The sequence below is a fragment of the Monodon monoceros genome, unplaced genomic scaffold, assembly GCF_005190385.1.
Source record: "Monodon monoceros isolate NGI ecotype Baffin Bay Population unplaced genomic scaffold, NGI_Narwhal_1 Super_Scaffold_2, whole genome shotgun sequence".
Lineage (NCBI taxonomy): Eukaryota > Metazoa > Chordata > Mammalia > Artiodactyla > Monodontidae > Monodon > Monodon monoceros.
In genome coordinates, this window is record NW_021703776.1 from 193719 (window position 1) to 263785 (window position 70067).

The 70067-nt window shown below is 48.1% G+C and overlaps 3 protein-coding genes across 4 annotated transcripts in view; 2 read left to right on the forward strand and 1 right to left on the reverse strand.

The window, feature by feature from the left end:
- SUN3 (Sad1 and UNC84 domain containing 3) overlaps window positions 1–2747 on the reverse strand; it is a 40228-nt gene extending 37481 nt beyond the window's left edge. Inside the window, exon 1 of the mRNA XM_029234383.1 lies at window positions 2479–2747. Within this exon, the coding sequence (XP_029090216.1) occupies window positions 2479–2600 (122 nt within the window). The 5' untranslated portion in view covers window positions 2601–2747. The remainder of the gene's footprint in view (window positions 1–2478) is intronic.
- A 6181-nt stretch (window positions 2748–8928) lies between these two features.
- Window positions 8929–24766, forward strand: CUNH7orf57 (chromosome unknown C7orf57 homolog). Of its 2 annotated transcripts, none has more exons than XM_029232910.1 (9): window positions 8929–9041; window positions 9284–9452; window positions 16553–16738; window positions 18497–18605; window positions 19142–19298; window positions 20339–20436; window positions 21873–22078; window positions 22962–22976; window positions 24659–24766. In XM_029232910.1, exons 2-9 carry the CDS (start codon window positions 9398–9400, stop codon window positions 24745–24747), a joined length of 915 nt encoding a protein of 304 aa, XP_029088743.1. In that variant the 5' UTR covers window positions 8929–9041; window positions 9284–9397; the 3' UTR covers window positions 24748–24766. The 2 variants fall into 2 exon arrangements, with proteins under 2 accessions (XP_029088743.1, XP_029088744.1); XM_029232911.1 differs by having other exon boundaries at window positions 21921–22078.
- Window positions 24767–27566: 2800 nt separating this feature from the next.
- UPP1 (uridine phosphorylase 1) lies at window positions 27567–52634 on the forward strand. Its single transcript, XM_029234507.1, has 8 exons — window positions 27567–27632; window positions 36094–36157; window positions 45385–45499; window positions 47116–47274; window positions 48296–48410; window positions 51010–51219; window positions 51458–51604; window positions 52435–52634. Exons 2-8 carry the CDS (start codon window positions 36114–36116, stop codon window positions 52572–52574), a joined length of 930 nt encoding a protein of 309 aa, XP_029090340.1. The 5' UTR covers window positions 27567–27632; window positions 36094–36113; the 3' UTR covers window positions 52575–52634.
- Window positions 52635–70067: the final 17433 nt, after the last annotated feature.

Consider the following 70067-nt stretch of genomic DNA (forward strand, 5'->3'; position numbering starts at 1 on the left):
AACCTCCATCAAAACAAATGTTATCCTCTGTCCTGCAAGTTTTTATCTAAAGGTGTAATGCTCTTAAAGGTCGTAGACAATAAAGAGAAAGACAGGCATTAAATTCCTTCTCCATGCGTCCTTGCGGCATCATCACCCCACATCTTACTTGTTCAGGTCCCACGTCTTGACTTTCGCCCTCCGAGGTCCAGGCCATGGCTGAGGGGACGGGGTTCCCTGTGCGGGCCGGTCACCCTGCCAGGGGGCGCTCATCCAGCACACAGTCTGGGTCTTCCTGCCAGTGCCCAGGCCCCGCTGAGGAATCTCAGCTGGCTGTGCCCTCAGGGCCAGGTTCCCAGACCTGCCCAGCCATCATCACTGAGGGAGCCAGGTGCCCAGGACCCAGCCGGCCCTCAGCCTCCTCAGGCCACGCAAATGGGGACCAGGTCCCTCGGACCCTTGGAGACGGACGTGTGCCCACAGTCTGGCGACAACGGCCTGCTGCCCGCCCCGCCCCTATGGCACTGCTGGGCCTGAGTTTCAGCAAGTCCCTTGAGCAGTTTGAGTTTGGGGTTTTGACCTGTTATGAGCTAGTTTCCATCAACAGAAAGGCAGAATTCCCTGCTCCAGGCGAATGAAGAATGGCTGAGCAAGGGACCTCAAGTCTGGAAGCTGCTTCATTCATAGTGCTGCACCCTGCTCACGAGAGAGACTGGGCAAGAGGCCACTGACAAATGAATGACTCGAGAGGCTGCAGTTTACAGTCATAATTTCACACTGCTGCCGAAGTGCATTTTTTAAAAAAGAATGTCTTTCTCTTTCATAACCCTTGTCCCCCACTTGCTGTAATTAACCTAAAACCCCAGGCCACAGAAAGTAACATTGCTGTTTAACATTATGCGAACCAGACAGGAAACAGATTTCCTGAATTCGTTTGAGCTAGTTGACCAAATGGACAGATTTACTCCCTCAGGGATCTGCTCCTGAGCTGTACTGTCCATTGGGCTTGTAACCTGACAGCTCCTGAAGCAGCTCAAACCCCGCGGGGAGTATAGACTCAGGACTGTCAGAGAGGAAAACATTTTCCTCTCCCCTCCTAGATTCCTCTGGCTGGTCTAAGAATTAAATGGACCTGAGACAGATTAAGCAAACACAAGTTTTATAACAGGTTCGTGTGAGGGAGGCCAGGAAAACGGAGTCGCTCGCCCAGATGGCTGAGACCCTCACCTCAAATACCATCTTCAGCTAAAGGCAGAAGAGGAGGTCAGGGTTGGGACTTCAGAGGGGAGGGAGGCAGTTCACATGGGGATGGAATAGCAAGTGTCTGGTACATAAAAGCGGAGACAGTGGGACACAGAGTGGACTCTGATGTCTGGGCCCTGCCGGTCCCCACCCCTTGCCCCAATTCTTTGCAGACATCCCTCCCTGCTGATAGCTCTGTTCCAGGGACGGTCCCTTTATCTCAGTTCTTTACACAGCTAAGGGGAAGGTAAAAAGAACCTCCTGAGTCTTCTGTTTCTTCAAAATAATCGGCCTAAATTAACCCTCATGCCAAAGGGACATATTTTATGGGGGGGGGCAAATTTTGTTCCTCTACAGAATGAGCCACCTAATTTCCCCCATATAGAATCTTTAAGTGGCTTATCCATCTACAAAAAGCAATCATGTCTATTGTTCATCCAGGGTGGTGAGAATGTGCTAAAAGCAACAGAGAGGAAGGTCTTCCCAGCCCTCTTCTCTGAACGTGCATTCTTAAAACCACCATACCCCTTGAAATCTCACTGGTCACCTGGGGGATCCACTGTCTAAAGAGAGTTACTCAGGTCATGGACCCCTCCCGAGGGACTGGCTTAATGAAAATTACCACATACCTCAGTAACCAAAGGTTAACTAAGCTTTTTGATTAAACCTTAGCTGTTACCATGGGGACGGTTACTTCATTACTCTTTGTTTTGTTTTCCCAGCAGGCAGCTCCAAGGGGGCAGGTGAAGGGTCTTGGGTCTTTGGGCCACCCAAGTGGCCGGGGCCTTCCTGCTGTCTCCTCACGTGCTCTAACTAGAGGAGACAGTTATTAGCTCAAAATGTGTACCCACTAACAGCCTGTGTAGTCAATTCTCACCCAAGGACGTAACAAATGCCCTCTGTGTCCAGAGTCGTAAAGCTCAGCACTGGACCCTGCACACGACAGAGACCGGGCAAGAGGCCACTGACGAATGACCGGAGATGCTGCAGGTTACAATCACATAATTTCACACTGCTGCCAAAGTGACATTAAAAAAGAATGTCTTCTCTTTTATAACCCTTGTCCCCCACTTGCTGTAATTAACCTAAAAACCCTGCCATAGAAAGAAGACAGCAGTCCACAGAAAGTACTGGGATTCAGAGAAACATCAGAGGCTTTCTCTATAAAGGAGGGTTATTTTCCAGGTGAACAGAGCACATAGGACACATGACACGTATACCACCAGATCTTACGGAATCCCCCCTGCAGGTACGTACCCGCTGGCGTCAGGGTTTTCCTGCTCGGAGAGCACAGTGCTCCTGCCCGGGCCGCTGCTGGCCTCCTCAGAAGGAGCCCTGAAGAGCCAGGCGCTCCACCTCGACCTGGGTCTTCCACTCATTTTCCCCACGAGGAACAAATTGCTGGTAGATGGAATACCGTCCGCTGTCTCTTTGCTACTTGATGGAAAACATGATGCGATCCATAATGTGCTTTGTGTTGGTTTGGGTTTTGTCTTCTTACTTCTCAGGTGGTTGTCCTTCGAGGAGGAAACCAAGTGAACAAACCTTGAGATGCCTCGGGCTCTTCTGTTGCATCACCTTCTGTGACACATCACAATGGCCCAGCCCCACACAGCAGGTGCACGCGGCCCCCTCCACCAGCCAGCACACATCCTGAGTGTACATCACAGTGCTTTACGGCAGCAGCTCCCAAACATACCAGGAAATGCCAGGGTACCCGTACCCACTGTTCTCAATTTGTTTTTATTAATTTTTTTTTCTTTTGGCCATGCCTCACGGCATGTAGGATCTTCATTCCCCAACCGAGGATCGAACCCGTGCCCCCTGCAGTGGAAATGCAGAGTCTTAACCACTGGACTGTCAGGGAAGTCGCCGTATCCACTATCCTGCTACAACAAATCAATGTTTCACTGTGTTTGCTTCAGTACTTTTTAAAATTTATTTTTGCTGCGTTGGGTCTTCGTTGCTTCTTGAGGGCTTTCTCTAGTTGTGTCGAGCGGGGATTACTCTTCGTTGTGGTGCGCAGTCTTCTCATTACGGTGGCCTCTTTTGTTGCTGAGCATGGGCTCTAGGCGCTTGGGCTTCAGTAGTTGTGGCATGCGGGCTCAGTAGTTGTGGCTCGCGGGCTCTAGGCACACGGGCTCAGTAGTTGTGGTGCACGGGCTTAGTTGCTCCGCGGCATGTGGGATCTTCCCGGACCAGGGCATGAACCCGTGTCCCCTGCATTGGCAGGCGGACTCTCAACCACTGAGCCACCAGGGAAGCCCTATTCCGCCATCTTGAAGCTCCTCCTCTGTGGCTCTTTTCTTATGATGGCCCACCTGCTGACATTTGTGACTTCCTATTGTTTTATTCTCCATAGCGCTCGACTGTCCCTTTGTATTTGTTTTTGATTTTTTTCTCTTTTTTGGTTTTTCTGTCTTTGCTATGCTGATTTCAGGGTAAATTTGTAAGTGCTAGTATATAATTCACTGATTTTCTTTTTTTTGGTTAATTTTTTTGATGTGGACTGTTTTTAGTCTTTATTGAATTTGCTACAATATTGCTACTTTTTAAAATGTGTTTTGGTTTTTTGGCCATGAGGCACGTGGAATCTTAACTCCTGGACCAGGGATCGAACCTACACCCTCCGCCTTGGAAGGCAAAGTCTTTACCACTGGACCACCAGGGAAGTCCCACTAATTTTCTTTTTAACTCTGTGAAGTATAGACCTATCCCAAGAAATCCCAAGATTCCTGATTTTTTACCTAATGGTCCCAAATTCAAAAGATACAAAATGATACATAGCAAAGTGTTGCCTTATTTAACCCACTTCTGCCTTGTAGTTATCAGTTCTCCAACCTCCTTGCATCCATGGGACCATTTTCTTTTATTTTCTTTCAAAGATATGATATGCATGTACAAATACATATGTAAAATACATATACTTATGTACAAATATATGTGTGTATATATGTGTGTATCTATCTCTCTCCATCTATCTGTCTATTCATCTCTTCACTTTGTTGAAAGTAAATGGTAGCTTGCTAGGAACCATGCTCTGCATCTTGCTTTTTTCACGTAAAGATATATCTTTGTGACCATGATAATGGTGGTGGTGATGAAAAAAGAAGAAACGTAAATAATAGCTTTGATTTTAGGGTAGTAACTTTTCTCTCTCAGTAAATGGTTTATGAAAGTTCCAAAGAGTCTTTAATCTTTTAAAAATGTATTCTGAAATCTGCCAAGTATAATAAATTAATTCATACTAGGAAAAAATATATCTTGGAAGTTTTTCTGACTCACTTTGAGATGATCTTCCTCATTCTTTCATGTCTGCCTAGGAATTCATTGTACGAATGTGCACTGAACAGTTTACCCTGATGACCATCTTTATGCTGAAAACAGTGTTCAATAAATAAGCACATGCTGAAGTTATTCTGAGTGCATGAGTACATCTGCAAGAATGCACAGCCAGAGGAAGAACTGCTAGGTCAAAGTCTCTGTGTGTTTGTAATTTTGTTAAATGTTGCCTTTGTCCTCTGCGGAGACTCTACCAGTTAAGTTTCCACTAGGAATTTATGAGATTTGCTCCTGTTCGCCAGCATGGTGTTTTATCAACCTTTTTATCTTTGCCAGTTGAATAGCTTTTAAAAAACTGTACCTCAGGATAGTTCCCTTTTGCATTCTGACGAGTGAGTTTGAGCTTTCTTTTTCCCACATGATTAAGACCCAAATTCTCCTGGGTTCTGCTTTTTTTTGTCTTGTTGACCTGTCTTTTCTTTGTTTCTTTTGCTTGGAAATTTATTTTTAAAATCATTATCATTCTTTCATTTGTGTCTTTAAGTGTATACTTATTTCTTTAAGTGTGTACTCATTTTAAAACCCTTTTCAAACAACTGGATTAAAAATAAAATCTGTCTGGAGATCATTCATTTCCTGATTAGTCATCACCTTTCCATGGCCTGTTTCCTCAGTGACTTAGAGTTTGGGATGGCAGACTTATTTTGAGTGGGGAGTTTCCTAGTTTCACCCTCATCTCTGATCTTCCGCGTTTATTGGCACCCCATGACTTCCAGACTTGTTAAATTTTTTCTATTTGTATTTTGTCTATTGTTGTTATAAATTTGGAATAAGGAGGTACTTGAGACCACAACCCCAAATCTGATATTTTTCAGAAGACCCCAACATATATATATATATATATATATATATATATATATTTTTTTTTTTTTTTTTTTTGCGGTATGCGGGCCTCTCACTGTTGCGGGCTCTCCCGTTGCGGAGCACAGGCTCCGGACGCGCAGGCTCAGCGGCCATGGCTCATGGGCCCAGCCGCTCTGTGGCATGTGGGATCCTCCCGGACCGGGGCACGAACCCGTGTCCCATGCATTGGCAGGCGGACTCACAACCACTGCGCCGCCGGGGAAGCCCCCCAACATATTTTTAAAAGCAGTATTGTGACACAGACCTTTCAGCCTCCTACCTGCAACTGGGTTTCCTTTCTTCTATGAAAACAAGTCAGAAAAACCTCATTTTAAATGGAATCAGAAAACTCCTGAAGGGGGAGCTCTCATGAAGGTGCCGGGAGGAAAGAGGGAGGTAAGAATTGCTGTAACAAGGTCTGTTAGTGTAGAATTGTCTTGGTCTCAACTTCTTATCCATGATAATAAGAATGTTACTTTTCTTCTGGCACAAGGAGGGCATTCTTCAACATGGGAATTTCTTCTCCTGATTTTAAGGGAAGGAAGATCCCTCCCCACCCCAGTAACAATGCAGTAACCACAACTTGCAGCCAACAAGAAACTGCCACAACCTGGAACTCTTGTTCTTTTCTAATGAACTTTTATTCAAAACAACCCTCCCCAATTTCCGCCCAAAACCTAATAAAAACTGACCTTCCCTTTGTCTCTTGGGACTTGCCTATGGTTCACCACAGTGTGGACAAAGAATGTCTCCTGCCATGTCAGTAAACAGGACACGTGGCCCTCAAAAGCCATCAGCCACTGCAGTCTCATGCACTGTGCACCCTGAGGGGATCCAGAATGGAGAAAATCTGGACACTGGCCCTAGACAGCTGAGGTGCACATCAAAGGAATGATTTCAGGGAGCCCAGACTCTTGTATCCTCTGATACATACAAAAGCGCTAAATTCATTAACCTGAGATATCTGGTTTTCTTTAATTAACGGTAATCTTTCGATGTTCTGACTACCTGGTCTTTGTTGCAAAAACCCCTACATATTCTGGCTCCCCCCTTACCTTTTTTGGAGCAGTCCCTCAGAGCGATCTGAGAGGCTGTCTTCTCTGCTTAAGTCCTCAGCAAGTCCACTGAATAAAACACAAATTTCGACTTTTAGGTTGTGCTTTTTTTTTTTTTCCAGTCGACAATAGCTTGTTTGTCCCAGATTGCAATTCCTCTGCTATTCCCAAATAAACTCAACCTGCTTTTATAATTTGTCAATTATTTTATTTAAGATTACAGTTTCTTTGGTTCAGAAGGAATTCTGATTGGCCATAATCGATATTAACATTTCTCTTCCTCAGCCCTGCTTGGCTGTGCCCTCTGAGACCCTTTCTTTTCAGGACCTTCCCAGCCCAGTTATTAGCTGTTCCCAGCTGAGCCAGGAGCAAGAGAAATATGCCATCCCTGCTAAAAGTTGGGGAGTGTTGAGGCTGGAAGTAAAAATTTGGGAGTCATCTCATATGGGGGTGCGGAGCTGGAGGAGACTGAATAACCAGTGAGTATGGATAGCACACAGAGATAGATGTCCAAAGACTGAGGTCTATGGCACTCCAAAATATAGATGCCAGGAAGAGATGTAGGATCCAGCGATGAAGACTAGCTTGCAGAATTAGCTTGCGAGTTATAGTGAAAACAGCAGAGTCCCAGGTCTTGGAAGGCAAGTAAAGAAGGTGTGCGGGACCACTTATCCAAGCAGTTGTAACTGTTAGTCTCCAGGTGCAACAGTTTCAAAGCTGTGAAAGCTATGGGAACTTCTGGTTCAGATGAATGATCCAAACATAGTTCTAAAAGCCAGTTCCTCCTGAAATCCTAAACATGATGCAAAGCCTTTGTCTTAGGCCATGATGAAGGCCACAGACTGGGTGATATATAAACAGCAGGAATGCACTTCTCCCAGTTCTGGAGGCTGCAGCAGGTCTGGTGAGAACCTACTCCTGGTTCCCAGACGCCATCCTCTCACTAACCCTAATCCCTGGGCAAACAATGCTGTGACTTATACAAAAGGAAGCCCTGTTATTCTTAGTGACAGTCTACGTGCCTCTACCTGCAGTGGAGCAAACATTTGACATTGAAAAACAAAGTCTTGATTACTTCCAAGACTGGGCCAGCTGAGGATCCTGAAAATATTACATGAGAGCTGGATAAACCTCAGTTAGGGTTAATTCCCATCACAAGAGTTATCCTCTCGTTACCCAATTCGTACATCACCTGTCTTCTGCTAGATTTCTAGGGCTTTACGTGTGTAGCAGAAGCAGCACCTCGTTTAATTCAAGTTGCCAAATGACCACCTTTAAAGACATTTTGATTTTTCTTTTTACTGCTAAAGAAAACCTTAGCTCCAAACAACTGCCCGGGTGGTGGGAACCACAGGGTCTCCAGCGGCTAGTCCTCTCCATCATTCTGTCCGATGACCACATCGTGGTCCCTGCTGTGGCCTCTGGGCTCACGGAGCAGAGTGGGGAGCACGACTCACAACAGAGACCGAATCCAGGTGGGACAAAAGTTCGCACTGAAGTCAAGCGTTGGGACTTTGAACACTGTTCCGAGGAAACACCGCCAAAGCCTTTTTTTTAAAGGATCTCTCAATTTCCAAACCAGAAATACTGAAAAAATAAAGTGTGTGGAAGACGTTTACATGGTAATTTTACTACTGATACACAGTTGGCAGAAATGGCTGTGTGCTGAGTTTTCCCAGGTACTTATTTGTCCTTTTTAAAAAATAATTAGTTAATATTTATTTTTGGCTGCGTTGGGTTTTCGTTGCTGCGCATGGGCTTTCTCTAGTTGCAGCGTGGGCTTTCTCTAGTTGCAGAGAGCAGGGCTACTCTTCGTTGGGGTGCACGGGCTTCTCATTGCAGTGGCTTCTCTTGTTGTGGACCAGGGGCCCTAGGCATGCGGTCGTCAGTAGTTGTGGCTCGCGGGCTCTAGCGCGCAGGCTCAGTAGTTGTGACGCATGTGCTTAGTTGCTCCGCGGCATGTGGGATCTTCCCGGACTGGGGCTCGAACCCGTGTCCCCTGCATTGGCAGATGGCTTCTTAACCACTGCGCCACCAGGGAAGCCCTGTCCTCTTTTTTTTTAAATGCATTAAATGAATGGGAGATTGACAAGAAAATCTCTGTCGAATTTCTTGGACGGCAGGGAGGGGAGGGCGCACCAGAACTCTGAGGCCGGCCTCGCCCCCAGCACGCCCCATGCCTCGCCCCGCCAGCAGCGCGGCCTCGCCCAGGCCAGCACCGAGGCAACGCCTCTGTCAGCAGCGCAGTCACGTCCCCGCCACGCCCTGAGGCCTCAACAGGCCAGCAGCGCGGCCACGCCCAGGCCAGCACCGAGGCGACGCACTGGCGCCGGGCAGTTGGTAGTAGGAGCCCGAGTTCTGCCCCTGGAGCTGACTGGCCGGCTGCCGCCCCTCACACTGCCCCGATTGGCTGCCGCTGCTCCCGCTGTGACCGCCGGTTGGCCCAGGCCGTTGCCCCGGCGACGCGGGTTGCTGTGGTTCCGCGCTGCGCTGGGGGTTTGGGGTTGGTCCCAGCCGCCCGCTGGAACAGAGTGGCCTCGGACGCTGCAGGTGGCAATCACCCAGACCCTAGGCCGGCAGGTGAGCGGGGTCAGACGGCCAGTGGGGTCGGGGCAGGGAGGGGGCCACCCGTTACCCGGGCCGGGGGCGGGGTACCTCGGGACCTGCTGTCCCCTGCTGTCTACTCGGCGTGTGTGTGCCCCTGCTGTATACCCTGCCTGGACGTGTCCCTGCTGTATACCCGTGTGGATGTGCCCCTGATGTATACCCTGCCTGGACTTGACCGCATGTCCCGAATAGTGAGACGCCTGCATACCTGTCAGGTGGAGGAGGACAGATAGAGCAGGAACGGGGACCCGGCCTCTGCAGCTCAACCCCCGCGTCGGTTCCTGGTTCACCCGAGAACAGGGAACAGCCGGTCCAGCGTGTCTCCCGGCATGAGGAACACGAGCAAGGAGCTGCACGGCGCCACGAGCCGCTATGCTCCCTGCGGTGAGTGACCCGAGGAGAGGAAACCCGCGTTTGCTCTGTGGCTGGACTGGCTCGGCTGGACTGGCTCACACCAGCGGGGGCTGCCGGGAGGGGACAGGACAACAAGGGGTACCCTCAGAGAAAGCTGCGCACTGCCCCTATGCCCCAGTGTGGAAGCAAGGCTTAAAGGGTAGCATGGGGGGGAAACTAGGTTTGTTAGTTTGCTTGTTTTTTCCCTATGTTCAACAAAAGAAAGCCAGGCTACCCACTGCTGTTGGAGCTCCTCAGTTTTTGGAGCGATAGCGTCTCTGAAAATTTCTCTGTAACAGCAACCCTGTGTAAGTCTCACAGGGGTCTCCCTGTATGTTGGCTTGGGCACTTTCATTTTCAGCTGCATCCCCATGTACTTCATTGATCACCTATCTCTTGCTCCTAATTTAGACCCCAACCAGGGTAACTATGTCTCCTGCTTTAAGCAGTGGGACACAGGAAACAAGCCTCTGGTGGAGGCTCCCACGGCACTGGGCTTCTCGCTGTGAAACTGGCAGAAGGGAAGGAGGAACACCTGGGTGCTGGAGTCTGATTTTGCCTTGATTTTTACGCTGCCCCATCTCGAGAAGGGCTGGAGAAGGAGGGAGGAGAAGAGAGCCCCAGAGCTCTGCTGGGAAAGGCAGGGTGAGGGCTGGCAGGGGGTGCTGCGGGCAGTGGGACCAAGCGTGGTCTTCTTCACAGTCTCAACGTGCTTCTTGCCTGGAGCTCTGCTGTGGCCACTATGGGTGGGTCCGTGGCTGTGCTGGGAATGGGGCAGGGGACAGGAGGCCTGGGTGTCCGTCTCTACGGTGGGCTCTCAGCCTGGGTCTGACGTCTCAGTGCCTTAGTGTGTGGCCTCCCCGTGTGAGCAGCGCAGAAGACGGCGACACTTGCCAGGTGCTCTGCTAAACACTGTCACACTAACACTGAACTTCAGAACAACCTGCCGAGGGGCCCTTAGCCCTGATTTATAGGTGAGGAAGCCGAGGCTCAGAGTTTCAGGAGGCTGCCCTGTTCTCCAAGGCCGCGGCGGCCCAAAGGCAGGGCTCCAGAGCCCCGTGGGATGTGCCCTCAGACACCAGAGAGCTGTGGGGCTGAGTCACTTTGCGGTCTCTCTGAGCCTGGCTCCTTATGGATGAAGCAAGCACGCGAGGGGGCAAGGGAGCTCGTAAAGAAATCTACATGGTAGTTAAGTGATCTGGTGCCATACAAGTACTGATAATGTTTGAGGACAAGACAGTTCTCGTTCCTTTAACCCTGTGTGTGTGTGTGTGTGTGTGTGTGTGTGTGTGTGTGTGTGTGTGTTGACAGTTGGTTCACAGTGACTCGTGTGCTGGCTCTCTGAGCAGGGCACGCAGTGATAAACAGCCAGCTAGGTTAGAGCTCAGTGCCCGCCCAAAACTTCCAGTAATGAGAAGTAGAAGCTACTCTGTTCTCTGTGGATTAATTAGTAATCAAAACACAGAGAGGAAAAATAAAGCTGGAACCGAATGCCTTCCCTCTAAAGGAAAATATTTGAGCTGAATACAATCAGATAAGATGGTCCTACCCATCCTCCTAGCTCTTAAATTTCTTCTTTGTGAGCTTGGGCACACTTCTTTAAAGCTTTCCCAGGGGGTGGTTTCTCATTTTCAAAACTACAGTGTTTCCACTATACTGTTCATTTAATTACTGTTCTTTAGATATATAAAAGATTTCCCATGAACATTCATTGTTATGCAATGAAGTAGCTTTAGTTCCAAGTACAGACTGGGTGGCTAACTTTTAGCTTCAGAGGACGGTGACTTCTTGTTCCTGGGATCCATGTGTGCTTGTGTAAAGGGATCTATTCAGCACCGCTTTCCTGTGCTCCTACCGTACCAGTCAGGGTTCTCCGTAGCCCAACGATGTGTGTGTGTGTGTGTGTGTGTGTGTGTGTGTGTGTGTGTGTGTGGAGAGAGAGAGAGAGAGAGAGAGAGAGAGGGAGGGAGATTGACTGGGAGATTCATTTATTTTAAGGAATTGGCTCACACAGTTGTGTAGCAGGCAGGTCCAAAATCTGCAGGCCGGAGACCCAGGGAAGGGCTGATGCTGCAGTCCTGAGTCCAAAGGCTGTCTGGGGGCCGAATTCCTTCCTCCTCAGGAGACCTCAGTCTTTTCTCCTAAATCCTTGCACTGATGGCATCAGGCCCACCGACGTTAGGGAGACTTACCTGCTTTAGCCAGAGTCTATTGATTTGACTGTTAATCTCCTCTAAAACGCACCTTCACAGTAACGTGCCAGACTAAACATCTGGGAACTGTGGCCTAGCTAAGGCGACACATAAAATTACCCATCACACCTGCCAGGAGCCAGTCCTATGTTAGACCCTGAATGCCATGCTTTTTTTTTTTTTTTTTGGCCACGACCCACAGCTTGTGGGATTTTAGTTCCCCGACCAGGGATTGAACCTGGGCCCTCGTCAATGAGAGTTCAGAGTCCTAACCACTGGACTGCCAGGGAATTCCCTGAACGCCATGCAGTTTTGACAGCTGGTTCCAGTAAGCTCGTAAATGCAAGAGTTACTTGTGCTATGATAGTGGCATCTTTCTTATTTCACACTCCTGGATTTTGTGTCCAAAGTTTTCAATCAGCTGTGATATTTGTTCTTATATTTGGACATGCGGTTAATCAGTCTCTGACACAAAGAGTCACCAGAACACCAAGAGCCCGAGTGTCCCAGGGTCTTCTCTCTGTGGAGCCACAAGTGGGCCTGATCACGACAGGTCCCTGGGCTTCTGCCCACACCTCTCGCTCCTGGCAGGGACCCTCACAGGTGGTCACAAGGCAGCCTGCAGGGCTGTGACTTGGGTGCCCACTGAGGGGGCCTCAGGGCTCTGACAAGGCCAGTTCAGCTCATACACACACCGCCCCCCCACCCCCGTGGCCATTCTGGGTGGGGCGGGGGATTCAGATCGATGGGGACGGAGGGCAGGGAGCAAGCTTGCCTTCATTCACCACCCCCGTTTGTCCTCCCACCCTCCTCTTCACGGGACCCTCTCCCCTAGAAATCCCACACCTTTATCTACACTCACCGCGCTTCACCCTTGTGGGACCAGACTTGATGTTTCCATGGAAGCCACACGCAGCCCACCCCTGCCAATCTGCGGCCCCAGACGCTTCCCACAGCATGAGGATGCCCGGGACAAAGCCCCGCCCCTCCTGCCCCGCCCCGTTCAGCCACCCTCCTGAGTGCTGCTCTCCCTTCCTGTCTGACGACTCCGGATGTCCCGCTTTGGCCTCAAGCAAAAGGAAAGCGGTGGGGTTCAGATAACATTGTTTGCCAGTGAAGCCTCCCTGATGGCGGCACGGAGTCCTGCATCTTTCTGCTCCTGTCAAATTAGCAAACCTGTTCAGTTAGGCTCTTACTTCTGGTTCAGTGTTTGTTTGTTTGTTTTTCCAATTGGAGTATAGTTGATCCACAATATTGTGTTAGTTTCTGGTGTACAGCAAAGTGATTCACTTATACATATATATCTATTCTTTTTCATATTCTTTTCCATTATAGGTAGATATTTAGTAGAGTTCCCTGGGCTATACAGTAGGTCATTATAGATTATCTATCTTATATATAGTAATGTATATATGTGAATCTCAACCGCCTAATTTATCCCTCCCACCCACCTTTCCTTTTTGGTAACCATAAGTTTGTTTTCTATGTTTGTGAGTCTATTTCTGTTTTGTAAATAAGCTAATTTGTATCTTTTTTTTAGATTCCACATATAAATGATATATGTGGTGTTTGTCTTTCTCTGTCTGACTCTGACTTACTTCACTCAGTATGACAATCTCTAGGTCCATCCGTGTTGCTGCAGATGGCACTATTTCATTCTTTTTCATGGCTGAGTAATATTCCATTGTATAGATGTGCCACATCTTCTTTATTCATTCATCTGCTGATGGACATTTAGGTTGCTTCCATGTCCTGGCTATTGTAAATAGTGCTGCTTATGAACATAGGGGTGCCTGTATCTTTTTGAATTAGAGTTTTCATCTTTTCCGGATACATGCCCAAGAGTGGGATTGCAGGATCATATGGTAGCTCTATTTTAATTCTTTTAAGGAAACTCCATAGTGTTCTCCATAATGGCTACACCAATATACATTCCCACCAACAGTGTAGATGGGTTCCCTTTTCTCCACACCCTCTCCAGCATTTATTATTTTTTAAAATAATTAATTAATAAATTTTTGGCTGCGTTGGGTCTTTGTTGCTGTGCATGGGCTTTCTCTAGTTGCGTTGAGCAGAGGCTACTCTTTGTTGTGGTGTGCGGGCTTCTCATTGCAGTGGCTTCTCTTTTTGCAGAGCGCGGCTTCAGTAGTTGTGGCACGAGGGCTCAGTAGTTGTGGCTTGCGGGCTCTAGAACACAGGCTCAATAGTTGTGGCACATTGGCTTAGTTGTGGGATCTTCCTGGACCAGGGCTTGAACCCGTGTCCCCTGCACTGACAGGTGGATTCTTAACCACTGCACCACGAGGGCAGTCCCCAGCATTTATTATTTGTAGACTTTTTGATGATGGCTATTCTGACTGTTGTGAGGTGATAACTCATTGTAGTTTTGATTTGCATTTCTCTAATAATTAGTGATGTTGAGCATCTTTTCATTTGCCTATTGGCCACCTGTGTGTCTTCTAAATGTTTATTTAGGTTTTCTGCCCATGTTCTGATTGGATTGTTTAGATTTTTGTTATTGAGTTGTATGAGCTGTTTGTATATTTTGGACATTAAGCCCTTGTCCATCACATAGTTTGCAAATATTTTCTCCCAGTCCATAGGTTGTCTTTTCGTTTTGCTTAGATTTCCTTTTCTATTCAAAAGCTTGTAAGTTTGATTAGGTCCCGCTTGTTTATTTTTGCTTTTATTTCTATTGCCTTGGGAGACTGACCTAAGAAAATGTTGCTACGATTTATGTCAGAGAAAGTTTTGCCTATGTTCTCTTCTAGGAGTTTTATGGCATCATGTCTTATATTTAAGTCTTTAAGCCATTTTGAGTTTATTTTTGTGTGTGAGAGAGGAAGTGTTCTAACTTCATTGATTTACATGTGGCTGTCCAACTTTCCCAACACCACTTGCTAAAGAGACTGTCTTTTCCTCATTGTTTATTCTTGCCTCCTTTGTCACAGATTAATTGACCCTAGGTGTGTGGGTTTATTTCTGGGCTCTTTATTCTGTTCCACTGATCTGTAGGTCTGTTTTTGTGCCAATACCACACTGTTTTGATTACTGTAGCTTTGTAGTTTTGTCTGAAGTCTGGAACAGTTATGTCTCCAGCTTTTTCTTTTTCCTCAGGATTGCTTTGGCAATTCTGGGTCTTTTGTGGTCCTATATAAATTTTAGGATTATTTGTCCTAGTTCTGTGAAAAATGTCATGGGTAATTTGATAGGCATCATGTTAAAGCTGTAGATTGCTTTGGGTAGTATGGCCATTTTAACAATACAGTAAGTCCCCTACATACAAACAAGTTCCGTTCTGAGAGTCCAATTTGTTCATAAGTCCAACAAAGTTTGCCTACGTACCCAAATTACACAATCGGCTATATAGTACTGTATTGTAATAGGTTTATAATACTTTTAACACAAATAATACATAAAAAACAAACAAAAAGTAAAGAAAATATTTTTAATCATACAGTACAGTACCTTGAAAAGTACAGTACAACAGCTGGCATCCAGGGGCTGGCATCCAGTTAACAGGCAAGAAGAATTACTGACTGGAGGATGGAGAGGAGGTGGGAGATGGTAGAGCTGAAGGATCATGAGCAATAGGAGTTGGAGGGCAAGCTGCAATTTCACTCATGCCTGATGTTGATGGCACAGGTTCTGGTTCCTTGCTGGAACCAGATGCATGTTCACATCTTTGAAAGTGTGTAACTTAAAGGTTTGTATGTAGGGAACTTACTGTATTAATTTTTCCAACCCAAGAGCATGGGATATCTTTCCATTTCTCTGAATCATCTTCAGTTTTCTTTATCAATGTTTTATAGTTCTCAGCATATAAGTCTTTTGCCTCCTTGGTCAGGTTTATTCCTAAGTATTTTTTTTTTTTTGTCTTTTTGATGTGATTTTAGAAGGGATTTTTTTTTTTTTTTTTTTTACTTTCCCTTTCTGATATTTCATTGTTACTGTAAAGAAATGCAACAGATTTCTGTAATCTTGTATCCTGCTACCTGGTTGAATTCATATATCAGTTCTAGTAGTTTTTGTGTGGAGTCTTTAGGGTTTTCTACATATAGTATCATTTCATCTGCATATAATGACAATTTTTCCTCTTCCCTACCAATTTGAAAACTTTTAATTTCTTTTTCTTGTCTGATTGCTGTGGCTAGGACTTCTAATACTATGTTGAATAGAAGTGGTGAGAGTGGGCATCCTTGTCTTTTTCCAGAGTTTAGTGGGAAGGCTTTCAGCTTTTTACCATTGAGTATCATGCTGGCTGTGGGTTTGTCATAAATAGCTTTTATTATGTTGAGATATGGTCCCTCTGTGCCCACTTTGGTAAGAGTTTTTATCAAGATATCTCAGTGTTTTTAAAGTTCTAAGTTGATCAAATCTTGGGTAACATTTGGTCACATAGTCCAGAGGCTTGCCCACGTTTTAAGTGCTTTGGGATCTTTCAGGAATGTGTACTCCCGGAAATGCAGTCTAGTCCCAATTCATGGAGGATTGAAGGAGAAGAGAGAGAGAGCTGCACATGTAGGGGATTTGGATACCTCACTGGGAGGCTAAAAACCCCAGGGAAGGGCTCTGCTCTCACTGCTTTGGGACAGAGGGGCAGCCAGCAGCAGAGGGGCCAGCAGGCCTTCTAGAAGGTGCTCGTCATCTGCTGGGCGCCGTGGCTGCTGCTCGTGGCCTTTAGGGACTGTTAACTACACGACTGGCAGGGTTATGCCTCGGGTGACAGGCGTTTACAAGAGGGCAGTTTCACCTGTGCTGGTGCCCCGTGTTGATGTCCTCTTCTGGTGTCCTGGGAGGGTGTGACGCCCTCCCTGGTGTAGTTATCTTCTGAGCAGTGGACCAAACCAGCCTGGATTCCGTAAGTAATGACCTGACCCTTGGCCTCCTCTTCCCTAGATTGGTATTACCACCTTCCTGTGAAGCGGTCTGAGAAAGCCGTGGCTGCCCCGCCAACGTCCCAGATCCCAGGCCTCAGTGACCTGAGGGCAGCCCCCAGTGGGCAAATGCTCGGGGCACGAAGGTACTGGGTGAAGGAAACGGACTCAGAGTACGTGAAGCTGGCGAAGCAAGGTGGCCAGCCCGGTGAGCACCGCAGCCTTGTGCTTTGTGGCGGGAGGGACACGGTCGTCTGATCATTGTGTCTTCCCTGTAAAAATATGTGAAGTGTATGAGCTTTGCCCAAGGCCGTAGGATGTCCAGGTCAATGGACACAGTTCAGGGTGCAGACTCTTCAGGGGCGTGCTGCCGTTTATGGGAAAGACCCACTAGGCTGTGAGTTCACCGAACTGGGATTTTCCTTCTGAGTGACACCCCTGTGGTGACTCCCGTGCCTACCTCCCTGTCTAACTGCAGTCTCTGTCTCTGCACTGCAGTCGCCCAGCTCAGGGCCACCCCTTCCCCAGTCGCCTGTGAAGCATCTTTGCTCCTGTTGCTCTGTCTCATCATCCCTCATCCTGTGTATTAATATCTTCTTGGTAATGGAGGCCAGGGATGAGTGTCCATGGTGATGTTTATGAACACCACACTTTTATCCATGATGTAACCGAGAAAGCCCTGTTCAGCTGTGCTAATTAAAGTTGCTGGTCAAGTTAGGAGTCACATCTATCTAGCACACCTTCTGGCTGGCCTTTGTGGTGAACGAGCCTGAGAAACGCTGACCTTTCTCTCTCTCTTTCTGACCCCTGTTCCTGCTGTGGAGATTGTCACGGGGAGAGTGGGCAACATGGCAGAGGGCAGCACCTTTCTTTAATGGTCAAAAGCCCGGAACAGACCATGTGATTCACTGCGTGTAAAGCACAGAAGGTCCACCACCTCCCCACTCCCCAGCCACCAGTTAGGACATTAGTGGGACTGCTGGCAGAATCTGAACAAGATCTGTAAACTGGATAAAAGGATTGCATCACACTAATTTCCTGATTTTGATCACTACACTGTGATTATGTCATAACTGTCTCTGGAAGCCTCCCAAACGGTCCCCCAAACAGCAATGACAGTGACAATACTAATGGGTGGGGGGGAGAGAGAGAGAAAGAGCAATAAAGCAAATGGGAAACGAAACGCAGCATTTGAGGAATCTGGGTGAAGGGTTTAGGGGAATTCATACCATTTTTTGGATCTTTTGTCTAAGTCTGAAATATTTAAAAATGGAAAGTTCAAAAAAGAAAAAAGTTAAACATGTCTTTCTAATAGTAAGAACAGTCGAACAGTCGATGCTGGCCGTCGCGTCCGCTTAGCAGGCAAGACCAGTCGCTCCCGCTTCCCCGCCTGACTGACCCCTGCCTGGGAAAAGCCCTCAAGCCGGGGGAGGGGAACGAAGACCTGGCAGCAAGTCGGGGGGTCGGCGGGAGCTAGAGCCTGAGCGCGTCTCTGACCCTCTCAGCCTGGCTCCAAGCGGGGCACCGGTTAACACTCCCCCTGCCCCCAGGATTTAGAGGGGCCGGTGCCCCGCTTCCCACCGGAAACCTGGAGGGGGCGGCTCACCCCAGAACTGCCGCGTGGGGGGTGGAGAACAGACTGTCCTGGCCAGAGAGAGGAGCCAGGGCGCAGCCCCCCGGGGGGCCCGAGGAGTTCTGTCCCCGCAGATACCGCCCTGGGGCAAGGACCCCTCCCCCTCCCCCCCAGAGACAGGGAGGAGGTGGCCTGCGGCGGGGCAGGGGTACAGGAGGGATGTCCTCTGGGCACCAGGCAGCACGAGCACTGGCGGGTGAGGACACCGCGGACACCCCGGCGTGCTGTCCCCCGGCCCAGTGGAGTCCAGTAGGAGAGCCGGTCCCCTCGTCGCTGCGACCTGCCCGCTGGTAATGCGCAGGCCGCTCACAGCCGTGTCTTTTTGGCCTCGAGACCTTTTGAAGCACTTTGCCCCCGGGACCAGTAAGGGCTCCCCCGTGGCCTACTCCTTGCCAGACTGGTACGTCCACCACAGCCAGCCGCCGACGGCCGACCGGAGGCAGTGAGTATCCAGACCCCCGCGTTGCGGCCCCGCCCAGGCCTGCGTCCCCAGCCTCTGACCTCCGCGCTCGGCCTCTCCGCCCGCCGCCTCCGCTGCAGCCCATTGTCTCCGGGAGGCTGGGCGCCCTCTTCCGTCCCGTCCTTGCTGGGGGTCGGCTGGTTGCCCAGCTTCTCCCCGCCGCTGCATCCCGGAGGGCCCCTCCCTCTCCCCTCCCCTCCCTCTCCCCTCCCCTCCCTCTCCCCTCCCGCTCCCCTCCCCTCCTATTCCTCTCCCCTCCCCTCCCCTTCCTCTCCCCTCCCCTCCCCTTCCTCTCCGCTCCCCTCCCCTCCCTCTCCCCCTCCCCCTCTGCTAAGGGCCTGCACTTTATCCTAGCAGAACCAGGAGCCCAGAAAGTGAGGGGGGTGTGGGTGGGCGGGGACTGGAGAAGGTCAGAGCTAGGTGCTGGGGCGGGGGGAGGGGGAAGGGGGGAGGCAGGGAGGGGAGGTCAGGAGGTGGCCCTAAGCCGCGGGCCGGGGCCCTTCCGTCCGTTTCTGCAGGGTCCCCGCTGTGTCCATACCGGATTACATGGTTTATGAAGAGTCTAACCCCGATCACGCCAGTGGCAACTACGAGTCCAGAAGGGGGCCCTTCGACTTTGACATGAAGACGGTTTGGCAAAGAGAGGCAGAGGAACTGGTAAAGGAGAAAAGAAAGGTGACTGGAGCCCCACTAGATGGCATGGCTTTGCTTGCCGCCCGGAGCACGTCCCGCGATGTGCTTGTCGGCAGGGTGTGTCTCGTGGCCCCGGGATCTGCATCTTAAGTTCGATCTGCTGAAAGGCCAGAGGCCACGGGAAATTAGCTTTCTTCTTCTCCTTATGAATGCGACCCTTGAGGGAAGATTGCCTTTTACTGAGTGTGTTTTAACCAGCTGACACTCATCTCTGGGAAAGTTGGCCGTCACTTCTCATCTGCCCAGATAGAAAGGACATTATCCAGTTTCTGAACAAGCCCGTTCTGTTTAAGGGTTTAAGTTAAAATTCCCCGGAATACTCTGTACGGACAAGAAGGGAAGAGGAGACGCTGCTTTTCTTCTGTGCAAACCCTGGGTATTTGTATTTGACCTTGAAGGAGCACCGACTGCAGGGCACACTTTCAAGGCATTTCTGTTTCAAAGGCACCCTGTGAAGGCCATCTCGGGTCAGTGGCTTCCTGGTGGCTGTGTCTCGGTTCACGGGGCTGGCGTGGCTCCTGGGACGTGGGGATCTGTGGGTGAACTGGTGACGTTCATGTTAAAACCGGCAGTGGGTCCTGACGATGAGCAAGGTTGGCCGCCCTCCCCCCGCACGACAGGGGAGCGGCCTCGCTGGCTGGCAGGTTCCTCGCCTGACCCCAGCCCGCTTCGCAGTGTCTGCTTGGAAGAGAAACCCTGGAAGTTTATTCCGGGGCTCGCAGAGTTGAGCACTGTGCAGTGTCAGCTGCGTGCAGCAGGCCGGCTGTCTGTCCTCAAGACACCCTGTCGCAGCCCTGAGCCTGGCTCTGGGGGGTTGGCATGTTCAGTGAACGGGCTGCTCCTGGCGACACTTCCCAGCAATAAACAGAGGCTTCGGATGCTAACCAGGGTCACGGTGTCCATGCCCTATAAAAGGCTGGACGCTGTACTGCCGCCAAACCATTGACAGAGCCATGCAGGGGCTGAGAAAGTGCAGTGAGCAAACCCTTCTAAGTCAGGGTTTCGTGTGTCTCTCTGTACAGGTGAGGCTACCAGCCATCAAGTCCAAGTATCCTAGCAAAGCCGGGACCCCGCTTGGCCTCAAAGACCCTGCAGGAAGCAAACTGTCCTTTCCCCCCATGTAAGTGCACAGGCTGCGCCAGCGTGGTCTGGATTCGGTTTGGGTTTGGCCTTTGGTCCAAGTGACAACAGTGACAACCATGGCTCCAATACACGATGCTGATGCCGGCCTAACAGTATTCGCTTCCCAGCAGCAGGTTGTGGTGATGTGACTTCAATGGCACAACTTCCCATGGCCTGGCCCTGTCGACTGGCCTGCTCTTCCATTTTCCCTTCCCTCTGGGTGCCCCCCGGGCCCCTGTGGACCCCATCCTCCCCCGCCCTGAGCGCTGAGCTGAGCTCTCTCCTCTGTCAGCCTGTGTCACCCAAGCTCACCCCATAAACTTGGGGCCGCATGTGTGTGCTACTCAGCCCTGACATTCTCTGTCCCCAAGGCCTGGGCCCTGGTGTCCGCGCCTAGTGAGTCCTTGGCTCTGCATTCAGCTGGAATGTCTGACACTTCATTACTCGCCCAGCTGGAGCGGGGGTCCCCGAGGCCTTCTGCTTCTCTTCCCTTCCCCAGAATCTCACTGTAGTGCTAGAATTAATGCCGTTAATTGTCTGACTACTTCTTACAATTGCTTCTCCTCTAGTGAGGCTGGGGGAGGAGCAATCAATCAGTTACATTGTGTGACAAACGCCATGAAAGCACCACACTCAGACTGGGAGGGCAAAAAAATTATATCTATCTATCATCCATCATCTATCTATCTATCTATCTATATCTGTATACCTCTATGTCTTTCTATCTATATCCACCTATATTTCTATATCTACCTATCTATCTATATCTATCTATATCTATATCTATCTATCTATCTATCTATCTATATATATATATAGAGAGAGAGAGAGAGAGAGAGCCCGCCAGAGCCATTAGGAAGACTCCTGACAACAGAGTGATTTACAAGTAAGAAACCCAAGGGTCGGAGGGCACAGGTGATATGTGTCACCTGTTTTACATCCGATCTCCCCGCCCCTCCTAATGGAGGTTATGATAACGTCTGCAAAGATGTAAATGACAGAGAGAAGACAGAAGTGTGTAAAGAAGCAGCAGATAATCTTTAACATGAACAGGGAAGAACTAATTAAGAAAGTCACAATTTGTTTGAAAGTGGTAGAGTCTGAGTCACTCATCCCTCCCCAGGGAAGGGGCAGTTCTTTCAGAAGGCATCCCTGGGAAATGCTGGAATTCTTCTTCTCATTGGCTGTTCTGAAGAAAGGTTTTGGAAACTGAACTAAGTATGCGCTCACTGTGTGTACAAGGATGCTTGGAGGTTACTTCCTTATGCTTAAAAGTGGAGAGAGATTGAGAAAGAGAGGGAGAGAGGGAGAAGCATCTCTGTTGTGTCTTCAGGGACAGTAACGCATCTAATTTACCATCAGTATGTTCGCTGAGAACGCTTCTGGATTACCCTTCACCTTTGTACTTAAGTACTTAATTTTTCTCTTTTTGAGGCCTGGTCAAAAAACCAGTTCACCCACAAACTTTTCCAAACTTATTAGCAATGGATGTAACGCTGAGCGGTTACAGCAGCAAGCAGACCCAGACAAGAGGACCCCGCAGACATCCAGGGCCTCTGCTTTGTCTCTGTCCCAGTCTCCGTGGGACGCCGAGCCGCCCCCAGACCCGGAGGCTCCGGAAGGCGCCAAGGAAGGCCCAGGTGAAGTGCACGGCCCCTGAGACCCCTTGTCTCATTACCTATATCATAATGAGTGATCTAAAAACCGCATAAAAAACCTACAGAGTTATTGAGGTTACAGTTACACATGAGGATAATATATATTGTGCTTCTTTCCTCTTTATTCAGATGAATAGCAAAAGTCATTATTTCTGTGGCTTTGCATTTTCTTTTAGTTGTCAAAAATTCTGATGCTTTATGTGTTGTACCACACACATGATATCAGTTTTAGTCTCCTGGGTCCAAAAGATTCTGATCCCTGCAATGCTTGGTCCTCTCTGAGGCAGCTTCAGATAAAGCCCCAGTTCTTGAAAATAACTCACAGTTCAAGCTTGAATTTGTTCCATTATCAGCATTTCTTAAACTTTGTCATTAAACTTTGAATAGCTTAGACATTTCCCTGAAATTAGCTGTTCAAAAAAGTTTATTAGTTTGATTTTCAACAATCACTGTCACAGGGACAATTAGTCTCATTTTGGGCCATGTCCATCCTAAGGTCTATCGAGTGTGATATTTAGTTTCTGTAGCTCTAGAACTTATTGACCATTTGCCTTTAGGAAACTTATTTTCACTCCGAGGCTTCATTTCTCTGATTAAGGAGGAAGGAGCTGTGTTGTGTCTCTTCAAGCATCTCAAGTGTTTTATGTGATGTTTTGTAAACATGAGCTCTGCCCGTCTTCCAGGCCAGTGGGCACCACACTGGCCTGGCCAGTGTCGTAATGATACCCTCTCTCCATTGTCATCATGATGCCATTTTAAGTCATACAAACTTTTACTGATTTTTAAGGAATTATTGAGAGTAATTCTTTTAAAATTAGCCTCTTTTATTAAATTGAACAACTAATGCACTTGTCCTTTATTACAGAGTCTTCTCCTCCAAGTGAGTATTTATGGAGAAACTGACCTGCAACCAAGTATAAAAAGTGTCTCAGACACAAAAACAATTGATGGACATAGTTCTTCAATCTGACGACGATGCATCTCAGAAGCCTGTGAGGTCCCTCTCCAAACCACCCATGTTCTAACTACAAAAGCTGGTGACATCTATGTCTTTAAAAAGTCAGAGTTCTAGGACTTCCCTGGTGGTCCAGTGGTTAAGACTCCGCGCTTCCATTGCAGGGGGCACGAGTTCCATCCCTGGTCAGGGAACTAAGATCGGCATGCTGCGCAGAGGGGCCAAAAAAAAAAAAAGAAAAAAAAAGTCAGACTTCTAGAAACACAGTTTGGGGACAGCAAAAGAAGGACCACTTACATTATTACAACAGAATTATTCTTTTATGCATATCACACAAGATAAAGCATATTTCAGTTTACTTCAGAGGCATACATTTTATTAGACACTACGTGAGAAATGTGGGTTTAAATAATGGTAAAGAAGTGAAAGGCCAGGAGAGGCCTCTAATTTAAATACAGGTGCCCCTATATACACTACCAAATGTAAAATAGATAGCTAGCGGGAAGCAGCCGCATAGCACAGGGAGATCAGCTTGGTGCTTTGTGACCACCTAGAGGGGTGGGATAGGGAGGGTGGGAGGGAGGGAGACGCAAGAGGGAGGGGATATGGGGATATATGTATATGTATAGCTGATTCACTTTGTTATAAAGCAGAAACTAACACAACATTGTAAAGCAATTATACTCCAATAAAGATGTTAAAAAAATATAAATACATAAATAAATACAGATGCCCCAGGCACAGAGACCCACCTGCACAGGGTCTCTGAGGGTTTTTAGTATTGTTTTTCTGCATGGTCTTAAGTAGATAGAATTTACCTCACCGCCACCAAAATATCTGATCTGGTCAAGGAACTGTCGTTGGACATTAAGGTGATACACTTTCTACTGGGAAATAAATCACTGCAGTGCTATATAATCCACGTGTTTAAATTAGCAGCAAGACCCTCTTAATCTCAGAGGAAATTTTTAACAGTTCAAAATTAGTGGAAGACCAAGTAGGCTTGGTAAAGCCCCTGTAACCTGGAAGAATCACCGTTTGGCTGAGCAGACCTGCCTCTGCGCATGTTCTGGGTCGCCGAGGTGTCACTGCCCGGGTGCCGCCCCGCCCTCCCCAGAACTTCAGATCCGGCCGCGGCGCGCTGGGGCTGACCTCGGCCACTCGCTGCCCTCTGTCTCCCGTTCCTCCTCCTCTGTCCATCCTGGATTTTAACGTGATGAACAGCAATCGCCCACCGGAGCTTGCCTTTTCCGACCCGAGCCGGCCGCTGCAAGTGTCCGGACCTCATCAAGGCTTCTTTAGTGTGTTTTCCCTCCACCTGTCGCAGGATTGTCATTTTTCACTGCAATTTTTGCAGCCGCTCGAGGTGTTTCTGACACGCCAGATAGCTAGCTGGCCTTTTAGATGAGTGGCACCGTTAACGCGGGTGCGCAGGGTGCGGTGTCGGGGTGCACGGTGGGGGCCAGGCAGCATCCCCTGGGGCCGCGGAGCATCCCCTGGGGCCGCAACAGCCCGGTGGAGCTGAGCCGCCCCCCTGCCCAGGCCGCGCCCCACTGCGCGTTCAGCTCCGCCCTCCTGTGTCAGCAGAACCTTCCCGGCACTTGCAGGCTTGACTCAGCGATCACCAGCCGCCTGCAAGTTGGAGGCTGATGTTTCCGACGTGCGATTTGTGGCTGCGGGTAGGACCGTGCACTAGACTTTTGTGTAGACTTCAGTAACAATCCCTATAAATAGGTACAGAGGTACATGTTTTCTTTTAGTTAAAATTAATAGGTTCAATTTTTTAATTTATAAAATGCGCCATCTTTTGTCTCTTTGCCCTTAAAGTCTTATCTTTATTTTGCACTGCAGGTCCAGTAGCACCTCCATCTGCCTCAGCGCCCGCGGAGCGCAGATAAACCCCGCTGTGATGTGCAGCTAGGACCTATGTAACAGCTATAGTTATAAGGCTCCTGTTACAGTTTGTTAACATAGATTCTCACGAAATGATCCATCTTAGAACAGATTTGACGTCGCTGCTGCGTAGATGGTGCCAGTGTTGGGTTTTGTTTCTTGCATCCCTCTGGGACGCCAGGCGCATGGGCTTTGCGCCGCTGCGCCTCGCTGGCCTGGGAAGTCCCAGGGTCTCGGAACAGGCCACTTCCTTCCCACCCTCGGCCGACGTCACCACCCGCGTGTGAGCCTCTACTGGCACTACTTCTGTTGAAATCTACGGTTTAGACTCTTAACTGGAAATAACTCACCCAAAAGCTTTTTCATTATTTGGTCCTGTAATCTTTGTAGGAATAATTTTTCTGTTACAAAAAGTATTTAATTCCAGAATATTGTGCAATAGTTTATATTAAGAAACAGATTAATTTATTATGCCTTGAAATGTTAAACATTTAGTATGAAAACACTGTAGCATTTGCTAGTTTTAAATGTTTGAAAATATTTTTGGCATAAACTGAAATCCATAATAGTGAACATTTATTATTTTGTATTAAGTAGAAATATGTTTAATTTAAATATTTAATTTAGTAGTCTTAACAAAAATGTTTTACTACTCAGACAATTCTCTCAGTTTATAAATTTCATTGCTATTTATATGTAATTAGCATATAAATGTAGTTTTATATTTTGTACATTTAATTCACTCATAAAATAATATTCTGCTGGAAGATTTTCAGAGAGCCAAGTAAGTTCAGAGATGTTTTAGCTTCTTTCCCAGTATAAACTTATCATGCATTTGCTCACGTAAAATCTAAACGTTTTCAATTAATTCTTTAAACGATATACTGAACTGAACGCATGGATGAGTGTGGTTGGGTAACTACACAGCTCAGAGGACGTGAGTGGCGCGTGCGGTGAAGGGAAAGAGTCTGCTCTAGAGGAAGGTGCCGACTGTCCCTGGTTTCTCCCCTCCCCCTTCCTTTCTCTACTTCAATCCCTACCTCATTCTCAACCCACCCCCGCCCCCCCCCCCAAGAAAAAACCATCAGGAACAGGTATCAGTAGCTTAAGACCCTTCGATCCATTTTGAGGATATTAGAGTAGCAGAAACCTGTGGTTTTAGGGAGAGGACAGAGTTTGGGGCAGGGACCTGTGACCAGATCTCGGCTCCATGCAGGGCACCTGGGGTCTGTTATTGAAAAAGCCAGTCGTGCAGTTAACTTTCTGCTTGGTAATAGAAAACAAACGTTATGAAAACAGAAGATTTGCACATTCCATCTAATTGTTCTGATGTAAAGCACTTTTGCCGAAAGATCAAAAATATGGCTAGATCATACTAAATATAAATTGTCAGTTAAAACCAGCAAAAAAAAGTGTTTAATGAAATAGTACTTTCACACGTATGTGCATGCATGCACACTCACACACACCCTTCCAGTGTCGTGATGTTTTTCTGACAGGCATCTGGCAACCTCAGCTCAACACAGCCCAGCTCACAGAGCTTAGCTCTGAGCCTTGGTTTCCTCCTTTATCAAAATGAGATACTTCTGGGACTTCCCTGGTGGTCCAGTGGTTAAGACTGCGCTTCCAATGCAGGGGGCACGGATTCCAGCCCCAACGGGCCATCCCACAAGCCATGTAGTGCGGCCACTAAATACATACACAAATACATAAATAAAAAGGAGATACTTCCTATCCAAGGGCTGTCATGATGATTAATCAAAATAAGTTTCAACAAGGTTCCTGACACAATATCTGACACTGTACTCAATCATTCTCTCAGCTTTCATAAATCTAATACTCAATTTGGTGGTCGACTTGCCCATGAAGGGAGCCCCAGATACACATAGGAAAGCCAGCATCCCTGGAGAAAGCTGGGATTCTAACCTCTGTTAACTGATTTAGTACAGAACCTGAGATCTGCCTGAAATGGGCCCAGAGGTCACGCTCTATGAAAAGCAAAGTAGAAGTTAGTGTAAGAGAGGAAAGACAGAGAATAGCTTCAAGGAGGAGAATGCAGAGCAGTGCAATAACAAGTAAGGCACCATGGAAAGAAAGTGGAAATAAATGTCAGGAATTAGAGCAGATATGATGACGGAAGAGAATGAGGTACTTCGCACCCTACAAAGGGCTTAACTCGAGCCCAGGAAACATCTTCAAACCAGCGCACCGCGCCTGGCCTGCCCGGCCCCACTCCTACCCCGGGGCCCAGGGCTCCCCATCTTCATCCTCTCTGCCACTTTCCCCCGGCCCCCCGGCTCGCGCTCGGGGTGGGCCCCGCGGACACCCGGGCTCTGGCATGAGCGGTGACCTCGGGTAGTCACCTCTGTCCCCCACGTCTCTGCTGTCAGGCGGGGAGGAAGCCGCAGGAAGCCGTGGGCGGGGCAACTGGTTTCAAGAGTAACCTGCTGGTCATCCGCCGCCGCCCGCTGCGGAACAAGAAACCAGGCGGGGGTGGGGCGGGGGCGCCGGGAGGGGAGGGGCCCCGGGAGAGGAGGAGGGGCTGGCGGGCGGGCGGGGACCCCCGGGCGGCCCTACTCCACTCGCTCGCCGGTAGCTCTCGGCAGGCGTCGGGCGCAACCCGTGGCGGTCCCTGCAAGGGAAGTGTCTGCGGCCAGCGTCCTGTTTTCAGGAATCATCGACCTGCCGGTGAGGCGACTCGGGCTCGCGGACGCGGGGCCATCTGCGGGGAGGCTGTGCGTGGAGGGGGCGCGGGCAGAATGTTCAGGGAAGGCGCGCGGGGAGGATGTGCGTGGAGTGCGCGCGGGGAGGATGTGTGGGGAGGGTGTGCCGGGAGGGCGGGTGGGGAGGATTGCGCGGAGGGCGCCGTCCGGATGCTGGTCCACCTGGCGGAGGCGATTCGCGCGTGGAGGAGCTGGGCAGGTCTTCCTCAGTCCAAATTGAGCGGGAAGGGAATCGGGAGCATTTGGAACGTCCCCTTCTTGTCGGGGGAGAGGGGAAATTACGTTTTGGAGAATGAGTGTTACCGTACTTGCAGAGTTCAAATGGACTCAGGTGTGCGCCTTGAGCCAACAGACAACAGAGTGTCACAGCGTAAAATACTGGCGTCGAGGTGTCCGGCAGGTCAAAAGAGAAACTTAAGTCACAGAGTATCTGACACAAATCCGATTTGCAGCGGGGAGCGGGTCCATCTGCAGCTCTTATACGCAGCAGGCTGTTCTTAAGACTGGCACCTGGGGCAGTCTCGCCGGCTCCGGGGTCGGGGCTTGACCCGGGGACTCAAGGTCACCGGCCCGAAGTCTCCCTGCCCCCACCGCCCTCCCTCCAGGACTGGCGGTCTTTGGCCCTCCCCGCCAGAGGTCAGCCCTGCCCTGGGCGGCTCCCCGCCCATGGTGAATTGCAGAGAAACCCCGTCTGAAATCCAGGTTAGAACAAGGCCATTTCCTGGAAGGCCTTCGAGGCCGGCTCCAGGCGTGGCGACCCTGCGCTCTGCACTCCCCTCGGCTGTTTTCCGTCCTTCTGTCTGCCTCTCCGCCACCTTGCCCTGACTAGCCTGGCCTCACTTTGGCCCATCTTTCCCCACTTATTCTGTTTTCCGGGTCAAAGAGACCTTCGGTTCTATTCGTTGGCTGTGACCTTGGCTTTTAAAAGACTTGCGATTTCCCTGGATAGAAAGATTGTCTCCATCTGGGTTTCCCACCCTGCCAACCCCTCCCATCCTGTCTGCTTTCACTCTGCCAGGCTCTCAGCACTGGGCTCCACTCTCCCACTTCTCAGCCAGTCTTCCATGACTTTTTTCCCTTTTCAGAGGCCAAACTGACCTTCCAGTTATCTCTCTACTAGACTCCTTAATTCAGCCAGGTTTATCGGGCATGTATTATAGTCTTTTCTAGGACTTTCAGCCCTGGTGGGCACTGAAGTAACACTTTAGTTGAAACAGACAAAGTAGTTTTTCTTTACATTGGCTTTTGTCCAAGTGGACTTTTTCGTTAATCAAAAAATTAATACAAACTCATTGTTAAAAAAAAAAAAGAACCAAAACTAACATATAACAGAAAGTGAAACTTCTAGCTTTTCCCACTTCTTAAAGGTAAACCCTGAACATTTCTTTCACTTCCTCCCATATACACACACACATTCGCTTTTGAAATACGTTCATTTAAAAAAAAATGTTATGGGTTTCCCTGGTGGCACAGTGGTTGGGAGTCCGCCTGCCGATGCAGGGGACACGTGTTCGTGCCCTGGTCCGGGAGGATCCCACATGCCACGGAGTGGCTGGGCCCGTGAGCTGTGGCCGCTGAGCCTGCGCGTCCGGAGCCTGTGTTCCGCGGCGGGAGGGGCCCCAACGGTGAGAAGCCCGCGTACAGCAAAAAAAAAAAAAAAAAAAAGTTATAAACGTTTACACACTTAGCTATATGCCAAAGTAACCCACCTGTCTGAATTTGGTTTAGTGGGTTGAAACTAAAATAAAACAGAACAAAAACAAAACAAGAAAACCAAAACCAACTGGAGGGTGTTTTGATTTTGCAAAGTTAGTGTTGCTGAGACAGTCTTAAGTAAGGAAGGGGTGGGGTCAAACCAGATAATGTCGTATCTCATGGAAGTAGAACAGGCAACAGAGAAATTGTAACGTGCGCCGACAGGCCCACATTAAGAGCTAGAGTGCGAATTTCGGTTCGCACTGTGTTCCCTTCACTGGTGGTTGGGAGGAAGGTGAGCGATGGCCTCCTGTGCCTCAGGTGGAAACAAAGAGTAGTTCTCAGTAATTAATGATTTAAAAAGGAACAAATAGTTCAGGAACAACCAACTGTTCTCAGGCAAGAGAAGCCACCATAGCAAAGACAAGAAATCAGTCATAAAGACTCCCAGTTCTGTTTCTTAAGATCGGCCTGAAGCACATTCTTGAGCTGTTTTGCAGGATCCAAACCCCTTTAAGCGCCCAACCACCAGATTACCTGGTGCCTAAGGGATGGTGATGCTGACCTTTGGGACCCACAATCAGGTGCCTGGATTTTGTCAATCTAGAGTGACCTTTACCTCTTTTTGATGCTAAAATATCTGCCCCAAGGGTGGGATTGCCGCCATGTTTGCACATGCACTGTGTGTTGGGGCATGTTGTCCGCTGGGCAAGGGCGTCCAGAACTCCCGTCTACACGGAAGGTCACGTGTGCCCTTTCATGAGTACGCATGTGCCCTTGGCTTAAAGCATCCCCATCCTGCTGCTGGCGAGACGGTGCTTGGACGGCTAGCTCCCTGTCTCCTTACTGTTACCAGCAGTAAAGGCTCCTGCTTTAATCAGAAGTACCTGGTGTGTTTATTGGCTCAGCGCCCCAGGCAGTGGGCCCATCGGGTCCCCTAGCAGTCGAGGAGCCTGAGACCCCAGAGCCAGGATCAGAGTTCTCTGGGAGGTGGCACCTCCCGGCCGGAATCTAGTGAAACCCTCCTGTTTAGAGAACATGGGGTCCTGGAAAGTGAGAGGAGACACCTTTAGGACACCCGCGGCCCTTGGGACAGTGTTTGTTAGAAGGAATGCTTTCTGAGACAGGCTCCAGGTCGGGGGGTCTCACGCCACTGGTCGGCCGGGCTGTGGGAAAGCTGTCAGCTCTCCTGGAAGCCCTGTCTCTGGACCAGGGCTCACCTGGGACCCTGCTGCTCCCTGAAAGACAGAGTGGAAAGTCCATGCTTCTCTAGTACTGGACTCGGCCCCAGGCGCCTAGTTCCTACCGGCGGCCCTGTATCCCCCAGCATTTCTGCCTTGGGTGATGGCTGCAGGCACCTTGTGCAGGAACCCAGTGCCTCTGACGAAACGTCCAACCTCACCCCTTGCTTGGGACATCACACTGTGGCCTTCTTTCCCTGTCCTCCCACTCGACACAGGCATCCCTGGCAGCCTCACCCTGATACCACCTTCCAGCCCTTTGGATTCGCCTCCTGGATGTGGAAGGTGCCACACTTTCCTGTTCTGATTGCATCTCTGCTCACGCTGTGTGCCCTTCAAATCCAACTGCAGGGAGGAAAAGCTTCTATCCTCTTAGATTCATTTCTTGGGGGACTGCAGGTTAAAAAGACAAAAGACAGATTAGCAAGAGAAAAGACAGATTTTTATTTACATGTGTATGGGAGAGTTCAGAAAAAAATGTGATTTCAGGAGGTAGTTGGAATTTGGGGCTGATCTTAAAAGGGGGGTGGGGAGGGCTTCCCTGGTGGCGCAGTGGTTGAGAGTCCGCCTGCCAATGCAGGGGATGCGGGTTCGTGCCCCGGTCCGGGAAGATCCCACATGCCGCGGAGCGGCTGGTCCCGGGAGCCATGGCCGCTGAGCCTGCGCGTCCAGAGCCTGTGCTCCGCAACGGGAGAGGCCACAGCAGTGAGAGGCCCGCGTACCGCAAAACAACAACAACAAAAAAAAGGGGGTGGGGAGAGGCAGAGAGGCACTTCTGGGAGAGAAAATGACAGAAGGGGGTGGGGCCAAAAGGGCACTTAGGGAAACACAGAGGACTTCTGAGAGACAAATGATCCCTTAGAAAAAGAGATGAGATATAAGATAGGACAATATCTATTTGGGTTTTTTCAGAGAAAAGAGTTTTTTTCCTAGGAGGGGTGGCGACATGTTTGGAAGTCTCTAGGTTCAGGCAGGTGCGGGCTTTCGGGAACTCAAAGTCTTCAGCTCAGAATAGTTGTTATGTGACAGTGGCTTATTCTGGAGCCCTTTGTGTGGATCCAATATACAAACCTCTGACTGTCATTCCCTGCTTCCAGGTTTTCCGAGTCCCCCGGTCACCCCCAGGACGGTGTCACGTTGTCGGTGGTGACACGTGGCTGTCTGGGCACCTGGCCCCTAACCAGCGCCCGAATCCCATCTCCCCATGCTGAGCTGGCTGAGCTGTCTCTTCTGCACCCTCCACATATCTCATGGGGTTTCACGTCTCCTTGTTGTAAATACCGTTAGTCCTGTCCTCTCTCTGCCACATCTTTTCCTGGCTATTCCTAGTCAGGGACCACTAAGAAACAACCCATTCCTCACGCTGAACTAGATAGACCTCCGGGCGCTGTTTGCACCTTTCCCTGGCTCTCCGTCAGCCGACCTGCATTGGAGCTCATGGTCACTCATGTTTGCGGCAGTGGACTCCAGCTTCTCAGAGCCCTGGGTCTTTCTCATCTCCCTTCAGATCACACACACCACAGCGGGTGCGGGTTCTAACCTAAATAGGTACACCTTGAGGAGCCAGGACAGCTACCTGTTGGGGATTTTACACATTGGATGACTAATGTGTGCAATGCTTAGCACTTTCTGCTCTCTTACAGATAATACTTAATTAGAAAGGCATTAAGTTACTAAAAAGGTGAACTAAAAGTACCAGGCAAGTGCCCGAATCCCCCCTGATGTTGCAGTTCCATCCACAGCCACAGGGGCTGAGGCGGGGCAGACAGACCAACCACCTTGAGTCTTTCCTGGTTGGACAGCGCTGCGACGCTAATTCAATGATGGGGTTTGGGAAGCTGGATTTTCTCGGCCACAGAGGAAACGAAGTGTATGCTCCACAGGTTTCGTCCTGGGATGATGTCCAGGCTGGAAGTCCGCTGTATGATGTCAAGCGTGTGTCCTTAGGAAATGCACATACATATTATCTGTTGGAGGAAACAGGTCCAGGTGCATGATAACATTAATTCAGTAAAACAATTGAAAAAGCGGTTGTCAGAAACATTCCCTAAATTCTCTGAATGAGCTCACCTATGAATGGCCTCTCCTAGGTACACTGCACAAGGGCAGTGCTGGACAGTGCCCGCCCTGGGCCTCTGCGTGCAGAGCAGACAGTGGGGCATCCCCCCACGAGTGTTTGTCTAGGCCTTAAGTTGTGACCCAGAGTTGAACAGACTGCAGTGGACCCTGGGGGACTCCCCCTCTCCGTGTTAAACCCCAGTGGACCAAACTTTGGCCTCGTTGGTAAAGGGACTGCAGCATCCCCTGGGCCTGTTTCCTGATTCCTTTGACGGTTGGAAAAAATAATGCAGCTTGCTGACTGAAAAAAAAAAAAAAAAAAAGCACAACCTAACATTTGGGAAGTATGTTTTATGCGGTGGCCTCACTGAGGACTAGCCCAGCACACAGCCTCTCAGAGAGCTCTGAGGGACTGCTCCGAAGAGGTAAGGGGGGAGCCAGGATATAGAGGGAGTTTTGCTGAAAAACAAACAAACATGTAATTAAAAGATTACTGCTAATCAGAAAAGCAGGCATCTCAATGATTTCAGTGCTATTCTGTGTATGGGAAGATGCAAGAGTCGGGGCTCATGGAAATCATTCCTTTGATGTGCATCTTCACTACCTAGGGCCAGTGTCCTTCTTTTCTCCATCCTGAGTCCCCTCGGGGTGCACCATGGGGGCTGCTGCAGTGGCTGATGGAGGTAACATTCCCCGTTTACAGGAATGACTGGTGCCATTCGTTTGCCTACAAGTTTATGCACTTCTTTTTTTAACTTGAAAATTTCTTCTGAGATTCCACCATCGCCCTGTGCCCCTGCGTGGTTATCACTCCCTTCTTAATCATCACCAGGGTCTCCTTTCACAGCAGTGGGGCCCGCTCCCCTCGCTAGTGGCCTCTGGAGTAAGGGGGAGTCTGGGTGAGCAACCAGCCTGCCAGTGAGAGTAGAGTGGCTCTTGGGCTCCCCCTCCTGCTCTAACTGGTCTCAGGGGAAGTAAATTGAGAGGTTCACCTCCTCCCCACCTTTGACCTTTTTCAGTGGGCGGGGTGGGGGGTGGGGTGGGGCGGTGGTGGCCATATCATTGATCCTCCACACCCAGGTCCTTCCGAGAGTGGAATGTGGCTCTGGTGACTATACCGGGACTCCCAGGCCAACCTGCCTGTGTGCTCGCTCCACCTATAAGTGTCTTAAGACATTTAGTGGGGAAATTTCCAATTAGAACATTGCAAAAGTCTGCGATTTTCTCTGCACAGAGTTGGTTCAGTAAAGCCTTGCTGTCCCCAGGATGAGGCTCAGGCCCAAGGAGGAGTTACTTTGGGGGTGGGGGTTGGGCGGGGTCGCAGCCTGGAGGGGAACAATCACCTGGCACTGAGAGTACAAGGGGAAGCAGACCCCGAGCAGACTCGGGAAGGAGCCCAGGTCTGGGGCAGCAGAGGGCAAGGCCGAGGCAGGGAAAACGGTTCTCTGGTTCAGGGGCAGGAGAAGCCACCCGGCCTAGAGAGCAACACTTTCTCTGCAAGGCCAGACAGGATGTCTTCTCTGTGGCTGAGCTTCCTTTCCTGGAAAATAGGGGCTGGGGACCTTCTGGGGTGCACTGTGCAACTCTGATTCAGCCTCTGCCCCGTGGGAAGGTGCCTCTAACTCTTCTTCTTTCTGAGCTCCCCACCCCCTACCCACAGAGGAAGAGCCAGCAGCCAGGAGGGGATGGATTGCAGGAGGAGGTGACCCCAAGCCCTACTTCATCTCTCAGTGGACAAGGGAGAGCCGATAATGAGGGCTGTGGGCTGGCTTCGCCGGAAGGCACGTCTGCACTTACTGCAGATGGTGAGGTGGATCCCAGAGGGATAGCAGCTGCTGGCTGCAGGGCGGAGGTGCCGAGGGCTGCATTTCCTGGAAGCCAGACTTCTTCAGAAGCTGGGCTGTCTGCATCAGTCTGTCTGACGGATGCTGTAAAGGCAAATTATGACCTGAGATTCTGATCACCAAGTACAATTCTACTTTGTTTTCCCCACACCGTCAAGCAATTCTCCACACCAGCTCCTACACCAGCGGGTCCTACGATCCAACTCAATTCTGACACTGTCTACCTGGGGACAGTGTCAGACCCCAAAGGCTAAGGGCTCAGTCCCATAGGACTGCCCGCCTTCCCCCGCAACCGCCCCCCATCACAAGTCCAGGTTATCACCTGTGCTTCTGACCCACTGGCTATAGAGAGGAGGTTCCCATAACCCCCCTCCTTGGGTTCAATCAATTTGCAGTTGACTCACAGGCTGACATTTCCTCAGAAGTGTCCTGTAAATGCTAAGGGAGCATGAAGGCTAGGTGAAGAGAGACAAGGCAGCACTGCAGGAAAATCTGTGCTCCAGACCCAACTATGACAATATGCTTTGGTTTTCAGAATTTGCCAAAAATGGTCAGTATCTAAGTGTAACAGTGGCCGTCAACCCTTTTTTCCAAAAAGAGGGCTTTGGGTTTTAGCTTTGTGAGGCTGGTTTTCTGGTAAGCGGCTGGTGAGGTAGCAGGTTGAGAACCTGACCTGGGGATGGGGGAGGTAGCTCCACCGTAGACCACTCACCGAGTTCACCCAGCAGGTGCTCGGGCTCAGCTCTGCAGGCACTGGTGTCGGGTCAGTGCTCTGGTGGCTGAGCCCCAGTAAGAACTGCGGTTGTGTCTCATGGTTTTCCCTTCCTCTGGTTCTGGAGTGGGACCAGGGCAGGGATTGATCCCTACCTGCCCCAGGTCTTTCCCTTCCCTTCATGGCAGGCCCTCAAGAGCTGGTGCCTTTGCCGGGCCCCTCTCTGCCCCCTGAGCTGTCCTTGAGGCCTGCTGGAGGAGAGTTAAAATTCTAGAAGTGTGAGGCACCCAGGTGTGGTCTGTTGGGTCAAGGCGGTCTTGTCTGAGGGACCAGGAAGTGAAGAAGGGTTTTCTACCAGAGTAGGAGATGCCAACCCAGGCTCGCTTTGGGCACATTTCCGCCAGCTCCTCTCTGAAATTAGCAACCCTCCAGGTCTTATATATGTACGTGTATGTGATGTAAATTTGTCGAGTTCCTCTTGATGGCACTGACCTTCCACAGGTTAGTGTGGCCTTGCTGACGGTCCAAGTGACCTTGGTTCCTACTGGGGGGACCCACTAGTGTTCAACTAATTAAACGAGGAGCCCATTGGACTGAGGTGTCTCTAATGCCGAGGCAGCCTGTGTCAGCATACTGAAATCTAAGCTGTAAATGCCTCCAGGCTACAAAATCAAAATGCTATGAACAACCAATCACACAGGCCCCCTGGGCCTCATGCAGCAGCCATCAGTCGCGTCCTTGCTTTGCTTCCGCCTTCTCTCTGTCTGCCGCTCCCCTGCTCCCTTGTCAACCACTGATTCCAGTCGAAGTGCACTCAAATAAGCTCATAAAATGTTGACTATTACTTCTAACAGACTCTGTGCTGTTTTCTCCTAGGGTCCTGCCTCAGCTGAGGGATGGCCTCGCCAGGGGCTGAAACAAAGAAACCTGGAAATCACAAGTAAGGCTCTGACCTGCATGCTGCTGGGCTCGGGCTCGCTGTGATGACTTTGAGCCACACAGTGTTCTAAGAGCTGACACACGTGGACACCTTGGTTCTCATGTCAGAGCCTGAAGCCTGGAGGACTGACCACTCAGTGGGCATACAGCTGAGCTGGCTGAAGACCCCTGGCACCTGGTGCCAGGGCCGCTGCTCGTAGCCTTGGGATGTTTGTTTCCCAAGGACGTCTGGGCACTTGCTTGGGGTGCCCAGACCTGTGTCCAGTGGGGTTTCTTTACATCTGGACACTCTTCTGAGTCACAGTCCCTGCTTCTTTCCCAGCTGTCTCTTGGTTCTGACCTTTCAATACTTTCCTTATTACTTTGCAGTTTTTCATTATTCCACTATGTGATTCACATGGCCACTCTTTTATGTATATTTGTGCATTGCTGGTGTTGATGAAAAAAAATTACTCAGTAGTTGATCTAAGAAAGAAATGGAAAATTTTATTTGAGCCAATCTGAGGATTATAACCCAGGAGACAGTTTTTCAGAAAGCTCTGAGCATTGCTTCACCCATAAGAGGTCAAAGCACGGTTATATAAGTTTTTGAGACAAAGGGTAATAATACCAAATGATGTGTTACTGACAGTTTACACAATCCAGATCTACATGTACAGAGTAGTGGGCATGGGTCATCATGGCCCCTCACAAGATTAAGAAGGAAGGTTATCTCTTAAGGAGTTGTGACCCTTGATGAGATTAAAAAGGAATGCTGTCTCCTACGGAGGTCTGGCTAGTACAGATGCACAACCCACACTAAAGGGAAGGGAGGAGATCCAAATGGACAAAGGAAATGTTATGTTTAAATTTTTCTCATTTTAAATTTTAAAATACGAACTTTTTTATCAATTTCCCCATTCTGATCATTAATCTTTTGATAGAAAGCCTTAGGTGATCAAATATTTGTTCCTTTGATGCCAGGGTGGTTGCTTACCTGCCCTGGGTTCATCGTGTCCCTTGATGTCCAGACCTAATAGCCTGCTCCTTTCTTTCCTTTTAAGGGGTTATATTAGTAAGATGTCTGGCAAGGACTGTCAGTTCCAAGTTGTCCAGTAGAAGTTATGCCAATTTAACCTTGCATGTACCTTGTGCTTGTTCATTAATTTATAGTGAGCAATAGATGTGATCAAAATTGACAGTAAAATTAACGTCATTAGTAAGGGTTTAAGCGAAGATCCTCCTAAACCAAAGCATTTTCCTAGTATTTTTACTAAATTTGGAAGATGATCATTCAGAACAGAAATTTGATCCTTCATATGTCATAAGACGAGTTAACAAATATCTCGGCCAAATGGTCATACCACTGGAAAACTGATAGAAACCCAGAGTCCTCATATTAAAGGCAGATTGGCAGGGGTTGTTTTCAAGGATACCTGCAGGTGAACTTAAGCCCAAGGGAAAGCAACTATGCATCTTCCTAACCAACCCAGGGAAAGCCAAGGCCATAAACTTTTCTGTAGGTCTACTGAGTCCTGTTAAGAGCTACCCAATATTTAACATCTAGTGAAAAGGAGTATTTATGGCCAAGTTCAGAACAGGTGTCATTAAATTGGCCAGGTAGGATGGTGTCACTTAGTGATAATGTTAGCTTGAATGGTGTTGATATAGTGTTGGTCTTAGTGGAAGTCTAAGAAGGCCTGATATGGTCCCTTCCAAGGTAGCTGTAAAGAGTCCTTTATCTGATATCTTTTCCCGTATGCATAATCCCCTGGTTGCAGGTCATGGCACATGTGATCTTCATCTGAAGATAGATGACTGAGATAAGTTTCAGAAACAAACTCTACAGTAATGTAACATAGCAACAAGGAATCATCTGAGAAGTGAGTCTGAGGCAGTAAATACAGACCTCAGTTAACAATTATCAGGTAATTAATTTTATTACCTGATAAAGCTACTGGGAACCCAGGAGTTCCCAATTTCTGGAGAGATCAGGTAGAAAGAAAAGATAAATGTCTCAATTCCACTTACAAGGGAGTAATTTATCCAAATTGCTGTAAGTCATAATTAGCTTGAGGGGAAGAGTTTCCTTATATCTGGAAAACAGATTCAAAAACCACCAACCAGGGAATTAATTCCCTGGTGGTCCAGTGGTTAGGACTCTGTGCTTTCACTGCAGGGGGCACGGGTTCAGTCCCTGATTGGGGAACTAAGATCCTACAAGCTGCACAGCGTGGCAAAAAAAGACAACAAAACAAAACCCGGAAAACAAAACCACCAACCAGGGATTGAACCCAGATCCCCACAGTGAAAGCACCTAGTCCTAACCACTGGACCACCAGGGAATTCCCAAAAAGTCCTTTCTATGAATCTTTTTGAAGATGAAGCAGTCTATAAATGACATAAGACTTAAAAAAGCAAGGTTAAAGATCTGATTACAATGCAATTGTCAAAGAAACTTGGTTATTGCTTTGTCATACAACATTTTAAGACAAGAACTAGAATTATGACTATAAACATTTACCAGGACATACCAGATTCTTAGGAGCTCCATATAATTTCTAGAATATGTATATTAATAATATTTACCCATACAATATAACCTAAGAAGGTTTATCACCACTCATTTGACAATGCTTCCCATGTAATTTAACATACCAAATAAGCCTAATTAGTTTAATATTCCTCTCTCTGAGATGCTTCAGGGGTCCTCTCTGAAGAACCCCAAAGTTAGCTAGAGGTCAAAAGAACTTCAGGGAGAATTTGATATTTGGGAGTTTGTCAAAATATCAAAAAAGGTTTAAAACACTTGGTCAAATAGGATATAGGTCACTGAGGAGCAATACTTAATTCACTTAACCAAAGTGACAATAAAATATTTCACAAGCAAACACAGCTCACTCAAAAGGCTCACTTAAAAGGCAAAGAGGGCTTCCCTGGTGGCGCAGTGGTTGAGAGTCCACCTGCCGATGCTGGGGACGTGGGTACGTGCCCCGGTCCGGGAAGATCCCACATGCTGCAGAGCGGCTGGGCCCGTGAGCCATGGCCGCTGAGCCTGTGCATCCGGAGCCAGTGCTCCGCAACTGGAGAGACCACAACAGTGAGAGGCCCATGTACCGCAAAAAAAAAAAAAAAAAAAAAGGCAAAGAAACTTACATAATCCATTACCAAAAGCAACTCAATGTTCCAAGAAAACTTTATTCTCTTAACAGAGAAAACCAAACTCCAGTCTTGCATCAGCTACTCTTAATAACAAATGTATTTAATTCAATTCAATGCAATCCTAGCCTCACCACACACAGAACTCTTTTCTCAGTGTTCCCTTTTCCACACACCTTCCATAATGTTCTGTCTTTTGTCCCTTATTGATTATGCAGAAAAAAACAGCTCTAGGACAGAATTAATTTCTTTCCCTTGAACAAAATGATTTCCATTCCTCATACCTTCTTTGGCTGAAAACATGTCTCCTACTTTCCTTGCATACTGAAATGTTTCCCTTATTTTAGTGGCTTTAGTTACATATATATTATAATTCTTAACCTTAAAACCTAGTATCCAGCAGAAACTAACAAATAGGTAATTATGAACTGTCTTTTACATTAGCATCCCAAACATTAGCATCCCACACATTAGCAAACGTATACATACTATTTACCATTTCTAGAAAACACTTGGTTTTTTTTTCTAACAGAAAATGTCTTAGTGTGGCACCAAATATATTTTTATTAATAGTCCTAAATATCTTTAGTTTCTCTGTAAAAGGAAGCTTATGTTCAGTAATTAATGTTTCAGTATCTTATTTGGAAATAAATTCTGGATAGTCATTGAATTCCCATCATTTAACTTAATCTAACAAAACTCTAAAGTTTCAAGTTATCTAAATCCGGAGAGACTATTTTTAAGCAGACATTCCTAAAACATAATTATTCCTTTAGAGTTTACACCAAAACTCTCACCATTTCCGTTTAATTCACTTAAAAGTTTAGCATACCAAGTCATTTTTCTTGCTGACAAATTTTGTAACAGGAATAATAAGATCTTATGTGATTTCTAGTGAACCTGGGTACAGTAAGAGTATTATACTTAACGTTGGTGACTGTAAAGACATGTCTGTATTAATTAAACCATTTGCTTTCATTAAAATTAATTTCAATGAAATTAAAATTAATCCTAGCTCACACGATTCTGAAATTCATTCGAGATAGTTTCTTTTGTATTTCTAGGTATGTATATAAGTAGCAGCTAACTTCCTTTAAGCCAATTAAATAGAGCTCTTATACAAATTAATTTTGGCAATACTACACATCGACAATACAGTTAGACACATACAGACACACAGACAGAGACCCCATGGTTCCCAAAGTTCCGCAATTTCAGCCCTGAGTCAGGAACAATAATGGAAATCCCTTCAGTTACAAAAGAAGTTGGATTCAGATTGGGTTTCTGGCAGATGCAACAGGGTTGCCTGTCTAGAGGGCCAAACCCTTTTTACTAATATTTATGAAGAAGACACTTAGGATTTGCCTGTCCTTGACAAGTCAAGTTCCAAATTACCTATCCCCCTTTTGTTTTTTTCTCTGGATAAGAGTTGCTTTCCTGAAATCTGCATTTTAAAAAGATTACGAATGTTCTGGAGGTGATCAGGTAGAATATTTGCATCTCAAAGGCATAGAGGGAGAAAGGCAAGTTCCTCCTAGGAGGACTTTGTTCCCTTAAGGCCAGGATTTTTTTTTTTCTTCTTCAATGCCTGCAAGCCTCTGAAGATAAATAGGGGAGGATTTTGGAGTGGTGAAAGGATTGGTAAGCTTTGAGATGTTTCTGAAGGCACACCTCAGGTCCTGTAAAGACTGGATTTGTAAAACAAGGGCAGCTGTTTTTCATTCCTCAAAGAATTGGGTGGCCTTCTCAGTGTATCAAAGGACTGACATGCCCATTCATGTATGTTGGAATGTTTGACTTTCCCTCACTTAGCTTAGGGGAGAAATCCCCCACTCCCCCCCAGAAAAAATTTCTCTCAAGCTCTGAGTATCAGCTCTGGTCAGTTTAGTCAGACCACAGACCGGTGCCCTCCCATCTTGGTAATCCGTTCACAAAAGATTTGAGGATCCTCCCTGGCTTAAAGAAATTCTTTAACTGTGGCCCTCAGTTCTAACTTTTTGAGACAAAGGGTTGTATGTCAAATGATGTGTTGCTGACAGTGGACACAATCCAGATCTACAGGCACAAAGTGAGTAGTGGGTCATGGGTCGTCATGGCCCCTCACGGGATGAAGAAGGAAGGTCATCTCCCAAGGAGGTCTGGTTAATGCAGATTCACAATCGACAGTAAAGTGTGTGTGTGGGGGGGTGGCGGAAACAGGCAGAGAACAATTTTATATTTAAAAGGTTCTCATATTGCCCTAAAATACAAATTTTTGTCATCACTGGAGAAGCAAGAATTTTATGTCTTAATCCCAATTCCTACATGGACTTGAAATCCACTACTTTTCCCAGTTTCCTCCCCACCCACCTCTGCTGGGGTTCCCTGGGAGACCCCATCCTGGGCAGTGGCCTCTCCTGGTTCTGGTGGCCTCTCGCCTTGATGATGTCCAGGGCCGTATGCTGCCCTCTGGGAACCCAGCTTAGGGCTCCTTGGTTCTTTTCTGGGAGGTCCCTCAGGAACTGCTCTGGATACTTGCACGTGTGGGTCACCTAATTTCACACGGACACCTGTCCCCCCCTTTCCTTCCCCATGGGTTCTGAGGTCCATTTTCAAGTTTTGGAGCTGCCCTGAGAATAGTACTTGCAGAGAGAATTTTTAATTGAACTAGTAGGATCGCTGGTGCTTCTTTTTTTTTTTTAATAAATTCATTTTTGGCTGTGTTGGGTCTTTGTTGCTGCGTGCATGCTTTTTCTAGTTGCAGCGAGCAGGGGCTACTCTGTGTTGTGGTGTGTGGGCTTCTCATTGCGGTGGCTCCTCTTGTTACTGAGCACGGGCTCTAGGTGCGCAGGCTTCAGTAGCTGTGGCTCGTGGGCTCTAGCGTGCAGGCTCTGTAGTTGTGGCTCACGGGCTTAGTTGCTCCGCGGCATGTGGGATCTTCCCCGACCAGGGCTCGAACCCATGTCCCCTGCATTGGCAAGTGGATTCTTAACCACGGCACCACCAGGGAAGTCCCTCCCTGGTGCTTTCAATCATTGACAAGCAAACACGCCCTGTCCCCACTTTCCGAGCCCCCCCCCCGCCCCTCCCTGCCCCACCCCCCTTCCCGGGTTGAGGATCCTGGAGGCTGGCTGAGCGGGTGGTTGAAACGAAGGCTGGAGAAGGGAGGCCTGGCGTCAGGTGCCCTGGATGTGACTCCACTGAGCAGTGACCCCTCCCCGTTGGTTAGTCATTATCTTCCCCTCCCTCCGTCGTTTTATGGTCAATACCAGCTTGTATGGTCCACCCTCCAGAGGCCAGCGTGTCCTGTGAGGAGCCCTGAAGTCCAGCTCATGAGCACAGCCTCTTATTAAAGGTGTGACCCTGAGCCTTTACGACGGGGACTGGTAGAACCTAGCCTCTGTGGCAGTTGTGGTGTCGAATGACTTATACGCACCACCACTAATGACATGGTTTCCACCGCTTCCACCCTGCTGTCGTCTGCATCCCTTCGGCCTGGCACAGGGCCTGATGCGTGCTTGTGTGCGATTCAACTGAAGGTCCCCCTCCTCCCTGCCCCAGAGCCCCTTCCTCGTTCTCTGCCAGTCCCTTCAGCATGCGGCGCAAGATGTCTGGGCCAGTTTGTCTAATGGTCAGTCGTGTTTTCCCTTCCCTGCTGATAAACTCCTGGAATCAGAAGCCGAGTTTCATTCATTTTGCATCTCACCCATTTCTTTTACAGAGTAGGTGCTCAATGAATATTTGTTAAATGAATAAAGTGACAGAATAAAGCAAGGTAAAGTCACTTGACATCGTGTGTAGACTAGAAAAATAGTTTTCCAAGTAATATGTCTGTGACTTGTTATTTTAAAATCCTTTAAAAAGTGGAGTTTAATCTATAAAAAATTGAATCACTATGTTAGAGACCTAAAACTAATACAATACTGTAAGTTATCTATACCTCAGTAACAAAAATACTTGTTCTATTCACTGTTACGTGTCCAATTTACATATTTTAAAATCCTTGTTGGTCTTCACAGTTACGCCATATTTCCTTCTCCTTTTCCTGGAATGAAAGAGGAAAGAAACGTTTTCTATTTTGAAATATGACACAAAGTTGTTTTATCTCATTCTGTTTCGTCAGTTCCAATGCTCGGCCGTTAGCCCTTCTCTTTGTACTCTTTGTTCATAACATCCTGAAGGAGAACAAGAACCGTAATTACAGTAAAATATTTGTCTTTAAAGGAGCTTCAGATGCTCTGGCTGTGTTATGACTTAGAATTTCAGCTTGGTCTGGAGATCAAGGAGGCATTCTGGGAAAGCTTGGGGTTTGTCCGAACTGGATTTGGTCCCTTGAAAAGAGACCTCCCTGCCCCAGGAGAGTAAGCCTGGTCAGGACTGGTCGGGGTCCAGTGCAGACTCTGGCTTGGGCAGGTTGCTTGCCCCTCCTGAGGGAGACTCTCGCATCCCTGCCCCGGTGCCAATAGCACAGTCTGCTAGTGGTCCTGCTGCCAGTTTAGTGATGAGCTCAGGGTGTTGGCCAGTCCACCAGCACCCTCCTTCAGTATTTTGTTCGCATCTTTTCTACATCAGCCTTTTGAGACTGTTTGCCTGTGAGTTAACTTAGATGCCATTCTAGGGAAATCGGAGGGAAATGTGAGAAGCACGAAAGTAGGAAGCGAGGAGATGCAGGAGAGAGAGAAGCAGGTGCCCTCAGTCTGGAGCCTGGGCATCTACGGTTGACGACCGATGGACTCCAGAGAGAATAGGTGTTTACAAATCACAGGCTGCTGAGAACTTCTCTTCCTGTATGGTTTTTTTCTCACAGAGTTAGATTGAGAAGGAAATGTGATCCGTGGGTTCGGGGCGGAAAGTGTGACTCTGAAGGAAGAAACAGAAAGTCTTGATTGCTGGGGACCCATGGCTGCTTCCCTCTGTGCCACTGGCATCTGGCAGCACACCTGTGAGTGGAGTCAGGAAGGCACAGCTGTGGAAGGAGGCGTGTCTAAGGCTGGAGATGCAATCTAGACCTGGGCATCGTGTTTGTAAATAAAGTTGTATTGGAACACATCCACACTCATTTGCGTGTTGTCTGTGGTCACTTTCATGGGTGAACAGTAGGGCTGAGAAGTGGCAACAGAGCCCCTATGAACTGCAAGGAAAAAATATTTACTATCTGGCCTTTTATGGGAAATGTTTGCTAACCCCTATTGCAGGCCAGCAGCGTGCTGTGCAAGAGAAATATAATGTGAGCCATACAAAGTTTCGAGCAGCCGCACCGAGAAAAACCAAAATGAAAAGATGTCTTGTCTCATTACTCCCTTTGGACATTGTACCAGCGAAGTGCTGGCTAGTGAAACAAAACGAAAAAGAAAGGCCTCAGATTGGAAAGGCTATCTCTGGGTGGGAGAATTAGAGGCTATTGTTTTTCTTCTCATCCATCCATATTTCCTGTGATAAATGTATTATTTTTATTCATTTATTTATTTATTTATTTTTTTGCGGTACGCGGGCCTCTCACTGTTGTGGCCTCTCCCGTTGCGGAGCACAGGCTCCGGACGCGCAGGCTCACTGGCCATGGCTCATGGGCCCAGCTGCTCCGTGGCATGTGGGATCTTCCCGGACCGGGGCACGAACCCGCGTCCCTTGCATCGGCAGGCGGACTCCCAACCACTGTGCCACCAGGGAAGCCCTATTTTTAAATTGAAGCCAAGTTTATACGTTGAATGAACCTGGGTTGGGTAGCAACTGGCTACATGCTTTATATGGGATGATTTGGCGTTTTGATCTTTGTATTTTTTTTTTTTTTTTGTGGAGCCTTTCGACTTTGGGGATCTTCGTCCCCTGACCAGGGATTGAACCCGTGCCCTTGGCAGTGAGAACGTGGAATCCTAACCACTGGTTGGTGTTCTTCTGAGTCCTTCCTGATCATCCTCCAAAGGAGCCCTGGGTGTGGAGAGCGGGTGAGGGGAAGGAGAGAGGGAGGAACGGAGACAGTGTGGGAGCCTCTGCAGGCTGGGATCGGCCTGCCCGCTGTGGCCCATGCGCCTCGCTGGCACAGGGTGTTGCTGTGGTCCTGCCGGCCCCTGGACGCTGGTTCTCTAAACTGCCTCCTTTCCTGTTTTGGGACAGCGACTTTGTACAGCTTTGCAATCCCCACGTGGCTGCAATGAAAGAAGATGTCCTCTACCATTTCAGCCTTAGCACCAGCACGCACGACTTCCCGACTATGTTTGGAGACGTGAAGGTAAAAGCAGGGGTTTTGATTCTGGGCATTTGCCCCAAGATTACCCCCCTTTCAGGTGACACAGGTAGACTGCGCCACACAGGGCGGAGGTGACAGAGGACAGGCTCTCGAAGTTATATGTTGATCGGATTTTTGCAAATTGTTACCTTTCAAGAATATGAACTATTGAGTGAAAGAAAACTATCACAAAGAAGTATTGGTTCCTATAACTGAAACAATGTAAAATAAATTTCCTAATGCTTCACTGAGAGACTAGAAAGGAGCAGACACTAATCCTTTTCTAGGGGAGCAAGGGATACCCAGGAGGGGCAGTCGCATGTGTCTGCTGTCTCTCATTTAAGATGCACATCCATCTCTTTAGCTAGTTTGGTCCTGACTTATCCTCGCAGAGGACTTTTAAAGTGTCTAATCCCCGTGTGGAAAAGTGGGCTAACGTTTAGAATTCAAAACTGAAACAAGCCAGTGACCCTAGATCCGGGGCTGCCTCATGCGATCGTAAAGTCATAACCAGGTTACATCCTGTCAGCCACCCAGATCTTTTGTGCTGTTCGTTTCAAACCGAGGGACGACTTTCCATGTGTTGTTGTCTTTTCGTTTTTAAATTTTTATTGGAGTCTAGTCGATTTACAATGTTGTATTAATTTCAGGTGTACAGCAAAGCGAATGAGTTATACATATACACATATCCACTCTTTTTTAGACTCTTTTCCCATATAGGTCATTATGGAGTATGGAGTAGAGTTCCACGTGCTATACAGTAGGTCCTTAGTAGGTATCTGTTTTATATACAGTAGTGTGTATATGTCTATCCCAATCTGTCAATTTATCCCTTCCCCTCCTTTCCGTGTGTTCTTAATTCATTCCATTTTCATTCTCTCCTTAAGTTTAACCTGTAGTTTTTTCTAGGCTATAGAGTTTTTCCTCTTTATGTTAAGAGGCTAATAACTATTTGATCACCAAGTCCTTAAGACTGGCTTATTTACTTGGTTTTCTTTTGACGCTTTCACGTACGACACTTTGCAGATGAAGGTTCTACTTCTCTGAGAGCCACCTGCTCACCGCACAGCTGCGACTCCCCGAGCCCCCACTGGCCCCCGGCTCTTTCCACAGGTTGGCCATTTGGGCCTCTGCCAGCCGGTGAAACAGCAGTTAGAAGCCCATGTTACAGATGGGCTGTGGGGCCCTGGTTGCACATTGAGGGGCCCGCAGCATCTTATTCCAAACGCCGGCTCTCCAGTGCAGTGGGCTGCTGTACACACGATGCACGGAGCCTGGGCAGGCGCGGAGCCTGGGCTTTCCTGCTGGAGAGGGCGAGGGTGTGGTTGTCCTGGCTTGTGTAGAGCTGATTGCTCGGCACTGTGGGGGCCTCTTGCACCGAGCGGTGAGTCCATGAACTAGTGCTTCTTAAACTCAAGGGAGTGTCAGAATCAGCAGGGGGCTCCTTAATGCACACATTACTGGCTCCCCAGATGCGGGGGGGGGGCAGGGAAGGGACCTGCATTTCTAGCAAGTTCCAGGAGATGCTGCCGCCGCTGGCGGGGGGCACTTTGAGGACCCCTGCTGTACAGACGGGGTGCAGTGCCTGTGCTGATGGGGGCTCTGTTCTCTGTCTGCAGTTTGTGTGTGTTGGGGGAAGCCCCTCCCGGATGAAAACCTTCATCAAGTACATGGCCGAGGAGCTGGGCCTTGACCACCCGGGTGCAGAGTATCCCGACATCTGTGAGGGCACCGACCGCTACGCCATGTTTAAAGTGGGCCCGGTGCTGTCGGTCAGCGTGAGTACCTGCCCTCGTGGTGGGCTCAGCCCTTGGCTCTGCAGGCCCCATCCCCGCCCTGCACGCAGCCTGACAGAGGAAACAGGGGTCGAGGAGAGCCTGGGGCTGGGCTGCAGAGGCAGTGGAGCCCGTCTCCAGGAGAGACAGCTACACACGTACAAACACACGCGCACACCCACCCAGCTGTGCGCACACAGTGAGCACCCGGGTTGGAGACCCGGGAAGATGGTGCTCGGCCTGGACCAGGGCCACGAGGAGAGCCGGGCACCAAGTGGTCCCCACACCATCCGCCTGTGTTACTTCACACACATGTGATTCAGCAATGGGTGAACACAGAAACCTCTGGTGTTCTCGTTTTCCAGTTTTGGTTCCCTTTGCAGAGAACATTTTTAGAGGAAGTGCTGCCTTACAGTAAGGCTGCCCCTGAAGCTGGGACAGGGGCCCAGCTCTCTGGGCAGCTGAGACGTCTGGTGGTACTAACCACCCGCAACACACCCAAGAGTAACACGTATTTAGGTCCAGATAATCCATGGAAGCACTTCCCACAAGTAAGACTGCAGGACGAACACGTTCTCCAAAGAGGGCTTGGCCACAGGGGCAGCTCCTGGCAGACGTGGCACCGGGAGGGCCTCTGAAGAAGGGCGGTTTTGGGGATGCGGAGGTGGAGGAAACGGCACAGGCAGAACCGCGGCGGTGGAGCCACCAGCCAGTTACCGAGTTTGGCTGCGGCAGAGCGTGTGGAGAAAAGGGAGAACGTGTGCGGGGCTTCCCACGCCAGGGGATGTCTGTTACCTAGCAACAGCAGCCCTCTGGTCCTCAGCTGCCATCTGTTCCACGGGTGGTGTGGATCAAAGGGGCCATCCATTCGACAGCGTCGTGCAAACCTTTACACTTCCCCGAGTGTTCATAGTTTTAAGTGTGCGTTAGGAAGTTCATCTTCTTTGCCACCAGTTAGCAATGTAGCACAGAACATACAGAGGTGCTACCAGAGCGTGACGCTGGCATTTCTCCCTGGTTCTAGCACGGGATGGGCATCCCCTCCATCGCCATCATGCTGCACGAGCTCATCAAGCTGCTGTACCACGCCCGGTGCTCCGGCGTCACCGTCATCCGCATCGGCACCTCTGGCGGGATAGGTTAGTGTGCAGAGCGCCACTGGGACCCGGTGGGCAGCGTGGGGACCCAGAGCTCCTCCCTGGGCCGTGCCCAAGGAGCGCTCAGCAGCAGCAGGCATTTTGTTATTTTTTTCTGGTCCAGCTACTTCTCCCAACCCATACCCCAGAAATAGGCACAGAAAGGCACCAGGCCACGCGCACCTGAAAACCCGTCCTTTCGGAGTTATACAACGTGTCTTCTTGTTTGCTTGATTCTCTTTTTATTCTTGCTAATCCCTCTTTTCTCTGCCTTTCTCCTTCACTTTGCTCACTCCTCCTCTTTATCCCTGCAAGGATGTGAAGCACCTTATGAGAAAACCTACAGGAAAATCAAAGGGGGAAGAGAGAGATGCAATACAAAATTAAGATGTGTCCTTAAGTTGCGTAAAAGCCCCCCGTTCGCAACATAATTTTATTAACATCGCAAAGACAACAAAGAAAGAAGAGGATGCAATGAGAAAGTAAAACGCTAAACATCATGTTGAGTTTTCAGCCAAAGTCTTTGAGGCAAACTTGTTTTACTCTGATGTCCCACCTCTGGGCCGGTTTTTCTGTGGAAAACTGGGTTCTAGTAATTCTCGCTCCCACTGAGGAGCTGGGAGCTGCTGGAAGGAGGTCTGCTGTCATCAGCCTGGCCTCTGTGCATTTGTTTCTGACTGCCTAGACCTGACCTCCCCTGCATTTATGGTAATTCGAAAATTTAGGTTTTCTCGCTGTGATAGAGGATCGCTGTAGGTCCTAAATCTTTTCAATACGTTATCTCATTTTTCTTTTCACTATATAGACAGATTGATGGTTAACATCCGTGTTTGCAGATTGTAATTCAAAGTTGAAAGGAGTTGTTCTCGGGAAAACACCCCAATGACCACGAGCTCCCAGGCTGTGCACACTTAGTCTGTGATACCATCGACCCAACGGACTCGTGGCTGTACACATCGCATCAGCGTGGGCGAGGAGCTCCAGCAAATCCTTCCTGAGTTCTTGCTTTGGAGGGATTTTAAAATCAATAATCAGAGAGAGAATTCTGGAGGGAGTAGGGTGGATTTTGAATCTCCCAAAATTGCCCCATAAAAATGGAGAGATCAACTAGAGAGCCAGACCCCAAACCCCCGACAACAGTGTGACATGGTGTCCCCACAAATCCCAAAATAGGAACAGTGGGTGGCTGGCATGGGCCGCCACTCGGGAGGGAGAACTGGGTGACTCCAGCGTTTCTGTCAGATGTGGGAATTCTGAAATGGCCAACAGGTATCCCGGGAAAGGGCAGGGCCTGTGTGAGGAAGAGCAGCTGACACTGGGAGGGGTCCTGCGCCCTCCAATTTGAGGTCTGAAGTGGCTTGAAAATTCTAGGCCCCATGAGTTCATGAAAGCCGCCATCTGAGCTTTTTTCCAGGTCCACACTCGGTGTGGGGAGACACCTGAGGAGAGTCTACGTTGACCAGAACAGGGACAAAGCAGCAAGGGAGAGAAAGTCCAGATGAACATGCAGGGGGCAAGCAGAGCCAGAGCTTGGCAATTGGCCATGTTTTTTGTTTTTTAAACTAAAGTAGAGACACAATTTATACTTTATTTTTTTAAATTTATTTATTTTTGGCTATGTTGGGTCTTTGTTGCTGCGTGCAGGTTTTCTCTAGTTATGGCAAGCGGAGGCTACTCTTCCTTGGGGTGCACAGGCTTCTCATTGTGGTGGCTTCTCTTGTTGTGGAGCACAGGCTCTAGGTATGCAGGCTCAGTAGCTGTGGCTCGTGGGCTTCAGTAGTTGTGGCTCGTGGGCTCTAGAGCGCAGGCTCAGTAGTTGTGGTGCACGGACTTAGTTGCTCCACGGCATGTGGAATCTTCCCGGACCAGGGCTCGAACCCGTGTCCCCTGCACTGGCAGGTGGATTCTTAACCACTGTGCCACCAGGGAAGCCTATGGCCACGTTTTTTAATGTTTCATGAGAGCGGCTGACGTGGGGCTCTGGGACAGATCTCCTGGCTCCTTCCTCCTCCCTAAATGTTTAGGAAAACGAATATCACATTAAAGTAAGTAGTAGTGTAGTAGTAGGAAAGGCTCCTGGTCAAATCCCACGCAAAGTTATTACAAAACCGAAGAGCAAGGAGCAGAGTAACGTCTGTACAATCTTGGAAACGTCCAGGGAGGCACAGGAAGCAGGACCTCCGGTGGGTCAGTCCTGGAGGGAAGCCAGGGTGTCAAGAGCTGGTGACCGCAGGAGCCAGGTTTGGGGTGCCCCAGTGTTCCTTACTCAAAACCTGAAATAATAAGGTACAAAACAGGGACCAGCTGAACACATACTGGTAAAGGGAGCCCCAGACAGTTCCAGCAGCGACGGAAAGACGCTGCTCTGTGGGGATGGGCCGTCCATCAATCTCACTTTCTTCTTTGCACTTTTCTGTATTTTCTGCAGCGTCTACGCATTCATTACTTTACCTTCAGGAAAAAAAAAAAATCTGGTGCTGAAAAGAGATCCTTACCTATTTCTTTTTAGGGCATGACTGACCCTTCAGTGTTACAGTGCGTGGACGGGGCCCTCCCCTCCCTAACCGCCCCTTGCAGCCGGGACACCCGTTTCTTCCTGCAGGTGTGGAGCCCGGCTCCGTGGTCATCACCCGGCAGGCGGTGGACGGCTGCTTCAAGCAGGAGTTCGAGCAAATTGTCCTCGGGAAGCGCGTGGTCCGGAACACGCACCTGGACGATTGGCTGGTGCAGGAGCTGGTGCGGTGCTCCGCGGACCTGGGCGAGTTCCCCACGGTCGTGGGCAACACCATGTGTACCCTGGACTTCTATGAAGGTGAGGAGTGCGCTGGTCTCCCGCCCGGGGGTCCGCACCGCTGCGGGCCTGCGTCTCAGCACCGGTTCCCTCGCGGGCCAGTGGGTCAAGGACAGGCGGGGCCCGTCGGGCTGGAAAGCATCTCTGTCTGGGGGGCGGGGAGGGCATGCAGTAGGCGCTTACTGAGTGCCCGGGGGTGGGGGGCGGTGGAATGGGAGGTGGGCGCTCCCGGGCCAGCATCGGCTCTCCACGTTCCCAGGGCAAGGCCGCCTGGACGGGGCACTCTGCTCCTACGCGGAGAAGGACAAGCAGGAGTACCTGCGGGCGGCCTACGAGGCCGGCATCCGCAACATCGAGATGGAGTCGTCCGTATTCGCCGCCATGTGCAACGCCTGCGGCCTCCGAGGTTGGGTACCTAGGCCGCAGCTCCCCCAACCGCCCCCCCATCCCCCCGCCCCCGCCCCCGTCCTCCCGGGCCCCGCCCATCGCCAGCCTTGGCCTTGCATCCGCCCTGCCCCCAAGGCGCGTTTCCTCCCGGGCCCCCGCCCATCGCCAGCCTTGGCCTTGCACCCGCCCTGCCCCCAAGGCGCGTTTCCTCCCGGGCCCCGCCCATCGCCAGCCTTGGCCTTGCACCCGCCCTGCCCCCAAAGCATGTTTCCTCCCAGGCCCGCCCAACGCCAGCCTTGGCCTTGCACCCGCCCTGCCCCCAAGGCGTGTTTCTGGACCCCTGCGCTGGGACCGCCTTGGATTGTCACGTGGTCCAAGGCAGGGTCCTCAGTGTCTCTGCAGGGATTCACGTGCCACTGAGAGGCCAGAAAGATGAGAAAGTCCCCCCTTCGGGTCTGGGCAGGCTTCGCTGCTGACTCTACAATGAATCTGGCCTTCAAAGATCTTTGGATTTCTGAATTGGGGCTAATCCACCGCAGTTCCTGGCCTTACCCTTCGAGGTCCAAGCTCTGCCTTCCAGAATACCTGCCTCACAGCTTTCACGTCACCTTGCCTTTCAAGGCAGTGCAGGGCCCCCCGAGCTGGTCCTGGGGTTTGTTTGGGAATCTCTGGGAACAAAGGCAGGCAAGGATAAGGACAGAACAGGATAGTGTGGCCCCCTCAGCTTTTTCGTGTTCTCCGTCTATCAGAAGCCACTGTCGGCCCCTTCCCTTGAGGCCTGGACGCTGGTCTCTGTGAGCTAAGCTAGAATCCCGCTCTTTGCACTGACCTGGCGTTTGCTCTTTGCAGCGGCCGTGGTGTGCGTCACGCTCCTCAACCGCCTGGAAGGTGACCAGATCAGCAGCCCCCATGAGGTGCTGGTCGAGTACCAAAAGCGGCCCCAGCGGCTGGTGGGCCACTTCATCAAGAAGTGCCTCGCGGCAGCCTGAGGTCCCCAAATCTCCAGACATGAGCATTGGTGTTTGCAGCAAATAAAATCATTGCCACAATCTCCTTCTGTATGACTTCCTGCATCCTTTGTAGAAGAGTCTGGGGAACTGATTGTGTTTCAGAGGCAAAGAATCCTGCATTAACTACGCAGGAGTTTTTGTTTTTTGAAAGCTTCGTGGGAGAATTTCCACCACATTAGCCTGATTTGGGTTTTCTTTAAGAATGCTCCTCTGAGTATTTGAAATATTTTTAGGGAGATTTTTCAGACTTGTAAATTCTGATAGTTGTCAGATTTCACTCACTAAGAGAGAAGTCACGTCTGCCCTGTCCTGACACCTCCCCTGCATCTGTGCCCCCGTGTCCCTTGGCTTCTTCCTGGGGAGTCAGGACCCCCCAGCTGGGAGACTGGGGGACAGGCAGAGGGAGAATCCAGGGTGTCCCCTCCTATCTCAGGTGGGTCTGGCAGCTGCTTTTGGGCTGTCCCCGTGTCCCCCCAGCCCAAGGACAGTTGCCCCAGTTGTCTTCTTGGCACGTCTATACCCGTGTGACAGTGTTTAGTGTTCGACTCTTTTAAGTGCCCAAGGCGTGCTATTTACTGATTGCACATATGTGCTACTTGGCAGGTAGCTCTGTGACTTTTCGGGGTGCGGGGAACCGCGCGGGGACCCTGGTGTTGACGTACGAGTATGGTCCACACACTCTTCAAGAACCCTCTTCCCTGAGATTCTTAGGTTCACCCCAAAATGAGGGTGGGTAATCAGGTCATTCGAGACCCACTGAGCCAGGCACCGGTCCAGATGCTAGAACCCCCTCCTGGCCCCGCTTCTGTGCTGGAGGCTGCAGTGTGGAGAGGGAATGCCTGCGGTTTCTCCCTCGGCACCCTGGAGAGGTGTGTGCTGCACCCCAAAATTGAGGCTGCCCAGGAGGGAGCCGCCTGGAGACCCCCCGGGAGGCTGGCAGGTCCTAGAATGTGTGTGTCCACCAGCTCTTGGCGGCCTCCAGCCCTGGCACAAGCTGCAGGAGCTATGCCCAAGTTCCTGTCACCGGGCTCCCATCTGCCCCCAAAGTCCGAGTGCTCCCAACTTCAGCGAGACATTGCTGGTCCCTCTGGACGCGCGGCTGCCCGGCTGACCGGTGGCCCCTGCAGCCCACGTGTCCGGTTGGGCCCCCGGTGCTTGTGGTCACTCGGCCCCAGGCCCGGGTGAGGGGCCGTGGGGAACCTGCGGGCTGGTCCTGTGTGCGCCCCTCCCACGCAGGTGTGGCCGCGGGGTTACTCGTGGTGAAGCTGCGGGGTGGGGGGTTGGGGGGGAGGCAGAAGCTGGGCGGTTGGCAGCCCAAAGGGCTGTTACAGCCTGAGAACGGCCGGTTCTCCTTCGGCCGCTGTCGTTGCGGCATCTCCCCGGCCACGGCCACAGCCCCGCGTCCACTGCTGGGAGGTACCCCGGACCTGCACACCGACCCCCTCCTCTGGGGCGAGGCCGCGGCAGATGAAGTCTGGACAAGGCTCTTCCTACAGACGCTGAGGCCCCGCGGAGGCGCCCGGGTTGGCCTGCGCCGCCCTCTGCTGGCCATGGCGGGGAGGGGCCCTGCCCGTCCGTCGGGGGAGACCCCGCCCTTCCTCACCCCGGGGCCCCCACGAGGGCTGAATGGTGCCCACCCGCGGGGAACACCGGTCGGACTCTTGTGACGGGATGAAAGTAATGATCACACGCATTTCCACCACGACAGCCTAAGTTGTGGACTAGTGTGGTCTCCGGGAGGACTCCGGGGCTGATGGTGCTTCCCCCGCCCTCACTGCTCGCCAGCAACCGGGTCCGTCTCTCCCTCCATCCTGGGCCAGAGAGAACTGGGGCCGGAACTGAGGACCGGGGCAGCTGGAGAGCTGGTTCAGGAGGTCTGAGAGACGGTGCGGCTGCGCTGGTGTGGCGTGCTCTGCGCACAGGCGTGCGCACGTGCACACACAACACACACGGGCCCGCACAGAACACGCCCCCGTGCAAACGGGCACGCACAACACATGTACCCACACACGCGCAGGCCCCGTGCACACGTGGGTGCGCAGACAGACATTCACCAAGCAGGAAAGGAATGGCACTCAGTTGCCCTGACCTCCCGGGGGAAGGAGAGCTTCGGCACCAATCCCACCCTCGGGGCGAGCCGGGGAGCCCCGCAGAGGGTGGGGCGCGCCTGCTCGTTTTAGGGTCTCCTCCAGAGAGGATGGTTTAAAAAGAAAAGTTTTTAAAGGTAACGTATGACTGTCCTAGAGTAGATATCAGTGAAATGTGCGCTGCGGAAATGACCCGATCCTGTGGCGAGGGAACCTTGGTCCCGGTGTGGGAGGGAGGGAGCCGACTTTGCCTCGGGAGACTCTCCAGGTGCATGTGGCTCAGGAGAGGCGGGAACTGCAGCCTGAGGAGGGATCTCACGTCCTGTCGTGGGCGTTTAGAAGAGGCCTGTGTAGTTCTTTTTAGCCCCAGGCAGGAAGGACAGTGCTGAGGCCACAGGTGCTGGTGGCGTCTTACCCACCCTCTTGGGTCACGATGCACCTATGCACACGTGTGGGCCTGGCTCTGTTGTGACCTGGGGCAGCTGCTCACCTGTGACATTAGAATAACGACGCCTTCTCCTTTAGTCATGAGGGTGTCAAGGATCCGCAGGTGAAGGTCACCTGGCTCCGTGGGTGTCGGTTTCTCTCACGCGACCGCGGTGGTGCTCCTCCCATCAGGCTCGCACAGGCAACGAGGGTATCCTGGGATGCTCGCTGCCTCAGGGAGACCTCTGTCGCCGTTGGTCCTGAGATGGTGGCTGGCCTGCCTTCCAAGCTTCTCCCTCCGTTGCTGTGGTTGCTGCTGGCCTTGCTTTACTGTCCTCTGCGGATCCCCTGACGCCATGGAGTGGAGCAGTCCCCCTCCCACCAGCACCCCCGGGCCCGGCTCTGGTCTAGGAGTCAGGGATGCACAGATGTCAGTGAAGACGTTCATCATCTGGCTGCTTGTCTGGGGCCCAAGGGCTTTCCAGCTCCCCCAGGATCGGAGGTTATGTGACTCCCCTAAGCCATATGGTTTAAAAAAGTCAGTACGGCAGTTCCTCCAAGAATTCTACGTAGAATCACCACGTGATCCAGCAATTCCATGTCTGGGCACTTGCACAAAAGAATTGAAAGCAGGGACTTGAACAGATGTTTGTACACCTGTGTTCACGGCAGGCAAAGTGTGGAAACGGCCCAAGTGTCCATCAACAGATGACTGGATAAACAAAGTGTGTCAATCCATACAATGGGAATGATTCAGCCTTAAAAAGGGAGGAAACTCTGTCACGTGCTATAACACGGATGAACCTTGAGAACATTGCTGTGTGGAATAAGCCCATCACAAAAGGACAACTACTGTAGGATTCCACTTACATAAGGTCCCTAGAGTGTCAAGTCCATAGACAGAAAGTAGGATGGTGGTTACTGGGTCTGGGGAGGGAGATGGGGAGTTAGTGTTTAATGGGGACAGAGTTTCAGTTTGGGAAGATGAGAAAGTTCTGGAACCCTCCCCCTAGTGTGCTTCTCTGACAATGTCCAGCACTGGGTGTGTGGGTGGCCTACAGATTGATTCGATTCTGACAGTGAACTACCTAGAATTATGTCAGATCCCACAGGTTGAAGGGCATGGTCTTGACTTGACAATACTGCTCTTGTTTTAGACGCCAGCTGCAAGCAGGGTCCCCAGGCTACCCACGCTTCAAACTGGGGGCTTCCCATAACCCCTTCAGGTTTGATAGTTTGTTAGAATGGCTCACAAAGCTCTGGAAAGTGTTATACTTACGACTACCATTTTATCATAAAGGCTGTAAGTGAGCAGCACAACAGGTAGGCCAGGTCCAGGAGGGTCCCGGATGCAGGCGCTCCTGTCCGCAGGGGTCAGTGTGAGCTTCCCTCTGTACATCCACATTTTCACCAACTGGAAGCTCCCTCAAGCCTGGCGTTCAGAGCGTTTAAATTGAGTTTTCAGTATCTAGGCATGATCCAATAAACCATTGACCACAGGATTGAACCCGATCTCCAGATCTGCTCCCCTCTCCTCCCCGGGGGTCAGATACGGTGGAAAGGGGTTTGTTATTATTCAGTTGGCTGGGGACTGCCAAAACAAAATACCATAGGCTAGGGGCTTAAATGATAGGAAGTCATTTCTCGCAGGGAGGGAGGCTGAAAGTCCAAGGTCAAAGTGCCAGCCGATTCAGGTCCCAGGTGAAGGCCCTCAACCCAGCCTGCAGATTGCTTCTGATAAGGACATTCATCTCATCATGGGGGCCCCACCCTCATGAACTCATTTAACCTTCATCACCTCCCAAAGGCCCCACCTCCAAACACCATCACGTTGGGAGTTAGGGTTTCCAAACATGAATTTCAGGGGGACACAGACATTCAGTCCATAGCAGTTGTAACAAAAGACATTGCAAGGGTTTCTGAACCAGGATAAAGGCCAGATGTATATGCTTATTATCTCACAACACCACTGAGGTTTTTTTCTTTTTTTTTTTTTTTAACATCTTTATGGGAGTATAATTGCTTTACAGTGTTGTGTTAGTTCCTGCTGTATAACAAAGTGAATCGGCTATATGTATACATATATCCCCATATCCCCTCCCTCTTGCATCTCCTCCCCACCGTCCCTATCCCACCCCTCTAGGTGGTCACAGAGCACCGAGCTGATCTCCCTGTGCTATGCGGCTGCTTCCCACTAGCTATCGATTTTACATTGATAGTGTGTATATATGTCCATGCCACTCTCTCACTTCATCCCAACTTACCCTTCCTCCTCCCCATGTCCTCAAGTCCATTCTCCACACCTGTGCCTTTTTTAATTTTAAAATTTTATATATTTTTTATACAGCAGGTTCTTATTAGTTATCTATTTTATACATATTAGTGTATATATATCAATCCCAATCTCCCAATTCATCACATCTGCGTCTTTATTCCTGTCCTGCCCCTAGGTTCATCGGAACCTTTTTTTTTTTTTTTTAAGATTCCCTATATATGTGTTAGCATACGGTATTTGTTTTTCTCTTTCTGACATACTTCCCTCTGTATGACAGACTCTAGGTACACCCACCTCCTTTACATTGCCCCTTTGCTGAAATTGCTACCAGAATATTGGAGGGAAGATGACAAGATTATCAGAAGGCTAGTCTGGAAGGTTGTTTCTAGGACGGTGGGTTTGTGTAGCTTCTATGAAAAAAAAAATCAAACACCCAAAAATCACAAAACAAGCCGCCTCCTTCTTACTTGGTGGGAATCCTGTTGTTTCCCTGGTTTATTTATTAATAGTTGCTTTCTTTGGCCCAGATAGGCCTGGTTTTTCAAGTATAAGAAAGATTAAGAAAACCAAACTAACCTCCTAGTAACAATAACTGCAGAGAGAGAGGCAGAGGACCTCGAGGTTTGTTTGATGAGGTTGTATTGTAGCTGAGGCTGTCTCCTGGGCAAGCTTCTAGACCAAAGAGCACGTTTTCCAGCCAGGAGCTCCGAGGACCGCTTTGCAGGGCCTCGGTCTGAGGTCAGCTCTGCGCTTTCCACTCAGTGTGCACTCTTCTCTCCCCCTGGTTCCCACCCACTGGGGACCATTGCTTGCTGCAGCCACATCAGCGCTCCCCCGAGGGCCTCCATGGTGCCTGTGCGCCCTGGTCCCCGGGGTGCGCCCACCAGCAGGGGTTGATATGAAGCTGAAGCTCCTGGCAGAGTCTGACCTGCATATCCTAGACCCCTTCCACCACCAAAGGGGAGGGGAGGCGTGGTGCCTGCATCCCATCTTGACCTTTGTCTCAGACTTAGAGAATCACCTCTGGGTGTGGGGCAAGGGGCTGCTGTAAAAGACTGAAAATGAGAGTGAAAGCAGAGTTGCACTGGACCTGGGTGGGCCTGTGAGCATGGAGTCTCTCCACTGCCAGTCCCCTCTCACCTGCGCCTGGGTCACGGCTGCCAAGCCCAGCGGGGTCAGACCATCATCTTCTTTAGACCAGGATCGGGGCTCGCCTGGTCTCCCCACAGCCTGCCTGGTGGACCTTCCCGGTCCCATTTCACCGCCTGGGTCTGGTCCACGCTGCCTGGAGCCCCAGGGCTCTCTCCCAGGTTCCTCCAGGGAAGAGCTTTGAAAAAACACGTGTTGGGTATATTTGTTGAAGACTAGCGTGGCTGAATAGGACAAGACGCTACAAACAGCAAGGATTAGGAAACTCTTTCTGGCTGGGGATGGTTTGGTGGTCTCTCCGAGGGGCTGCTAGAGGGACCCATCTCCAGCACAGCCTTGAACTCTTGTCAGTCACGCAGCTGGTGTGGCGTGTCAGCCCCAGACACAGGCGGGACTGAGCTCCCCTCTCGTGGGGGCTGCCTGGTTCCCAGCCTGCTTAAAAGTAATGGTCTTAGAATAAATCCGAAATAGTAACATAAGCCAAAGGGGGCTCAAATTACCATCCATCTCGATGGTTCGTGCTACCTGTCAGTGGCTTCTTTCCAGAAGGGATGTCAAGCCCCGTGATGCCTGCTGGTGTGTCCAGGCTCTGTCTTCTGGCCCTGCAGTGGTTCTCCAGCTGTGAGGGTGTGTGCGGTCTGTGCTTTTGCAGGTTTAGTACCTGTGCAAGTAGCTTATAGTAAAGCTTATGCAATATTCTATCTTGAGTGCTTAGTGTAAGAAGGAGCATTTAAAAAAATATGTATCGTCCCTTATATTAACGGCACATCAAATTCTCTTCCAATTTCATAATTAGAGGCTTGGCATTTCCTCTTGCTGTTTGGTTATTAAGACCTTGCTACATGTGTTACCAGTGTTTCCACAACTACTTGTTCTTTTTCTGTGTTTCCTTATTTTTATTGTTTAGATAAAATTTGTATATCTTATCATCTCTCCTTCTCTTTGAAGTACATCTTTTGTAATTCCAAAATGGCAGGAATTATATGCTTCATTCATCCATAGGTTTGACCAATATTCTCCTCCTCTCTTCTAGTTTTTCTACTGTTAAATTTACTGTTCTAGACTTCTGTCTATGGAAAGTGCACTTCTGAGCACTGTGTAAGGCTTTAGTTTACCTTTGTGACAAGATCCGAATTCAGGTGGCCTGACACCACGGGTGAATTCTTCCTTGCTTCATTGTATCAAAGGTTATTTTGTCATGTGTTTTGAAACTCAGTAGAGTCTATTTTTGGACTTCCCATGCTATTTCATTGATCTGCATTTTTGCACCAGTTTCATTTTTTAAAAAGCATCGATACTTTAATATGTCCTACTATTTTGTAGGATTATAATCTTTCATAACTCTTCGTTTTCATTCAGAATTTTCTCTGCTTTTGGAGCATATGTGCTCACCAATTATATTTTAGTATCATTTTTGAGTTAAAAAACAAGGCCAGTTGGAATTTGGATCAGAACTGTGTTCAGTGTGAGCAGGTGCTTGGGGGGAGAGGGTGGTCTCAGCCCTCCTCTCTTGTGTGCCCCGCGGTCATCTGTGGCCATCTGTGTCCCTATGCACAGAGCACGCCGTCCCTGGATGCTGGTCCCCTTGCCCTTCTCCTCTTCTGTGACCTCAGTCAGCCTTTTGGCTGTAGCCTTCTGTATGATCACTGGACTTAACTGTGGAAGGAAGCAATATCAAAATCACTTTTTTGGGGGAGTACGTATTTTTCAATTGTCTCCTTAGAAACATCCATTGAATTGAAATCTTTGTTTCTAAAAGTCTACACATCTACTTTTTTTTTTTTTTTTGCGGTACGCGGGCCTCTCACTGTTGCGGCCTCTCCTGTTGCGGAGCACAGGCTCCGGACGCGCAAGCTCAGCGGGCATGGCTCACGGGCCCAGCCGCTCCGCGGCATGTGGGATCCTCCCGGACCGGGGCACGAACCCGTGTCCCCTGCATCGGCAGGCGGACTCTCTACCACTGTGCCACCAGGGAAGCCCTACATCTACTATTTTGAAACATATAGTTCACCGACTTCCAGAAAGGTTGTACCAATGTGCATCTCCTACCAGTGTTCTCTTTAACTTGGATGATTGTTTGCTTGTTTCCTTCGAGTCCTTGAGGGAAGAGTTTATTTCTCATTCAGCGTTACGACTCACTCTGAAGTCCCCCGAGCAGTGCTGGAAAGAGCAAAGTGTTAAATGAATGTTTAATGCATGTTTGTTGAAAGAAAAGCAACTGTTTTTCAGGATAAAGCTCAAAAAAATTAAGGAAAGGGAGAGTTTATTCATGTCTTACTCTCAGTACCAAACTAACTCCATAACCAACATAAGGGTTTGGAAAAGGTCCTCTTGGGGAGGGAAGTTCGGACTGTGAGGGAGAGATAGTCAGCAGCCCCAGTTCTGACCTGTGGTGGACTTGGACCAGCTCAGCTGGTGGCTGCCCTTGGGCTTTGGCTCTCACTCTGCTGGAACCCGCTTTTCTTGCAGTATTTTATGGCAAGGACCTCGTAATACTTATGGGAAAGTCTTCTCTTCTGAGCGGCTGGCATCCAGAGGCCCAAGCGCCCCAAAGAGACACAGTAGAATTTCACGCTTATTGCAAAGCCCTTTGTTTCCAAGGAGAAGGGCAGCAGGCTGATTCTACCTTGGACTGCAGCTTCCTTCCCCAGTGTGTAAAACGGGCACAGGGTTCCCTACCTCACTGATGTTGGGAGGATGAAGTGATGGATGAGCGAGAGCTCGTAAGCACTCAGGGGATGCAAACGAGAGGCGGGAGGAGGGCCTGGCCCTCTTTCCAGCTGCGTCCCCAGCAGCACCTCCTTCAGGGGCTCTGGGCTCCAGGGGAGTACTTCACAGGCCTTCACACCCCCTCCCCCGTGCGCGTTCTCTGCTGTTTCCCCAGCGCCTTGCCGGTACACTCCTCCTGAGGAAGGAGTGAGGTCACTTGTTTTATTGCTCTAGTGCACAGCATTTATTGATCCATCCTCTTTTTTTTTTGCATGATTTCCTCAAATTTTTTTCATTCACAAATAATGCTATCGTCAGCAGGATTGAGCACACCTTGGGTTCACACTTATTTATGCCTTCTCAAAAAGTAACTATTAGGTGGAACTTTTTTATAGGTTAAAGCTAGTCTAATATAGGTAAACTAATATGGTTCAACCTCTTACATAGTTGTTGAATTGCTGAGCCATAGAATTTGCACATCTTCAGCTTAACAATGTTGTCAGGCTGCCTTCTAAGATCCTGTTGATCTGTATCCTCACCAATACTTTTTACTTTTCCCAAACTGGTAGATGTAAAATGGTATCTCCTGGGGATAATTTGTGTCTGCCTGAGTCCTACTGAGATGGAATATCTGTGCGTATATTTCTGAGGGTCCCTAATTTGCTCTTCTTTTCTCCTGTTTTTTGGCTGTTTTCTATTGGATTATCTCCTCATTGATTTGTAGGCATGTGTATATATTCTGGATACTATCTTGTTGTTGTGTATGTTGAAATAGATTCTTCAAGTCTGTGGTGAATCTCACTTTTCAAATAGCTTCTCTGAGGATCAGAGATTTTAATTTAACATGGCTTATTTTTCCTTTGTGGTCTATGGGTTGTGTGTGTGTGTGTGTGTGTGTGTATTATTTAAGACAAAGAAAACTGAAGGAGATGCTCTATGTTTTCTTGCAAACATTTAAAAAATTTCTTTTCTCCACATTAAGAGTTCTGTACCCTCACCCTGAGGATAACCAATTATGTGGCACAATTTGTTGAATAGCAAGTTTTTCTCCTATTGGTCCGTTGACCACCTTTTTTCCTGCATCAAGTTTCCAAGTATACAAACCTCTGTTCCTAGGCTCTGTGCACTGTTCCCTAGGTCAGTTTCCATATCGTTGAAGTAACAGCAAGTGGTCTTACTTGCTGTCATTTTATATAAAGTCTTGATGTGTGGGAGGACAGATTCTTTTAATCTGTTGTTGAAAATTGTCTTGGACATTTTTTGGTCTTTGTTTTCTTTGCTTTTTTGGTTTTTCTCACATTCTCTACTCTTCTCCCTCTGTTTTTTTTTTAAAAATTATTTTATTATTATTATTATTTTTGGCCATGCCACGTGGCATGTAGGATCTTAGTTCCCCGGCCAGGGATCGAACCTACACCCCCTGCCTTGGAAGCACGGGGTTTTAACCACTGGGCCACCAGGGAAGTCCCTTTGTTTTCCCAAATAATTTTACACATTAGAAAAATGTCAGCTCATTAAAGTTGACAACAACAGCAAAATCAAAACAAAACAAACAAAACCTTGTTGGAATTCCGTTGGAATTGTATTGAACCTATGGATCAATTTGGGTAGAATTAACATCTTTATGATATTGCTATTTCTTATGCATTAACAATGTTTATTCATTTATTTAGGTTCTCTCTGGTGTCTTTTAATAAAGTTTCATAATTTTCTTCATGAAATAATTACACGTATTTTGGTTAGATTCCCCCCACCCCCAGTTACTTTATCTTTTCATTGATGATATAAATGGTATCCTATTTTATGTTTGTATATACTGCAATTTTATTTCAATTGCACAAACAAAGTTAGCGTGTAGGAAATTTAAATGAAACAGTACGGTAAAAATAGCAAAGAATGAAAAACTCTAAAAAAGGAAATACACCTAAAGCATGAGAATTCAACATGCATTAGTGTTTCATCTTCCGTTTTGATTGACACTTATGAGACAAACTTTGAGATCATGATGACTATTCTGAAGAGATTTCAGCACCAGCACTAAGGTTGGTACATTCAGTTGGTTTGTAATTGACTTATTAGCCATTTACATAGTATATAGTACAGATTTGTCACAGGTTGGATCACAGTGTTAAAGGAAAGAAGGACCTTCCTTTAATTACAGAGGATCCCCTAAACTGCATTCAGCTTAAGACATCCGATGTATAAGAGCACGAAACCATCATAATAAGGTGGCTCCAAGGAGCATAGTTTTGTTAAGGAAGATAACCTAAGCTTCTGTTTCCCACTTTAATTACTGAAACCTCTAACATTGAAAAAACTGTCACATAGGAAGGTAAATGTATATAGTTATTCACTCAGGCTTCTCAGAAAGAACACACTTAGCAATCTGGGATAAGGCAGAATGACAGGAAATATAACGTGATTCAACACTGGTTCTTTTTGTCATTTTACACAGACATCATGTTAGTCCAAAACAAGGCACAAAACGTTTAGTGCACACACACCAGCTTCTCTTTTAAGACCTAGCATTTTTATTGTAGTCTTTGATCTTGCTTCGGACCACTTGTACTCAGTGCTTTATCCTACTATGGACTGTTTAACTTAGTCAACAAAATCAAAAGTGATTTCTGACCAGATTTATGGGGGACATAAAGTTTTATATTATCAAAGTGTTTGCATGACCCAAAGTAAGATAATAAAGATGAAAATTCTTTCTATTTCTTTTAGAAAATAGTACTTTATAAGCTTGCTGCATCTTTAATGTCTTTACTCTTGGATGACAATGAATAGTTGATAGAAAAAAAAGAACTGTAATGGTGTTTTATTTTAAAAATACACTTTCGGGACTTCTCTGGCGGTCCAGTGGTTAAGACTCCCTGCTTCTACTGCAGGGGGCACAGGTTTGATCTCTGGCTGGGGAAATAGGATCCCGCATGCCGTGTGGCCAAACAAACACTTTCTTACTGAAAATTATGAGAATGATGGTGAGATGGGATTGAATTCTCCTACGAAAGTAACTTCGGAATTTTCTTTCTGTAGTTCTATCAGTTGTTGCTTTATATATTTTGATTACATTTATTACACATATAAATGCATAAAATTATTATATTTTCCTATTGCATCACTTATTTTATTATGTAGTGATCCTCTCTGTATCTAATAATGCTCTGTGTCTTCAAGTCTCTTGTCTGATATTACCGTAGTTAATTTGTTTACTATTTACCTAGTATATATTTTTTGCCTCTTTACTTTCATCCAGTCTGTGTCCTTATGTTGGATAACTTGGTTTCTGATTATCTGAAAATATTCTTTTACCCTCATTTTTGAGAGATGAGTTTTCTGGGTACACAATTCTAGATCAACCAAATTTCTCCAAGTAATCTAAAGATATTTAATTGTCTTCTGGTTTCCTGCTGTTAATGAGTCTTTGATAAGTCTAATTATTCCTTTGAGGTAGTGTGTCTTTATTTCTTGAATTGCTTATTGGGATCTCCTCTTTGACTCTTGTGCTGAAGCTGTTAATGTGGATTTATGTTTCCTGGTACATGTTATATTTCTTTTATCAGTGAAATTTGTGCACTTTATATGTTCTGGAAAATTCTCAGCCATTAGCTATTTAAATGCCTCACCTGCTTTCTCTCCATCCCCCTTGAGGAGTATGCTCTCTTTTGTAATTCAGCCTTGCAGTTAAAGATTCAACTCATGACTTCTTTATTCTTTTTAATTAATTTCTTTTGTCAATTCTCTCCTCCGAGCTCTTTGGAGATTTCTTTTACTCTCTCATTTCTGTAAGATCAGCAATGCGACAAAACTATATTCTTCCAGCAGGCATTGCCCTATTGTTGCTGGTCAGTGTATTGGAAGCAGAGTGATATTAACTGGATTTTTAGTTTTGTCCCATTTTCATTTCGGCTGGATTTCATTGCTAAGCCTTTTTCCCCTTAGGGTTCATGGTTAGCAATCATCTGTGTTCTTTTATGGTTGAGAATGTATGTATGCTGGTTTTATTTAAGGGTCATTTTGGCTGGGTATTGTATTTTTATCACACTTCCTTTCTCTTAGAACTTTGTAACTATTGATGCATTGTTATCTAGCATTGAATATTTTGAGGATATATTTGAGGCCAGGTAGATGTATTTCCTCTTGTGTGGCTATTTGTAGTATATTTCCTTTATCTTGGAGGTTCAATAGCTCTAGTTCAGCTGCAGCTTAGTTTTCAGAAATATGGCATACTCTTTCAGTCTTGAAATAACGTTTTCTCTGTTTTAGGGAAATTCTCCTGTGTTATGTCTTTGAGCATATTTTTTGTTCCATTTGTTGGATTCTCTGCTTCAGGGATGGCAATTTTCTTTATGCTGTGGAGTCTTTTGTTTTTCAAAGCTGATTCTGTTAGCTTTTTGTGTTAATATTTTTGCCTTTAAAACTGTTTTATTTTATTTTATTTTTTTTAAATCAGTGTTGTTATCTTTGTTTTGTGGTCTCTAAATCATTTAGAGTTCCACAGTAATGAGTTTTTTTGGTTATTTTTATCCCTTAGTTCTGCAACTTCTCTTTTCATTTATTTATTTATCATCTTTTTTATCAGCTCTTGTTTTCTGAATGTTTGTTCTTACTAAATTGTTCTTCTTTATGAAACAGTTGTAAAGAAATTCTTCATTTTATCTGAGTTGTTTCTTTTCCGGCCTTGGCCATGGCTTTCTTTTGCTGGCTTTGTTTGTCTGCTCCCCTCCAGAATGTTTAGATAGCTGTTTCACTCTTCGTTTTCATGTGACTGATGCTTGGGCCGCTTAGCCCAGGTGTTGTATTTGTCCTTGACTCTCTTTTCAATAATCCTGAGACAAGTTTGATCTCTCCTTCAAACTCTGATGCAGTGTCTGAGCACATCCTATATGTGCCAGTTTTCTCCAGCATGAGGGATGGTTGGGATGCTGGTGGGGATGATATGCAGGCATATTAGCCTAGCCAGGCTCCATGCTCTCCTTTGAGATTTTGTTAAAGGTTTTATAACACATTCACCCATCCAGTTAGGGAAGTGAATCTCAAACTTTGGATTCTTTTTCTGTTTTTATGTGTATCCCTGGGGGTATCTCCAGCAGAGTCAGGCTCCTTGTTCACTTTCTGTGTGTCATAGTTTGAATGTTCCAGCAGCCATTTTTCTACCTCCACTGTCAGAAGAAGGAGAAAAGGGGTCCTTCAGGGCCACTGACTCCACTGATACGTGTATGGGGGAGAGTCCTTTGCTCTGCAGATTTTGGGCCGAGTTGGGACTGACCTGGGTGGGCTTGTGAGATCCCCACCTCCCCCAACAGCTGTCTCCTCTGACTTCATTTCTTTTCCTTTTCCTCCCTCTTATTTTGTCTGGGAAAAGAAAAAGTCTGTGAGAAGATTTCAATACACCATTTTACCCAGGGCTCCTTTATTTATGTATTTGTATGCATGTATTGTTAAGGGCCCCCCAAAATGCAGTGGTGTCTCAGCTGTTCTGAGGGAACCGAGGAAAGGGCATCCGTAACCATTGCTGTGGGATGTGGAATTTGGGGGTGCAGGACTGGCACTTCTGCCATCTCCCAGGGGATCTTCCCTCCTGGGACTCTTGGCAGGAAGGAGGGGACTTCATGGTTGTTTGGAAACTCATGACAGCACTGGCCCCAAACAGAAATCTTCGCAAATTCCATAACTGGGTGATTGGTTAAGTAACTTAAATTCTACAGTAGATTATTATATAGTCTTCAAAAACAATGAGGCTGATCTATAAGTGCTGATATGACAAATAATTTCCAAAAACACTTGTTATATTTATTTATGTCTTTAAAAAAATGAATTAAGAAAACCGTTCGAATAATTTATCTTTTGGGAGAGTGGTTGCATTCTTCCTGTACTTTTTGAATTTCCTAACCATACATATATTTACTTATTTATAATACCAAAAGTAGCTATGTGAGTCTTGGCTCTGTTTTTCTTATACTTTTTTGTCTTAAAAATGGCTCTTATATTATTAAAAAATTAAAAAAAATCCCAATTAACTATATATTGACTCTTCTTAATGGTGTCAAGTTATTGTTTAATCTGAGGTATATTTTCTATTTTGCACATTTATATTCAGCCAGAATTAATTAAGGACTCTCCCCTGCCCCAACCCGCACTCCAAGAAATGACTCATTTGTTACAGAGAATGAACAGGTGACTTAAGTTTTATGGTCTTCTGTGTGTTTGTGACCCTTATTTCTGGTTTAATTGCTACCTTTGAGCCAGAGGGTGCCCTCTTTTGGGCGTTTTCTTTGTTATCAGGGTGGATGGTATTGGATATCAGCACTTTCTCAGAGAACTTTCCATAATGATGCACTTTCTGGCACAAGAAATACTTCCTCATGACCCGTCTCCAAGAGGGTGATTTCTTTTCTTCTTTAATTACACCAGGGATGGAAACATTCTTTCCCATCTGGGTTTTGTCTTTATCGTTTCAGGCCATATAACACTCACCCGGGCACACGTAGGTCTGTTTGCTCGACCTTACCAGGAAGGGCTGGGACAGGGGGATAGGCCTGGCAGCTCAAAGACCAAGGCAGTAAAGTGACAGGAAGTTCACTTTAGTTCAAAGCATCATGACTCAAGAGTCTGAAAGAACAAGACATGCTTTTTAGTGTTGACAACGTCCTTAACCTAACCTGCAGATTTTTAGGGTTTTGTTTCTGTGGTATTAAATGCCTTGCTTGTTCTGTGTCTGGCTATAAACTTTTGAATTTGTAAACTGAGTGGAAGCCAATAGAAGAACATTGTCCACCAAAAAACAAGTGAAGAATGATGACAATAAAAATAATCTTGTGATAATTGAGGATTTTCTATTAATTAATTTTTCACTGAGCTATACCTTAGGTATTTCTTTCTCAAATAATTAAATTCTGTGTATAGATGGCAGTTCCTTTTCTTTTGACTTTGAAAATTCAGGGTTATACAAATTATTTCAATCCCTATGGGTAGCTCTTTTGCAGTCTGTGTCAAGAGATTTGACTCCAATAACCTGATTTTTCAGAGTTTGTTCCAGTCTGAAGAAAGTAATTTAAAAGAAAAATTGTTTATACACAAAAAATGAATTGATAGAAAAATGTGAATTATGATATATTCATTTGTAAGAGTGTTAGATAACCAGTAAGAGGATGGTTATGAACCTTGTGTGGTATCATTAGAAAATATTCATAAAATGAAGGTGAGTGGCTGCCACCACCAACTTTGGGAAAATATCTACTTGGATGGAAAAGTCAGGAATGTTAAAATAATTAGAAAAATAAACTAGTGAATTTGTTGGAGTGTGAGAAATATGGACGAAGTTGTTTGTTTAATGCCTTTAATGTCATAAAGTCCGCAATAAATAAATATGTGGAGAAACAGGGAAGGAGCAGAAGCCAGATCTGGTGGGAGAAGGACCGGGAACTGACGGTTGTGAATCTGGATACAGTGACAAGGGAACTGGGGCCATCTCCGTGGGGCCTCGTCTCAAATGATTGTTCTCAGGGACACACAGTAGGGATGACAATGACCTCCTTTAAAGGAAGCCTGGTCTGGCCTGTAAACCCTCCTTCAAGAGATGGAGATCCTGTAATGCTTTTCGACTCATTCAAACACTAATTATTTTTTTACAGCTTCCCAGGTCCTCTCCCTGGCTGAACTCTTCTGGCCGTGTATTCTGTTTATGACTCTGAGAGTACTTCGTTTTCAAGAACCTCCCAGACATAGAGACAATTGTGAGTTTTACTTTTATTACGCTTTTTGAATTACAAACATCGGAAGAAGAAAACGCAGCATTCTTTTTTTGTTGTTGTCCTTTATAAATTCTGAATCCTGAGTGAAATGAATGGATAGAGTTCTGTTGTAATATCATAATCTCTGTCTCTGGGGTATGTGCCAGTAAGCATCAATTTAGAGTTTTTTCTCTTAAGAATGATATTCACACATGTTTGCTCTATCTAGCAGATAGATTTATTCCTTGAACTAAACTGCCTTAATCTGGGAATAGGTATATAAGTCATTATAGATATAGAAAGAATAGAGGGAGAGGTAAAAGGGGGCAGATGCATTTCAGTTTTTCAACATGATAGTGGTGATGGTGGTGGGATATCGAGGATGGCAATGATGGCGATGATGGTGGTGATGGTGGTGATGGGATGACGACGATAATGATGACGATGATGGTGATGATGGTGATGGTGGTGATGGTGGTGATGATGGTGATAACAATGATAGTAGTGATGCACTGAGAAACCATTATTAATAACTTTCTCTGCTCCAGGAGCTTTATCAGCAAGACCATTTTGTTTATCTGGTTTGAAACCTCAACAGTATCACTCCTTGAGAAATGATTGCCTATTTTGTTTCTATGAGACTCACGCCCACTTGAAATATGGATAATGTGGTTAATTCTAAAAATGTTACATGAATAAAAATTACTAAGGGATGGTTTTTATCTAAAATAGTATGTCACCATTCACAATAGTGAATTAATGTATTTATTCATTTGGCAAATAATGTTTTGAGTGCCTTCGTGTCCCAGGCCTTGCTGAGGATGAAGTTGTGGACAAGGTATTTTCCCTGCCCTTCCAGGACTTACTGTAGGGCCAGACTATTATGATCAGTGGGACAATGGCATGATAGGACTCTGTAGAGGGTGCATGTGAGCACAGAGGAGAGGTGGCCGCTCCATTCTAGGGAAACGCTTCTGAGGAGTTAGCAAATGTGAAACTTTTTCAGATAAAAGAGTTCAAGGGAGGAAGGATCTGGGCAGGGCAGACAGCGTGGGGAAGATTGGAACTAAAAGGAGTTCAGTATGACTAA

Coding starts and splice junctions, on each gene's coding strand:
- CUNH7orf57 (XM_029232910.1), top strand. CDS start 9,398: ATGAGGAACACGAGCAAGGAGCTGCACGGCGCCACGAGCCGCTATGCT. Junction 16,739..18,496: donor GAAGCAAGGTGGCCAGCCCG/GTGAGCACCGCA, acceptor TTTGGCCTCGAG/ACCTTTTGAAGCACTTTGCC. Junction 19,299..20,338: donor TGGTAAAGGAGAAAAGAAAG/GTGACTGGAGCC, acceptor CTCTCTGTACAG/GTGAGGCTACCAGCCATCAA.
- UPP1 (XM_029234507.1), top strand. CDS start 36,114: ATGGCCTCGCCAGGGGCTGAAACAAAGAAACCTGGAAATCACAA. Junction 36,158..45,384: donor AAGAAACCTGGAAATCACAA/GTAAGGCTCTGA, acceptor GTTTTGGGACAG/CGACTTTGTACAGCTTTGCA. Junction 48,411..51,009: donor CGGCACCTCTGGCGGGATAG/GTTAGTGTGCAG, acceptor TTCTTCCTGCAG/GTGTGGAGCCCGGCTCCGTG.